The sequence below is a fragment of the Magnolia sinica genome, chromosome 1, assembly GCF_029962835.1.
Source record: "Magnolia sinica isolate HGM2019 chromosome 1, MsV1, whole genome shotgun sequence".
In the NCBI taxonomy this organism is placed as follows: domain Eukaryota; kingdom Viridiplantae; phylum Streptophyta; class Magnoliopsida; order Magnoliales; family Magnoliaceae; genus Magnolia; species Magnolia sinica.
Genome location: NC_080573.1, coordinates 64,780,223 through 64,852,311, shown reverse-complemented (window position 1 = coordinate 64,852,311; position 72,089 = coordinate 64,780,223).

Here is a 72,089-nt window from a genome sequence, read left to right as displayed (position 1 = left end):
TATTTTTTCTCTTTTTGTATAGTGAGATGATGATGATGGTCTAAATAATTATAATGATGTTGATGATGTGATTAATGGTGTGGATGCATAAAAAAAGAAAAACGCAAAATCAAATTGTTAAGGACTTCATGTGGGACCCACTGACAGTGGGCCCCAGCAGAATGTTTCTATGCCATCCAAATTGTCCATGTATGGGGCCAAACTCACACACACATCTCTCACACACTACACAGAAATTTAGAAATAAAAATAAATAAATAAATAAATCAATAAACAAATAATATATATATAAATATATATATATATATAGAGAGAGAGAGAGAGAGAGAGAACACATGGGAGAGTAGACACTGACAGCGTCCAGGAGATGCTGCAGGAAGCAATGTGTTGACAACGCCCAGGAGACGCTGTAAGAAGCAGCGTCCAAGCTGCTTTGATAGGGGAAGGGGACTGTGGGTCCAAAACACTCCCAACATGACTTGTGTATCTGATCCACACTGTCCATCCTATTTTCAAGATCATTTTAGGCGATGAGCCAAAAAATGAAGCCAATCCAAATCGCTGGTACGCCACATAATAAAAAACAATGATAATTACAGTTAAAGTTTGTTAGGGCCCACTGTAATGTTTCTGCACTTCAAAACATACTGAATATTGGGCTCATTTGACCCGTCCCGAGCTAAAGGACCCAGTAGATGGGTTAGATCGTCCTGATGTAAGCCCCACCACTGAAAAACAAAAAAAAAAATACAGTAGACATTGCTACTGTCAATGTCCTCTAGACGCTGCAGCCAGCAGCATCCTACCGCTGGATGCTGGAGGAAGGGTGGGTCCAACCACTGGTCCCACCTTGATGTATGTCGACTATCTACACCGTTCATTTGATGAGTCCCCTTTAAAAATTGGGTCATCCCAAAAATCAGACGTAAATGGAACTCAGGTGGCCCACACCATCTAAAACCATGTAAAGACAAAATGAAATAAAAACAAAATAAAAAGTTTTATGGGTCTGATCACAAGGTATGCATTGTATCCAAACCGTCCATCCATTCAGTGAGATCTCTAAAAATAGATGAACGGTGTAGGTATAATAAATACATCACTTTGGGACCTAAGTAACTTTGATCTCCTTGAACCGTTAGTAGTCCACCTAAAATTTGGATGTATCTAAACCTTAGTCTGACCCCTCAATCAAGTGGGACACACATAATGGATGGGCTGGATTTGTGATCCATGCCTTGGTGGCCCAATAAATGATTATGAACATTTTTATGGAGGGTAAACTTTTCAACTATTGTAGTTTGGCCCACACAAGTCACTGATTGACTTGATTTTAAACCCTAGGCCCACCATGGAATGGTGCATCTAACTGATGGGGCAGATGTTCAAGACGCATTATGCTGGACCCACATAGCTCGACCTCATGGGAAGTCCTCGTGTGCTGGACCACATAGAACCTTTTCCTACACACACACACATACATATATATAACATATGCCCCACTATTAGTTCACACTTCACTATTAGCCACCCCCACTAGGGATCCATACTAAGACCTAAGTGTTGAAGTAAGGTATCTTTTACTCAGTCTATCACCTGAGTTATGGATCAAGGTGGTGTATATACATAATACATATATGGTGGAACTAAATTTTGGGCCTCTCAATAACTATATGTTCTCCTCATCAAAGCCCAATCCAAAGCCCATATAAGTCCACCATGAAACTTAAGGTCACCTTATATGACAGGAATTTGTGGCCCAATTTCATAATTATCTTAAATAGTCATACTAGGCATCTAAATCACCCAATACAATGCAATGATCAAATCGTGGAGTATGCAATTAGATTGTTAGTAGGATATTCATACATAAGAAGGGATGTTAATTTATAAAAATGAATCATAACTAAAATTACGATTAATTATCATAGTTTAGAAATTACAAAGACTACAAATCGATTAGTCATGATTAAAATAGGAAGAGAAAAGTATTTTGTAGTCGAAAGTACCAAGCTACGAGGCCACAAGTTGACAGCATCATGTAGAAATTGGTTACCCAGGTATGCGGCTCTTTAATAATCCTGCACCCTGCATATCGGTATACATTGAGTTCTAGTTATACTTGAGTCACTTGTCATTAGCGTCATTATGCATTCGATGGCATGATATATGATAAGAAATAGTAACCAAATTCTTTACAACATCATGGATTGACTGTATTATGATAAGGATGATGATATTAAATCATGGACACCAAAATTATGAAAATAGTAGGGGATGATGTGCCCCTTGAGTTGATAGACCCTAAACCCCAATAGTACCTTGGGATGCCTCACCGTTGGGCCGGGTGGATACATGGGCCATGGATTTGACTCCCATTGACGAGGCCAGGTTGAGAAGGGGTATGTCCAACTCGGCTTAGGGCTAAGGTGGCAAACAGGGACCGGTTTGAGTTGTAGACAAGGAGAAGCGCAAACGAGGTCTGCTACTAGTGTACATAATGTTGGTTGTAACCCCATTGCTGGGTAGTGAAGTCGATTACTGGTGTCTGGTGCATGGGCATCGACCCCGGTGGATCCTAAGTTCCAACATTATATTGATCATAGTTGATATGATGATGTTCATGAGTAGTGCAGTCAAGTCCGTGGTGAGAGGACTATTGGCAGGTGTTTCTATAGTTAGCATACAGTTATTTCATGCATTTCACAGATGACCATGCTCCATCATTCATTAAGACATCGCTTTGTACAGTTTATTACTTTTGACAGTTCTTTCATTATATCTTTTATGTTAACTTATCTTGCGTACTTATCATGAGGACCTTGCATTTGTCAATTATATCTTTTATGTTAACCTATCTTGCATACTTACCATGAAGACTTTGCACTTGTTAAAGTTATAAGACTTAATTGTCTTTTAACCACTCAGGTAAAGGATCTAAAGAAGAAAAACAAGTAGCGACTACGAGTTAGGTGCCAAAGTAAGGGAACTGATTTGATTTTTGAAAATTTTGAATTATACATGACGTATATATGTATCGCGCTAACATATGTTGTACTTTTGCAATTTTGTAGTACCCAGTTTACTCGTATATAGATGTTAATTATCTTATCTCTGATGTTTCTTTTGTGAAGAATGAATGGTGAGATTTATCCTTTACATTACCTTGCCGGATGTCGAGATTGGGACTTAGTGTGTGAGCATTGGGTACCAATCCCGGAGTTCATTTTGTCGCACGCCAGATCATGTAGATATAGCGGTATTATAAGATTATTGGGTCTGGGTTGTGACACAGGCCATGTATGCATGTATTAGTGACTTTTCTGTTGAAAACTTAACCTTTATCGTGACAACTAGAGAAGGTGTAGTTCAAGTAGACCCTCACTTGATCTCTGGTTTGATGGATATTCTTGTGAATGATGAAGGAATACCTATTTTTACATTAGTTGCGAGACCGTCTGGATCAGAAAACCATATGCTAACTAGAGTTTTGTGCAACATGAATGCGGAATGAAATTTCGGTATGGCGCTCAGTTCCAAAAATATGTTACCCAGATGCAGAGTTCTTCATCGTATTTTCATTTCAAATGTGTATCCTTGGTCTAGTAATAAAACTGAGTTAACATCTTTCATGGTGCGATTCTTCACTAAGTTATTTCTGGTGTTCAAGTGTGTCGTCCATGTCTAATTTGTTATATGATAATTCAATTTTGTCTCCATCCGAGCCATAGCAATATACTTTTCACTTATTTGATGACCACCCTTGCTATTCATTGTATTGTGGTCATGCCTACTGGAAAAGCTCCTATTACCCATCTTCCTTTCAACAATTCCAACATTAACAAGATAAATCGGAGTTGGAACCCAGCCAAGTTGATAGGGATGTTGGAGGAGCTACTAAAGAAGCTGAAGAGGAAGATGCTTTACCTCCTGATGATGTGCTATGGATACTATCTTTGATGAATTAGAATTTGATTTTGAGGTTGATCCTGACTTTCAACCATCTGATTTTGATGAGCGGTTGAGAACCCTGGAGGAAAAGGTGAAATGTTTGCATGTATCCCAGGAGACTCAATTCAAGTATATGCGTAAATACCTTAGGCGCATTAACAAGGGATCACATCAAATTGATCCATCTATCCCTGCTCCATCTTTTGGTTCTAACTAGACCTTTTATTTTGGGCATGTATTAACTCTTATCTTTATTTGTGCTTAGATAGTACTTGCACTTATGTTTTTTATTTGCTACTTTATGTGGACAGGACTTTAAGCTTCATGATTATATTTTGATGAACATGTTTATGATATTTACTCTCTTAGTTCTTATACTTCGTCATATTGTGAAAAAAGGGGGAGAAAATGAGGAATGATTTTAACGCTATATGATGATTGTTGATGTGTGATTGTGGAAAACATGATGTGTTTTTTTTTTGGAATGGACATGTATTTGATTGATACAGGTTCTACATATCACCTCGCCTAAATTGAGGGGGAGTAATGGATTGAGGGGGAGGGTAACTGTTGCACATTTGGTGCATGATTCTTTATTTGCTTTTGTCACAAATTTGACAAAGGGGGAGATTGTAAATGCTATATTGTAAATCTAGCACCCAGAGTTGTCAAATTTTGTTGTGCCAAATCATTTAGAATCTGTATCATGTGTTGGTGAGATGAATAGATTAACTTCGTGCATTTTAAAGTTGTCCACGTCTTCGTCAAAATTTTCTACGTATTCAAGTTGAAGAACGTTGTCGAAGTTCAAGATTTCAAGCTCAAGTACAAGTACAAGTTCAAGGCTCAAGTTTAAGTTTAATCTTCAAGTTCAGTACCTTAAAAAACTCAAGAACTCAAGCCTCAACTCAAGCTCAAGTTTAAGATTTGAAGACAAGCTTAAGTATTTCAAGTGAATGAGTTAACAGAGAGAACGGTGTTTCAATTGTTCAAACTCACAAACAAGGTATGGATAACCTTAGATTGACCATAGGGTGAGTCATATTCATTATGTATTTTATTTGGGTCATTTCATAAGTTTATATGTCATTTCCTTAACTAGTCATAGTCTTTGTTCAACTAGTCCAAGCTCTAGCTTGACCAGTCCAAGAGTTTTCTCGACCAATCCAAAATTAGTTGCAAATTTTTAGAATTTTCTATTGAACTCTCGACTAGTCGAGTGAACAGTGCTCGACTGGTAGTGCTTGACTCAAAGTCCAGCACGATTTTTTGGTCCCACTTGATTAGTCGAGTGCATTGCTGACCAGTCGAGCAGGCCACTTAATCAGTCGAGCAAGTCACTCGACCAGTCAAGTAACGATCTTATCGCGCCAAAAATTTTGAAATGTGGTTAGCCCTTCGACTAGTCAAGTGAACAGTATTTTCACCTATTAATAGAGGACGAATTTCAGAGCTTTTCATTCATTCTAATTTATATCAAGCCATCACTTTGAGAGATAAGTTTCTACATTTTTAAAGCTATATTGTGCTCATTTTAGATTCATTTTAATAGCTTTTGTTATTTGATTTTGTTATCTCGATTCAACTCTATTTCATTAAAGAAGAGAACTGGGATTTACCCTCTTTTGATATCAAATTCAAATCAAGCTAGCCCAGGTTGATTTAATTTAAAATTAACTTAGACCTAGAACCTTTTCACTTGTGAGACTAGACATTAAACATCTTCGTTTACATCGAATTGGTTCTACCAAGCTTCATCAGAAGAATCTTCAGATAAGTACAATTTAATTTTCTACATTTTGGTTGGTGACATTCGTTCAGGAAAAAATCATCATGGGGTTTTTGTAATTGTTTAAGCCTATTTGAAAGACACAATTGTGAAGGTTTTAAGGTAAACCTTGGAAAACCTTATTTCATAGTGAAAGTAAATATCTCATGGGTGTGGATATTGGGAGTGGAGTAGTTGTGTGGTTGTTTGCTAACCGTTGGTGTAAACACATTCGAACCACTATAATTTCTAGAATTGTAGTGGATGATAGGATTTGTTTATGTGTGTGAATGTTATAATTTATGTTATGCACTTGTGGTGAATGGTGTAATTTTCTTTTATACACTTGTGGTGAATGTTATAATAGTTTAGTCTATTTCCTTTGCCTCTTCTAAGTTTGAGTTTTTGATACTTACAAACGTTCTAGTAAGGTTGTCCTACCATACGCCTTTGGTTTTTGGTGTAAGGTTGTCCTTAGAACTCAGTTTGTATTAACCTCTCATTACTTGTGCATTTGAGGTTGCTTATTATAACACCCCGGATCACAGAACCCGTGTAGACTACTCGTTTTCCAAAAACCCGAGCGTTAACCTTTAACAGTGGCTCAAATATCACCTACATTTTTTAAATCTTATTAGAGTTAACAATTTTAGCGGGATAGAAACAATTCAAGTGTAAGAGGGAGTCTAAATATACATAACTCAGATTTTAAGTGGTTACCCAAAAACTTATACAAACTAATGTCTTAACTTATTACAAAACATGATAGTACAAAATTAAAATAAACTGAAATCAGGAAAGAGAGTCACATGTCCTCTGACTCCTCTTAATCCACATGAACACAGTATGTACATCATTTATGTCTCCTGCACACTGAATACGGTTCGATGGCGTCAATGGCTATTGAAGTAAGGTATACCCCTCAAGATTTATTGTATCATCAATATAACTAAGCATAGCTAACAAGGGCAATGAATAACAAATACTACATAATGATTATCATGGAAATCAGATAAGGTTCATCAGATGCACATTCGTTAAATAAATTTTACCAAGATAATCTTATTTAAACGTATGGATGCATGCACATGCTCACAGACCTAGGGATGCATATCCAGCTGGTAAAAAAAGTCACCCAAGGAGAAGTAGCCACCCAGAAAAGTACTCAAAGGTACGCCCAAGGAGAACCAATCACCCTGAAAAGACTATGATATATAGATCACCCAAGGAGGACTAGTCATCTGGGAAAGTACACAAAGGTATGTCCAAGGAGAACTAACCAACTAGAAAAGACCAAAATACTATATAGATCGCCCAAGGAGATCTAGCCACCCACAAAAGACCAAAATACTATATAGATCACCCAAGGAGATCTAGCCACCCGAAAAAGACCAAAATACTATATAGATCACCCAAGGAGATCTAACCACCTGGAAAAGTACTCAGGGTATGCCCAAGGAGAACTAGTCACCCGAAAAAAGACCATGATAATATATAGGTCGCCTAAGGAGATCTAGCTACTCGAAAAAGTACTTAAGGTATTCCCAAGGAGAACCGGTCACCTGAAAAAGACCGCATGCCATGAGAATGCATTATTAGCCCAACCATTATTATTCCAATTTTAGACAATCGATTTATGAAAGCTCAAAGGTCACTATGGGGGGTTTATCACCTAGCATAGACTGACAGCTCAGGCATAGTGTCCCATTCCACCATCCCTGGCTCATAAGACTAACAAACAGGATGTTTTAAAGGTAACTGACACAATTAGTGGCCAAGTATAGTTCTACAAGTGGGACTTACCATCGCAAGGTTATACGAAGATGATCTGTTAAAGCCTCATAGGGCAAGTATCCCAATAAGCGCATAGGGCAAACAGTCCATCCTAAGGATATGATAAAATGGGATTGTCCCTAAAGCCACTTAGGCAACAAGTGATCCATAAATGGTAAGTCCATCGTGTAATTTCATTTAATCCATTTTACAAATGGCCACTAATTTGAGGACTTTTAAATACACCATACAATACTCACAACTGGTAAAACAAGTCATGTATGATATCAATAGTATCACACATATAACATGAGATATTTGAGATCTGTCACATGTTCAAATAATTGAAAGTAAATCCAACAATCAATCATTTATGAAGAGTCATTCAATTAGATATTAACATTAATAACAATATATTATGCAATCAATGAAATGAATAGACAAAGTTAACTATCAAGATATAGAGAAGCTTGAAGGGTGATCCTCACCTTAAGATGTGAATTCATTCCTTGCTTAATTAGGGATCACTAAGGGGCACTAAGTGTCCACTTTAGCCTAAAATACCATAATTCAATGGTTAGGATCTAATGAATGTAAATGTACTCCAATGGTTATGTATCTAAATATGGAAATTAGGAAACCCACTTTCCACATTTAATTTAGCAATTTAACATATATTTGTTGGTGGAAACTTAATTGGATGGTTCAAGAGATCATTTACCTTACCACTTCAAGATGACCCAAGAGTGCACTCAAACTAGGTTCCAAGAGGATCCAATTAATTAGACTTGTATAAGGAATTCAGAAATCCTACATTCAATCCAAAGATGGCTCAATAGTGTCAACTAAACTACAATTGATACTCTAATTTGGGGATATACAACTAACTCACCTCAAACAAGATGATCACTCCGTTGATTAAAAGAGGTAAATTCTAATGAGAAGAAGAATGATTTTACCTACAATCAAAACATTAATGATTAAAAATATCCCTAATTCAACTCTTAATTTAGCTTAGAGGAAGCATGGAGTTAACTCACCGAGTTGACAACTCAGCCCACTTGGCGTGTCACTTCGAGATGATCTCCCTCTTTTCTCTCAATCTCTCTTTCTTATCTTCTCGGTTCTTTTATTCTATGTCTCCTTCCTGCTTTGTTGGGATGACTAGGTGAAGCCCTAAACTCGACCAAAATAGGGCCAATATTAAGGTGACTCGGTCTAGACTTAACTTTGCAACTCGCTCAGGTTGAGATAGTGCGGCGGACAACACTTCCCGACTTCCTTCTCTATATTCTTCTTTTTTTTTCTCTTTCCTCTTCATTTTCCTTTCTTCTTCTTTGTTTCCTGTTGAAATGAACCGTCCAACCAATTGGCTAGACTCAGCAAGACCCGACTCGACGACAATTTCTCGAGTCGGCTCTCCCTATCTCTTGTTTCTCTTCCCTTCTCTCTTCTCCTTCCTCTATCTTCCTTTTCTTCCTCCTTCTTAAGTTCTTACATGATCAAGCGAGTTGGAACTCGCCTCAACGCTCCTCAAACTTGCTAGATTCGGACTGAGTCTTGGTGCAGCATGGCAATGGTGGCCCTGCTCTCTCTCTCATCTCTATCTTCTGATCTCCTTTCTCTCATTCTTCTCTTTCTTCTTTATGTTTCACTCATTCTCTTGCTCCGTTAGGGAGAAAGATGCAGTGCTCGACTCGGCCAGGGCTCGCAGCAACTCGAGCTGAGTTGACTGATCTTGGCTCGGCAGCGTGAACTCGCTCCCCTCTCTTTTCAAATTTTCTTTCTATCTTTGGAATGGTTGCCCTAAAAGGCAACCTTTTATAAGTCTTTATTAAGCTACTTTTAGATGTTTCGTCTCAACTAATCGTTTGATTAGTTATGAGTTGGTGTGTTCACTTGCAATCGCTCTGAGGAGATAATCATGGCCGCTGATCTCATGGTAAAAAAAATTCTGATGTTACAGATGGCTATCTGATGTTTTGGGCCGCCAGATGAATGGCTTAGATCAGGGAAAATGGCCCATGATCGGATGGTGGGTGTGTTGGCCAGACGGGGAAGATAACTCCACTGTCAATGGCAGATTCTCAAGGGTTGGATGATCTTCGATGCATATGGATGGTCTTGATATGCTTAGTGATTGTCGTTGGAATGGTTAAGATTGTGCTAGCGCACGATGGTTTACACGAAGGCAATATTCTTTCCGCCGCACTCTTTTATAGTTGGAAGAGAAAAACCCTAGGGAAACTTAGGTTGTGTGGCTGAGATCACTCGTAATGGAGGGTGGAGATAGAAGGAAAGCTTTCCACGTGGTTTGCCAGCTCAAATGTAACGGAGAGTTTTCGTTTTCGAAAATCACATACATGACCCATTTGCACCAGCAATCATGCACATGTACATGTGTTTCGCGTTGAGGGAAAATCTCTGTTTTGGTTAGATTTCCCGACCGGACTAGATGGATGTTTTAGATCATCCGTTTGATCTCAGATGGTGGCCGAAAATTGAAACCCCAAATGGTGTTTTTCAAATGCCATTGCTAGAGGGAAAAGAGAGAAAAATCTCTCCTTTTTCCTACTTTAATCGGGTCAACACGATTTGACCATGTTGACGAGTTCGGTGAGCTGCGGGAGCACCACCCTTGGTGTACACCACACACTTTGTGGGGTCCACTGTGATGTATTTGATCAATCCACTCCACCTGCATGTTTTTAATTGATCATTTTAATGAGGTATGTTAAGGGTGGGACAGATTTGAAGCTTTGGTGGGTCACACCAAGCGATTTCGTCTTACTTTGCTGGTTTACATTGATCCGGCGGTCAAATTACTTCTAGCTTGGACCTCAGTTGTCTTGGAAGTCGTCCAAATGATTGGACCACTTATTCTACGAATTGTGGTTATTATAGCATTGTTCATATTGTAATTTACTTATTTATTTATTATTATTATTTATCCATATATTTAACATGTGGGACCTACACTTCATGGTAGGAACCTTAAGTTTTAGGATTCTTATTATATAAACGGGACACATTTCATGATTATGAATTTTATTATGATTTGTTATGGAAATTGTGGCTATACCTGTCTATCAAAGTGGTTGAGATCTTAGAAATAAATTTCTTTAAGGATGCGATGGTCCATCTTAATATCGACTAATGGAGGGTTTGATTGGTGGATACAAACTACTCTTGATGGTTAGATTGTTACACAGTTGAATTTATAGGCTGATGTCAAAGTACTTAGGTGCGATATCACATGCCTCAATGGTTGGATTGTTGTATGATTGAGTATATAGGTTGATCTCGAGGCCAATTACGTGATTAGCATTGTTTCATGGCTAAGATGAGAATTGTTCGTATTGCTTGTATGTTATACGCACGTCGTACATCTGTGTTTAGACCCATACTTAGGATGGTTGTGCATGATCATGAGTTGTACCAAGATCTAGGTCTAATGGTCAACTATTTGTATGATTTAGATTGTCACGAACGTTTTCATTTGATTGACATGAATTAGGGGAACTAGATTTGTTTTGATTTAGAGTTAACGATCATATAGTACTAAAGTTTCGTTTAAGTAGCCCTTAGGGCTTTTACGGCTAATTAAGTGATGGTGTATGGTAGTTTGTTATTAACCACAATCAGACAATTGAGATGGGTGGATTAATGGTGGTGGACAGCATAGTTTATGTGCAAACCTTCGCACAACTATTCTTATTTATGTAATAATAGTAACACCTGAGTACTAGAAAGTACGGGGTGTTACACTTATAATTGTGCTATCTATCTTTGTTTATCTTTGTAATGCATTTATTTTTTAATTTGGCATAGTCCTATTCACCCCTCCCCCTCTCCCCTCGAGGACTTTAAGCTCAGCCTTTTCAGGTTTTCCACTTTCCTATGAAATGCAAAGTAGAGCCATCATTATCATTTTCAATTGTTTGTTTATACAGAAGTATAGTTCATAAATCAAGAGTTAAATACACTTGTAAATGAAGTAGGTAAAGTAGATTGTAATCATTACATTTTCATATTATAAAACTACCATTTTTTAGTGATTTGTGGGTGAAACAAACAATGTGGAAAAATCATCAGTGTAATCAAATGCATGCTTACAGAAGTAAATAATCACTACCCATTTAATACCATTTACCATTGTAGTTGGAAAACCAAACAGTCCCTTAGTGTAATCCCATCCATCTATGATACCACATTGGACAGACTTTAGTTTAATTTAATTTCATCCATCTACACTACTGCAATGGACCGACTTTAGTTTAGTGTAATTTTGTCCATCTTAGTTTAGTTTAGTGCAGTTCCCTTTGTTTATGCCATAGTATGAATGTTGAAATCATGCCTATGGGCTTTCTTTAGGCTTCCTATGCTCTTTATGACTTTTGTGAAGGGATTATGGTTTATCTTTGGTATAGGATGCACTAGATTTAGAATCGCCACTTGTAACGCTCCCAAAATATGAGGCCTAAGTATAGGGACTCTGATCCCGAATTTGAGGGTGTTAGATAAATAATGAATGAGTTATTCATAATCGCACATTTTTTTCATTCAAATCACATTTACATTCACTTCCTCATTCACATCTATAATTTGCATTCATCCACTAGTTAATTATTAAGAATTAACTTTTACTAAATAATCAATCATGGTAACTTCAATTTTAAATTATAAATCTCATCCATTAACTCAATAGTCAAGTCTCTAATAGTATTTCAAATAATAATTTAAATTATAAACTTTGTCTTCTAGAATTATTTATCCTCTGAAAGGTTTTTCTCAATGCCATTACCTGAAATTATTATTTATTTTTTTTCTGAAACAAAGAGTTGGCTATAGAAGCCGGCGAGATAGCCTCGTACAGTTTATTACATGTAATCAAATTCCCGATCGTGTAAAGATATTTTTAGATAAATACAAATAAAAGAGATTTTAACCCAAGAGAGACATACAAAGCATGCTTTTCAGAATGCATATGCAACACAAGGAGCACATCATTATTATAAATATTTTCTCATCATAATTTTCATTATTCCTTTTATTCAGTTGGACAAACTGTTTCAATACCCTAGCTCTTTTGGCAACAGGAACCTTTTGTATGATGCTCACCCATCCAATAACTACTCTTTGTTGAGTGCTAAATTGTTCATATTTATCCCTAATTCCCTGCTACTTTTCTATGGATTTCATTACTAAATCAATTTAATTAAGTGTGTTTTTCTTGTTGTAGATGATTGAAGGAAGTTTGAAATAATTTAAGTTAATTGTGATGATTTAGAGCTTTAAGGAAACCAAGTCCCAGCAACTAGGATTATGAATGAACCAAGTTTTGAAGCCAAGAAACTTTAAAGATAGATTAATAGAGTCATTGATCGATTGACAAACAAGATAGATGTTGATGTAAACCCCAAGTGCAGGGCTGCGATGTAGTAATAACTCGATAAGACCGAGGTCGTACCCACATGGACTTATATTTATAGGATTTATTGAATACTTTAGAACTAGAACTAACTTATGGATTTTGAATAAGTGATGATGTAATTAAGAAGGATATCAATAAGAATAAAACACTTATAGTCATTCTTAATGTTTACTTTACTTGATTTACTCATATAACTCAGCTGGAATCGAAGTCCTATCCTTTTCAGCTAAAAAATAAAGCAGTTAATTCATCATTCATATACAAATATAGATTTGAACTTCAATTAAATTGGTTCCCACATAAACACCAAAGTATTGATCACAGTAAATTTAAAGTATCTATTGTGCTCTTAGTATACGATAAATTAATGAATTTAATAGATCAATCCCTTACAGAATAGATAAGTAATTACTCTTAGTTTTCATAAGCATCCAATGTACCCGGAGTCGACAATGGATCAAAGTAAACTAGAAATAAACCTTTATTCAAACCAAATGTCAATGAATTGTTCAACAATTAAATTAGTTACTTGAATAAAAGTAAACTAAGACATTAAAAATAACTACAAGTTTCACCTCTTGGCCCCAGTTAAGAGATTAGCTAACCAATACATGATTGAACTAAAACTCAAAAGAAAAACATAAAAACTGAATAAGAACCAAAGGATTAGAGAAGGACTCCATAGAAGCTCCACAGTTCCTTGCTCTATCTCTTCTACCCTAATTCGTATATAGGAAAATTAGAATCACCCATTTTTATAGGAAAAATCTGCACTGACTTAGAACCGACTTCAAATTTATGCACTTTTATTACTCTTTAATCGCACCAACTGTACCCTTCAATTGCACCGAATATCACTTCGATCGTACTGCATTAGTCTCTCAGTTGTAGCCAAATCTCTTCTATATTCATTTGAAGTTCTGTCTCCCTCAGGTTATAACGAACCTCCCTTCGGTGGCACCGAACATGGTTTCGATCACACCTGAGTGTCAAGCCAAATTATCTCCAAAAATCATACTTTATTGATGGACCGTTCTGTGCACATTCGGTTGTATTGAACCAATATTAAGCGTGATCGAATAGTCTATTATTTCTGTTAATGATCTTTGTAATTTTTTCAGTCTTTTCTCTCTTTAGCACTTTTTTCTTGAATATTTGGCACTTGAATTATTCATTAATCACACTTAAATCTCCAAATTTTCACTTGATCATTCTTTGAGCATTAAATCTTTTATTTAATCGTTCTTTTCATCTTAGCTATCCAAATCACCTCGTATAGCAAAATGTATGTAAACAGATCAATTAAGTGATTTTTTCATATAAAACCAATACATAATAAGGAGAAATATACAACATTTCACATTCAATACCCCTAACCAGCATTTTGTTAGTTCCGAGCAAAACATGTGAAAAAGTAATCTTCAAAACCAAAATTTCAAACCTTTCGGAAATACAATATTTTATGCAATCCTATACATATGTAAGTAAAATTCAAAAGATACTAGGATGAAATATGTCAGTCTGGAACCTAATATCACTAGTAAACCATTAAACTAAACTCTCTTTCATCAATTAATTAATAGAATGCAATTAAATTCAAGTTCTTAGTGTGCTTAGTGAATTCCAACTTATAATCCCTATGAGTTAGCCTTCTCGCCATAATATTAACTATGATAATTATCTCAAAGTGGTCAGATTAACATAAGTGACTGATTTCAAACCCATCTCATTTTTCACTTATTTTCCAATGTTTGATTTTTCATTGACAACTTTCACACTATCATCTCTTCTTTCTTTTTCTTCATTGTTTTCTCATTTTGGCACATGTAATAGGTAGTCATTTTTTATTCTAACTATTTTAAGCCATTTTTTTCTTCTTTTCATACCAATGTAGATAAGGATCTCCAGACTTGGTTCCTAACACTCTTGAGTAGTCATCAAGTTAAACATTAAGAGTTCAAGTTAACTTTACAAAATATGAGTTAGGTGTGAATTGCAAACTAGGCTCAATTGATGTTTAAAGTATTTTATCAATCAATTCATTTAAAAAGAACTTATTTAAAAATCCATTAATCAACTAGATTCTAGACTTTCAAGAATTACTTTGTATCTTATCATATTACACCTAAATATATTCAAATACACATAACATCAATATTTAAAGAGAGTTTTGAAATCATAAAATGGAAAAAAAAATTCTCAAAAACTAAAAAAATACTGATTAGTTCCATCTAATCTCACCCCCAACCTAAACTTTATATTGTCCTCTAATATGGGTAAAACTGTACTGACCAAATGACTCTGAACAGATGAAAGCAATGAAGGAAAACAGATTGGGTGAGAGATTGGGAAAGAGCTCAACCCTAGATACTGAGAACAATCTTCACGACTAATTCAAGCACTAGGTATGAGTGGTGACCTTGGTCTCTTAGTCAACATTTCATTGTCGCAACCAAGGGACAACTATGGACACCGACTCGATCACAGAATTTGACCCAAACCCCGATCACCAACTAAGCTTGGTCTGTAGGTCCCCGAGTAAAGCGACTTAGAGGTCGGCTTCGACTATCGACCACGACCTCCTTGGATGCTAACCACCGGGAGATGTATCCTTCATATACGGAAAGGATTACCTCCTTGAGATCTTCACCGAGAATCATGTCGAGATAAGCGATATAGACCTAGGGGAAGATCCCTTATGTGATATGTATCTACATGGTAGACTCATTACAAACATGGAACAGACTTCAAGGGGTTATAAATAAGAACCCTACCTACACTAGAAGGTATGCACTAATATCCTAATTTAACTAGACCTAGAGTGTGCTTATTCTAACTCAAGCATCGAAGGGTACCTGGCTATTAGCGAGTCGGGAGGCCAAGTCGCACCCTGCAGCTCGACTCTCTCTCTCTCTCTCTCTCTCTCTCTCTCTCTCTCTCTCTCTCTCTTCCTTCCTCTCCCCTTGTCCTTCCCTTTCTCTACCCCTGGTTTTCCTTATGGAGGGCACCCAACAACTTCAGTGAGTCAGGAGGCCGAGTCGCACCCTGCAGCTCTCTCTCTCTCTCTCTCTCTCTCTCTCTCTCTCTCTCTCTCTCTCTCTCTTCCTTCCTCTTCCTACTCCATCTGTTTCTTCCTTACCACGGTGCCTCCGGTCTGCACTGGCCCAACTCGATCCGAGCTGATCGGTTCGACTCAGTGCAGTGTAGGACCAAGTTCAGCGCCTGCACCCGCAATCTCTCTCTCTTTCTTTCTCTCTCTCCGTAGTTTTTTGGTGGGAATCTCGAGATGAATGTGGTCCTTATAAAGGGCTAGGGCTGGCCCTATTAGCACCCGTCAGCTGCTATCCTTTACCATCGATGACTAGGATGGAGTGTTTGCACCAACACCTTGGGTTTGCATGGGATCAATCTTCCATGCGGGATGAACTCCCACTGCCATGGCCCACTAAAGATGCATCTTTGATCAGAAAATGGGCCCCTCTTTATCATGGTGGGTCTTGTGGTTGATTGGAGATGTTGGTGCGGCCGATCGTGGCACTTAATGATCTATAACCCAACTCTCTAATCTGTTCCTTCTGAATGGATTAGATGGGCCCACTGAGCATGGTGGGGTCCAATAAAGAAGATCCTCTTGGACGATTTGTCAACCTAAGGGCTAGGATTGGGGCTGCCCTAGCTTGAGTGGCCGAGATTGATTAGCGAAGCTCGGGTGGAAGGCTTGGATCATGTCAGCCCATGTTTCCCAAAGAGGAAGGCATCCCACCACCTTTCGTCCATCAGCAGGGTGTTTCTCCTCCCATAGTGCTGGACGTAAGGCTGAGATGACTCCCAACGAGCGGCCGAGATTCACGGAAGGACCTTGGCGCAAATCATCACCCTGGAAAAGAGACAAGCTTCCATTTGCACCGTTCGACTGCCCTTTTGGACCAATCATCGTGTACGCCCAAGTTTTTCAATCCGTGGAAGAGGTGTGGCTTTGGTCGGCTCCCACGTCCGCTCTTGATGGACGGGTCATATCATCGATCCTGATGGCGGGTGTGGCCCACTGATCAGACCAGCGTTCGCACGCTGTTCATTCGAGCAATGTTTGATCGGGTCAGCGCAGTTTGATTGCCTTCGCCAATTTAGTGTGCTGCGAGCATACACTCACCCGTGCTCACACAGCCAAGCGTGGGGGCACCGTGATGAGATTTCCAATCCTCGTCATTCATTCTTCTCCTACTAGGCCCCAGGCTAGGCCTCTGACCGAGGATTAGATCTTCTACATGATCAATGAAGGTGGGTCACTGATCATGCAATCGACTCTATCTATTTAAATGGCATACAAGCATGAACGTAAGAAAGGAAATAAGAAAATTTCCTTCCCTGGAAGTTTTTGGGTCAGCGCCGGCTTGACCTGGGCTGCAGTACAGTGTACCATGGGTGTTCACCCATTATGCGCACGCATTGTCCTAGAGTGGAGTCCATAGAGTTATTATGTGAAATTTACACCAACCACCAACTTCAATTGTCCAAGTTAGGTCGGAAATCCATAGATTAGGCGGGCCATATTTTTAAACTTCAAGTTCTAATTATAGATTTATGTTGATCTAATGGTCGAATCATTCCGCATTTGAACACCAGTGATTAAAAGAGTTCTAGGGATCCCAGAGAATGTCCAGGTGTGATACAGGGGTTGATCCTGTAATCGAATAATTTAATTTATGTCTTCAAAAGATGGTTCAGCCAATAGGATGGTGCAAACCCGATGAAGGGTGAATCTGGTGATCCAGGTCTCGGAGTTGAATCATGGATGGTAAGGTTCATCTATCATAAAAGTTAAGATCCTAAAAATAGGCTTTTATGACGATGTGATGGTCCACCTTGTGGATGAAGAGTACTCCTATGGATTGATCTTATGATCGATCAAATGAATTGCCTAATCTGTAATCGGATCGAAAGTCTATACACATTAGCTTAGGACAAAAGCTAAGGTTTGACATCGATTCCACTAAGGTACGATGGTCCATCTTTAAATTTAACGAATGGACCACTTGATTTAAAGATGGTGATTTCTTCCAACCACTACAAGAAATAAGGCTTTTACCGACGAAAAATCATATCGTCAGCAATGGTAAGACTTTTACCGACAAAATTATTCGTAGGTAAAAAAGTTTGACAAAACTTTTACCGACGAATTGTGTCATAGGTAAAAATGTTCATGAAACTTTTACCTACGAAATTTTTCATAGGTAAAAATGTTCATGAAACTTTTACCTACAAAAGTTTTTGTTGGTAAAAATGTTCACGTAACTTTTACCTACGAAATTGTTCGTAGGTAAAAAATATTTACGAAAATTTTACCTATGAAATTGTTCGTAGGTAAAAACTTTCACCTATGAAATACTTTGTAGGTAAAAATGTGGTTGAATCTTTTACCTATGAAAGTTTTCGTAGGTAAAAAACGTAAATGAAACTTTTACCTATGAAATATTTCGTAGGTAAAGGTCTCTTTTTTTTTCAACATTTAGCAAAAATTCCTGATATACACCTGTTACAATATATTTCATCATATTCTTCATGATATACACCTGTTATAATATATTTAATCATAGTCACATTCACATCCATCTAAACACAAACTACGTGCATCTATCCAAACATAAACTACATCCATCCAAACATAAACAATCTTAACCACATCACATTCATCCACACATAAATACATGTAAGTTTAACATCATAAATAAAATATAAAATATTATTCATACCCTATTTCTTGGTGGGGCTCACAAAATTCAGTGTGGTCAACACATCGCCGAGGTTAGTGTGCACACACACTTAGGTCCTTACTCATGCCTTAATGGTAGATTCAAAATAGTTTCAATACAAGGTCACGAGTTCAAGTGCCCATTGTGGCCGCAAGTGACTCTGGTGTGTGATTATGTGTTAAAAGAAAAAACAAAGAAAGAAAATGCTGATTTATCTTTTGGGTTGAGCCTAATGGTACTTAGTGATTTCTCATCAGATAGAAATTATTATTAGTTATTTTTAGAAAGGTGAGATTAGGCCACTTATAATTATATTAACATGATAAAATGTTGTACGTATATTTGAGTAGACACCACAAAATAAACAATCCCATGGAAAAATAAATAAATGAAAAGAGAGAGAGAACACATGAGAGGTGATCCTTATCTCCTTTGATGGATTCAAGCTGCATGTGCCCTACCCAATTCCTATAAGGAGAAGTTATATGGGTCTTAGAATAATATTGGTGGCAAATCCATATTGTCTATTAATATTATCGTATTGTGTTAGGACATGACTCTAAAAATGAGATAAATCCAAATCTCAAATAATCTATTCTATAAGAGATAGTGGAGATGGAAATAGATGCATCGTGATGCTTGAGTTCAAGTATGCGTGCCAACAAAGCAAGATTTTCTTATTTGTTGCCATGTGATTGGGCTACATTATTATATACTATGTTTGATGCAGCAATGCTGACAACGTTAATGATGACTAGGACTTGCAGTCACATTGCAAGAAAACGAGAAATTTCTATTTGTATCAAAGGTAAGCAGAGGATCTAGATTCGTGATGCTCATATGTCATCTAAATTGTTTATAAATTCACTACCACTAAAATAAACTGAAAAAATACAAAAATTTGCTAATCCTAAAATCTTATATCCAAAAGAAGGTTAGAATGTAGGCATTTGAAATGGCCTTTCTATACGTCCTAGAAGGGTGCAAGGGCGGGGGGCGATGCCAAAATAAAATTTTAACAGCGGAATAAAAGAATATGATAACCAAATAAAATAAATCAATTCACAATGTTGAAATAAAAGCAACCTCAATAAACAAGAATTGAGAGGTTGATACGAATTCAGTTCTAAGGACAACCTTACATCATAAAACCAAGGGTTTATGATAGGACAACCTTATTTCTAGAACATCCTTTGTATCAAAAACTCAAACCAGAGAGGAATAAATAAATAACAAGGAATTGAAATAAATTGTAGGAATTTAAATCTAAATTATTACAACATTCCTACTGTGCTTGAAATGTAAATTTTACAACATTTACATCCACACATACATTCCACAAATCTGAATGGTAAAAGATATAAAACTTAAGCAAGCATTCAAACCACAAGACAAAGAATTATAGTGATTCGCTTGTGTGTACACCAACTGTTCAACAACAGCCACACAGAATGCTACTCCACTCCTAATATCCTCACACGGGATATTAGCGTTCACTAACAAAATAAGTTTCACAGGTTCACCGAAAACCTTTACAATTGTGTCTTTTTAACATGGGCTTACACAATCCAAAAATCCACACTTTCTGAGTTTTCTGGCTCTCCTTAGATAACCACACAATGAGATTTTTCTGGCGAATATCAAACAAAAACCAAAAGAATAGAAATTTTACATAAACATAAAATACCTGGATTTCTCCTTTCGTAGTAACCTGGAAGAAGCAATCGGAGTAGAAGTTCGAATCAACGTTCAATGTCCAATACTCACTTAAAATGGTTCTAAGTTCTAATTGATTTTAAATTAAATTAAATGGGCGTAGCTATATTTGATTTTGATTCCAAGAAGAAGGAATACATGAATTCCTCTTTTCAAATAAGATTGGAATATAGGAATAAAATCAAATAAACAAGCTAACAAAAAGAGAATATTAATTATGCACAACGTAGCTTAAAATGAACACAAACTTATCTTAGAATGGAGTTTCGATTTTCTTGAAGTGAGTTGTAAAACTCTAAGATTTGTGTTCAATTTATAGTTGCAGAAATCACGTCTATGACTGGTCTTAAGAAAGCTTTGACTGGTCTTAGCAACAACGGCATTTTGAAATTTTAAGCGTGATCTTAAAAAAATCGTTCTATGACTAGTCATAGGGATTCTACGACTGGTCGTGGACCACCTACAACCAGTCGTAGCTAACCCAGGACTAGTCATAGGAAACATGATTTGCACGTTGTAGTTCGAGTCGTAAATACATGACTGGTCGAAGGTTGAGTCGTGACCCTCCTACGACCGGTCGACCAGTTCTCAGGACTGGTCGTAGCTTAACCAAAAAAATTTCAAAAATCTTCAACAACTTTGGACTGGACGTGAAATTTCTTGGACTGGTCGAACCAGTGCTAGACTAGTCTTAGAACAAGGTCCAGGACTAGTCTTAAAGCCGACCAAAATCATCTATAAAGATTCATCTTAAATTATGAAACCAAAATGACCTACCCTAAGGTCAATCTAAGGTCTATCATACCTGGAACATTAAGTATGAACTTTGAACTTCATTCTTTTCAGATAATGGTTGACCTTTGAACCTTATGAAGCTTGAGATCTCTACTAGATGTAGTTTGATCTTAAGATCTTCTAAAGCTTGAAATTAAACTTCATATTGAGTTGCACTTGAGTCTTGAAATGTACTTAAGTCTTGAAGTATTTATCGATGTAGCTCTGAATATTGATGTTTATAGAAAGTTGACAAAGTACATGGCTTGCCTTGGCTTGAAGTAGTTCATCATTCTTAACGGAAGCAATGTCTTTATAGAGTCGATGCAATGTCTTGAACAATGTCTTGAACATATGTATATCATCATATAAACATAAGACACAGATAGAGTTTTGGCACAACAAAATTTGACAACCAAAGAAGCATGAGACCATAGCACTTACAATCTCCCCCTTTGTCAAATTTGTAACAAAACATACTCCAAAAAAAAATAAGATAAGTACAATATGTTCAACAAAGAAACATGCACCAGTTTTTAACAAAGAATCATGCACTAGTTTTAGCAGACAAACTAGCACACCCATACATCTATACATGTTCAACAAAGAATCATGCACCAGTTTTAGTAGACAAACTAGCACACACATACATGTAAACTTACTCCCCCTGAGTAGCAGCACTCACAGATATCACAAAGAAAATGCTACTCAAAAGGCTACTCATAGCAATAGCAATCCATAAGCAATAGCACAAGCCTTCTCCCCCTTTTTGTCACAAAATGACAAAGGAAAAAAAAATGAATAAGAATAATAAACAGGAGAGTAAAGCATCCAAGATATGAAATAAGGTGCATAAATCCATAGATCATGGGCTAGTCAAGTCCAAAGATAAATAAAAATAGTCTTACAAACTTAGAAAGAGCAGAATAGTATTAAAGTTATTATAGACTAGCAGATAGAAACTTTTAGTCAGATCCAGAAGATGGAGCAGTATTAGATGGATCTATTTTGTGTAAACCCTTAGCAAGGCGCCATAGATACTTGCGCATATAAGTAAATTGAGTTGCTTGGGTTAACGAATTTGCCACCTCTTCCTGTAGAGAACGCAACCTCTCATCAAAGTCAGAAGGCTGATAATTTGGATCATTACCAGAGTCAGATTCTAGTTCATCAAAAATATCATTCATATCAACATCATCGGGAAGAGTGCTAGCATCTTCCGCTTCATTCACAGCTTCAGTACCACTACCACCAACATCCACTTGGCCAGGAGCCCATCCCAATTTCATCTTGTTAATATTTGTATTGTTAAAAATACGATGATAAATAGGGGCCTCTCCAATAGGCACAGCATGAGCATGTGAGTAGCTAAAACAGTCATAAGATAGGTAAATGGAAGATCACTATGACCAGGATGGATTCAAAACTAAATGATGGAATGACAAATTAAAGAAGGTAGACAGATCTTTACACCAATAATAACACATTGCAATACATGAACTATAAAGGCAGTTAGTTCTGTTTTGTTGCCAGACCACGGATACAAATTTGAGATAAAGATTCTATGAAGAACCCTATATCTGGATAACAAATACCTTAAGGGGAGCGCATTTCCTTTATGAGTCCATTGCACTTCCATATTGCATAAATCTCTAGTGAGCATCTATTTTTCTGATTTAGAGGGTTTTTCAGATAATGTATGAATGGGAATACCCTTATCATTAACAGGAATTTTCATGAGACCAGCTATTAAATGTCGATCTACTTCAAATAGACCTTCTCTAATATCAATTTTAAACGTTAAATTCTCATATGAAAAATCAGAGATGCATGCTAACATGGATTGAGCAATAGACTAGTATGCAGGCCCACCCCAATGTAAGATTTTATCCCAACCTACAGATTGGAGTAGAGGTAGGATACCAAATTGAGCAATGTGATTAAGATCAACTGGACGTTCAACGATGACATTGCGCATACGCAAATCCCGAACATCGGATGGATCATTTTTGGGAGACCGAAGATGGCGTTGTGTGATAGGAGTTGATCTAGAAGAAGATGGACCATGGGAAGATTTCTTTTTCCCTTTGGGATCAATTTGCAATACCAGATACAAGAAAACAACTAGATTCAAAAAATATGGAATGGGTTTTGATATATCAGATTTTTGAAAGGAAAAACTCCAATCTTGCACTAAAAGACCAAATAAAGTGCACAAGAGTGAAAAATGAGATACAATAAGCAAGATTCTACAAGGAAAATGCAAAAGAACCACTAACCTTGAAGGAAAATGATGATGGGTTCGACCGGTTGGGATTAGGCTAGTTAAAGAGTGAAATGGAAATGAAGAAGAAGAAGCTTTTCCCCAATTTAAAGTGATTTCATGAGTTCCATGACTGGTCATGGATATACATGACTGGTCGTACCAAGACTGGTCGTGTATACTCACGACTGGTCGAGTTCCGGCTAAAAATTACATTTTACAACTAATTTTAAAATTCAACTAAAAAGATAAATAAACATATATATATATATATATATAATATGATACAATAACGCAAGAATATTCAATTTAAATTGCACATACCAAGATCAAACTTTAATTTATTAAACTAACTTTTGTCAAGCGGTTTAGTGAAAATATCCACAAGTTGAGTCTCGGTAGGAATATATTCCACAGATATTATTCTCTTCCATTAATTCACAAATGTAATGATACCTAATGTCAATGTGCTTGGTACATGAATGCTGGATTGGCTTTTTAGAAATATTTATTGCACTAGAATTATCATAATATCAAACCATTGAGTCCTGTGTAATTCCATAATCGCTTAACATACGTTTCATCCAAACAAGCTGAGTACATGCATTTCCAGCTGTAATGTATTCAGCCTCAACAGTTGAGAGCGATATAAAACTTTGCTTCTTGTTAAACCAAGAAACCAAGCAATTTCTAATATAAAAACAACCACCACTGGTTGATTTTCTATCATTAATATTACCAACCCAATCAGCATCTGAGTACTCAGCCAACTGGACACTAGTATCATATGGATACCAAAGACCCAAATGCATAGAACTTGCAACATATCTAATAATCCTCTTAACATCAGTTAAATGAGATTCTTTAGGATTAGACTGATATCTAGCACAAATACCAACACTGAAAGCTATATCAGGTCTACTAGCAGTTAAATAAAGCAAACTGTCAATCATGCTACGATACAATTTAGGATCTACATCTTTACCTGTAGAGTCTTTTGAGAGTCTTAAAGATGTACTCATGGGAGTATAAAATTCTTACCATTCTCAAATCCGAACCTTTTAATCAAGTTCAAAGCATACTTGGTTTGAGAAATAAAAATTCCATCAAGTTGTTGTTTTACTTGCAACCCTAGGAAATAATGTAATTCCCCAACCATGCTCATCTCGAACTTAGATTTCATTAAATCTGCAAACTCAATAGACATGTTAGTACAAGTTGATCCATAAATATTATCATCAACATAGATCTGAACCATTAAAACATCATTATTATTTTTTTTAACAAAAAGCGTCTTATCGACACTGCCCATTTGAAAATTATGACTGAGTAAAAACTTAGTCAATTTCTCATACCATACTCTGGGAGCTTATTTTAGACCATAGAGAACCTTTTTAAGATGGTATGCATGATCGGTAAACTTAGGGTCTTTAAATCCAGTAGGTTGTTTAACATATACCTCTTCATGTAAATTGCCATTAAAAAAAGCACTCTTTACATCCATTTGATAAATCTTAAATTTTCTATAGTATACAATGGATATAAAAAGTCTGATTGATTCAAGGCATGCAACTGGGGCAAAGGTTTCATCGTAATCGATGCCTTCAATTTGAGTGTACCCTTGTACAACTAGTCTTGCCTTGTTTCGAATTATATTTCCAATTTCATCAGACTTATTTTTGAAAATCCACTTTGTTCCAATAATGTGTTTATCTTTAGGTATAGGAACAAGATTCTAGACATCATTACGAATAAATTGATTAAGTTCTTCCTGCATGGAAACTATCGAGTTTTCGTAAAAAAGAGCTTCTTTTACATTAGCTGGTTCAATTTGGGATGTAAAACACACGTAGTTACAGATGTCTTCTAATTGTCTACGAGTGCGCACACCAGTGAGAGGGTTTCCAAGAATCTGAGCAGTTGGATGATCTTTAACAGTCCTTAATTCAGAATTAACTTGATTTGATGAATTATCTGGTTTGTTAATTAAAAGAACTTCATCATAATCTGGACTAGGGGTAGGTGTATTCAATTGATCATCAATGACAACATTAATAGACTCTTGAATCACACTGGTCCTGTTGTTCAGTACACAATATGCATGACTGTTTAAAGAGTATCTTAAAAAGATCCCTTCATCACTCTTAGTGTCAAACTTTTCCAAATTTTCACGATCACATAAAATATAGCACTTGCTGCCAAAAACTCGAAAGTATTTGACAGTAGGCTTCTTATCAAACCAAAGTACGTAAGCTATTTTATTATTAGATTTACAAGGATAAACCCGATTAATAATATAGCAGGCGGCATTCTCTGCTTTAGCCCAAAGATTTCTAGGGATCTTCATACTATTTAACATTACGTTTCCCATTTCTTGAAGCACTCTATTTTTCCTCTCCACAATTCCATTTTGTTATGGCGTTTTGGGCGCAGAGAATTCATGCGATATTCCCTGATCGCTACAGAACTTTTTAAAACTGTTATTTTCGAACTTAGATCCATGATCACTTGGATCTTACTGACATGAGAACTTTTTTCAATTTAGATTCGTTTGATGATCTTTTTCACTTCATCAAGGGTTTCTGATTTGTCCCTTAAAAACGTAACCTAAGTGAATCTGGTATAATCATCTACGATAACCAAGATGAATTTTTTGCCACCTTGACTCTCCATTCTAGTTGGTCCTACAAGATCCATGTGGAGCAGCTCGAGTGGTCTTGATGTGGCATTGGAGTTCACCTTTTTGTAAGAGCTCCTAGTTTGTTTACTATAATGGCATTCACCACATATTTTGCCTACTTTTTTCAACTTTGGTAGACCTCTATTTAGTTCTCCTTTGCTCAATCTGTATAAATTCTGGTAGTGTACATGTCCAAGGCATTTATGTCATAATTCTGTCTCATCGGTATGGACAATGTAACATTGTTGATTAGATGAGCTACCATCGCTTACAATATAGCAGTTTTCAGAAGTTCTGCGACTAGTTAATATTATAGAACTCTTTTTGTTTATGATTTCACAACCTTGATTGGAAAATTTCACACTATGGTTGTTATCGCATATTTGGGATATGTTTAACAGGTTGTGTTTTAGCCCCTCAACATATAAAACGTTCATAAATAATGGAAGATTATAGAATTGAACCGTACCTTGGCCAATTATTTTACAATTGCTTCTATCACCAAAAGTAACTGACCCATCAGTCATATCTTTAAGATCGGTGAATAAAGCCTTGTCTCCTGTCATATGCCTGGAGCATCCACTATCTAGGTACCACTTTGAATGGCTTGTAGCTTTGAAAGCGGTGTGGAAAACCAAGCAGGCAACCTTAGGAACCCATTTCAGAATTGTTTTGGGTTTGGGAATATAGTTGGTCTTCTTCTGTCTGTTATTGTAAGAATGACCTACTGAGTTAGATTTTAAGAGCTCCTTGAGTAAATCAACTATCTTTTCAACTAGTGGGTTTCTGTTCTGATTTTTGAAGTTGACATAGCTGCTTTTAGTTTTTTGAAAAGCTTTTGTATTTTTAGAAAAACCTTGACTAGTATTTTTCCCTTTTGAGTTAGAGGACTCTCCTTTCACAAACTTAGGAGGAGTATACTTTTGTTTAGGAGGAGCATTTTTATCGTAGCCCAACCCATATCTGTCGCCACATTTTTTAGATCCGGATAAAAGTTTTTCTAACTTTGGATCTCCTTGGGCATACCTCCATATATCCTTTAAACTCAGAAGAGAAGATACTTCATTTTTAAGTTTCTCATTTTCAGATTTCAGATTTTCAATCAGGGAGGTTTTGAATTCTAAATCGCATTTGATTTTTCAAAACAATCTGAAATTTGGGATTTTTCTAAAATAAGAGATTCAAAACATTCTTTGAGTTTAAAAAACTTTTCTTTTTGAAGTTTAAGTTTGACAGCAATTTTACAACTTTCCTTGTATAGGGCATTGTAAGCGTCTTGAAGATCATCTTCATTTTCATAATCACTATTCAAATTTTCTTCGCTAGTTGAATCATCATGATCTGAAAAGGTGAATTTGGCTAGAGTCATAAGGGCTTTAACTTCACTGCCCGACTCAGTTTCAGAATCTTCTGATTTAGAAGAAGCTTCAGAATCAGACGATTCATCCCAAGTAGCCAACATACCCTTCTTTTTGGGTTTGTCCTTTTTAGGACATTTGTTTGCTAAATGCCTATATTCTTGGCAGTTGTAACATTAACTATCTTTCAAAGACTTCCAAGTTTTAGATTTAGGTTTTGATCTTTTTTTATCATTTAATTTTTGAAAATCAACCCTCTTTTTACTCTAGAAAATCTTGTAAAACTTTTTCGTTAAAAGAGCCATATCATCTTCAAAATCAGAGTTTTCTTGAGAAATACATTTAGAGGATTTAAGAGTGATAGATTTACTTTTAGGAGCTTTAAAGTTTAACTCATAGGTTTGTAAAGAACCAACTAGTTCTTCTACCCTTATATTGTCCATATCACGAAGTTCCTGGATCACGGTTACCTTAGAGTTGAACCGTTCAGGAAGTGAGCGTAGTATCTTTGCACACACTTTACTTTCTGGAATTTTATTGCCAAGACCCCACATTGAGTTTACAATATCATTTAATCTTGTGTAAAAGTACGTAAACATTTCATTTTCCTCCATATGAATTTTCTCAAATTTGGTTGTAAGGAGTTGGACCTTAGATTTCTTGACAATTGATGTACCCTCGTGTGTCATTTCTAAAATATCCCAAGCTTACTTTGCAGTATCATAGGATATAATTCTTTTGAACTCATCCAGCGATAATGCACAAGTGATTGCATTTAGTACTTTTGCATTGGCACTACTCTCATTTTTCTGAAGAGTGGTCTATGAGAAATACGGTGTTACTCTCATTGATTTTGAACCATCGATACTAGTCACTTCAGTGGTAGGTGGGTTCCATTCAGTCACTGTAGCTTGCCACACTCTCTCATCCATTGATTTGAGGAAGATCCTCATCCTGGCTTTCCAATAGGCATAGTTAGAGCCATCAAAGGGTGGAGGCCTAGTGACCGATAGGCTATCAAAATTTGACATCTTTTAAATAGCTTAGATCATTAGCCCAGGAAATAAATCCAAATAAAAAGCAATAAGAGCGAGCTATTAGGCTCTGATACCACTTGAAATGGCCCGGCTATATGTCCTAGAGGGGGGAGGGGGTGAATAGGACGATGCCAAAATAAAACTTTAACAACAGAATAAAAGAATACGATAACCAAATAAAATAAATCAATTCACAATGCTGAAATAAAATCAACTTCAATAAACAAGAATTGAGAGGTTGATACGAATTCAGTTCTAAGGACAACCTTACACCATAAAAACCAAACGTTTATGATAGGACAACCTTATTTCCAGAACGTCCTTTGTATCAAAAACTCAAATTGGAGAGGAATAAATAAATAAATAAATTACAGAAAATTAAATCTAAATTATTACAACATTCCCACTATGCTTGAAATATAAATTTTACAACATTCATACCCACACATACATTTCACAAATCTGAATGATAAAAGATATAAAACTTAAGCAAGCATTCAAACTACATGACAAAGAATTATATTGGTTCGCCTGTGTGTACACCAACTGTTCAACAACAGCCACACAAAATGCTACTCCACTCCTAATATCCTCACGCAGGGGATATTAGTGTTCACTAACAAAATAGGTTTCATAGGTTCACCTAAAACCTCACAATTGTGTCTTTTTAACTTGGGCTTACACAAAGTGTAGGTTATAGGTTTAGGTTTAGGTTTAGGTTATAATTGTAGGTTATAGGTTTAGGTTTATGTTAGGTTATAGGTTAAGGTTTAGGGAATTGAGTTTAGGTTATAGGTTATAGGTTAAAGTTTAGGTTTAGGTTATAGGTATAGGTTTAGGTTAAGGTTTAGGTTTAGGTAATAGGTGTAAGTGCTATGGTTTCTAACTCCTATAATTGTCAAATTTTATAGTTCCAAAACCTCTTGGAATCTGTGTCTTGTGTAGCTCATCTACAAATTCAAGACAATGCATCTCATGTACAAGATCAAAGGTCTTTATTTCAAGAACTTCAAATGCAAGATTATATGTTCATGTTCAAGTACAACACCAAGTGTGAATTCAATATTTCAACCTTCAATAGTTCAAGTTTTCAAAGCTTCGTCCAAGTCAAGACAAAGTTCTTTACTTTGAACCTCAAGCTCAAGCTTCAATGCTAGTCATATTCAAGCTTCAAAAGGTCTCAAGTTCAAGCTTCATCATATGTCAAGATATCAAGCTTGGTGAACTTCAAAGAACGACTATCAACTGAAGCAAAAGAAGATTCAATGTTCATACAATGCTTATAAGGTATGAATGACCCTAGAATGACCATAGGATAGGTCATTTTGAATACATAATTTAATTGGGTCATTTTATAAGTGCAAAGTCTATTTTTTGACTAGTCTTAGACTAAGTTCGACTAATCCTAACACTGGCTCGACCAATCCAAGAAATCCTTGACCCGTCCTAAGTCTGTTACTTATTTTCAGGATTTTATGTTAAAGCCTCGACCAGTCCTGGAACTACTCGACCGGTCGTGTGAACAGTGCTTGACCAATCATGTAGGCTCGACTTAAAGTCCAGCAACTAATTTGAGTTCCACACAACCAGTTGTGGACAGGACTCGACCGGTCGTAGAGGCTACTCGACCGGTCGAGCAGGTCCTTCGACCAGTCGTGGAACGGTCTGATCGTGCCCAAATTTTAAAAAGTTTGTTGATCCTTCGACCAGTCGAACCGACCTCAAGACCAGTCGTAGATGTGATTTCTGTACTTACAAATAAAGCACGAATTTCAGAGTTTGATAGCCAATTCAAGCAAAATCAATACGTCGCTCTGAGAGATAAATTAGTGATGTTCTTAAGCTATTTAGTGCTCATTTCATATTCTCTTTAATTAGCTTTTTGCATTTGATTTTGTATTATGTATTCCAATTTTCTTGGAATCAAAATCAAATTAAGATAGCTCAAGGTAAATTAATTTAAAATCAATTTAGAACTTAGAACCATTTCACAAATGAGTGTGAAGAATGGACTTTTATGTTGAACTTCTACTCCGAATTGGTTCTTCTGGGCTGCATCAAAAGGAAAATATCCAGATAAGTATTTTACAGTTTTGTTAATTCTTTATTTTGGTTTCATTGAGATTGTGTCAGAAAAATCTCTTTGTTTTGATTTGTCTGAAGTGATCCAGAAAACTCAGAGTGTGGGGATTTTTTAATTATGTAAGCCCACTTGAAAGACACAATTGTGAAGGTTTTAGGTGAACCTTGAAAAACCTATTTTTATGGTGAATGCTAATATCCACTGTGTGAGGATATTATGAGTGGAGTAGTTGTGTAGCTGTTTTTCTAAACAGTTGGTGTACACACGAGCGAACCACTATAATTTCTGGTCTTGTGGTGATTGATTGATTATTTCATTTTGTACATGTTGTAATTTCCCTTTATGCATTTGTGGAGAGTGTTGTAATTTCTTTTATGCAAGTGTAGGAATGTTCTAATAGCTTAGTTATTTTCTTTGCTATTTAATTTTTTATTTCTCTATATCGGTTTGAGATTTTGATACATAGACCGTTCTAGGAATCAGGTTGTCCTACCATAAACCATTAGTTTTTGGTGTAAGGTTGTCCTTAGAACAACATTTGTATCAACCTCTCAATACTTGTACACTTGAGGTTGATTTACATTTCTGCATTGTGGTTTGTTTAAGTGTTATCTTTATTTATATTTGTTTAAATTTCACATTTAATTTTTAATTTCACATAGTCCTATTCAACCCCCCCCCCCCCCCCCAAGCACTCTTAGCTTGGCCTTTTCAAGTGGTATCAGAGCTCAATAACTCATTTTAATTATTATTTCTTTTGGATTAATTTTCTGAGTTAATCGATCTGAGCTTTGTAAGGTGTCAAATTTTGATAGCCTTTCGGTCACTTGGCCTCCACCATTTGATGGCTCCAATCATGCCTATTTGAAAGGCAGGATGAGAATTTTCTTAAAATCCATGGATGAGAGTGTGTGGCAAGCCATAGTGACTAATTGGATCCCTCCTACCAATGAAGTAACTGGTATTGATGAATCTGTAACTGTAAAAGTAATACCTTATTTTACTTGGACCAATTTTCAGAAAAGTGAAAGTAGTGCCAACGCAAAGGCTCTAAATGCAATCACTTGTATACTATCACCAGATGAATTCAAGAGAATTATATCCTGTGATACTGCAAAGCAAGCCTGGGATGTTTTAGAAATGACACACGAGGGAACAATAATTGTCAAGAAATCTAAAGTCCAAATCCTCACAACCAAATTTGGGGAAATTCATATGGAAGAAAGCTGAACTTTCATGGACTTCTATATAAGATTAAATGACATTGTCAACTCTATATGGGATCTTGGTGATAGAATCCCAGAAAGTAAAGTCTGTGCAAAGATAATATGCTAACTACTTGAATAGTTCAAGTCAAAGGTGAATGTGATCCAGGAACTACGTGATACGGATAATATGAGGGTAAAAGAATTAGTTGGCTCATTACATACCTATGAGTTAAACTTTAAAGCTCCTAAAGGTAAATCAATTGCTCTTAAATCTTTTAAAAGCATTTCTCAAGAAAATAGTAGTAATTCTGATTTAGAAAATTCTGAAGATGATATGGCCATTTTACTTAAAAAGTTTTATAAGATTTTCAAAAGTAAAAAGAGGGTTGATTTTTAAAAACCTAATGAAAAGAAAAGATCTAAATCTAAAACCTGAAAATCTTTAAAAGACAATCAATGTTAGAACTACCATGAATATGGGCATTTAGCAAACAAATGTCCTAAAAAGGATAAACCTAAAAGAAAAGGTATGTTGGCTACTTAGGATGAATCTTCAAGCTCTGAAGCCTCTTCTGAGTCAAAAGATTCTGAAACCGAGTCAGGTAATGAAGTCAAAGCCCTTATGACTCTAGCTAAGTTCACTTTTTCAGATAATGATGATTCAATTAGTGAAGAAAATCTGAATAGTGATCATGAAAATGAAGAAGATCTTCAAGATGCTTATAATGCCTTATACAAGGAAAGTTGTAAAATTGTTATAAAACTAAAACTTCAAAAAGAAAAGTTTTCAAAACTTAAAGAAAATTTTGATAATCTTATTTTAGAAAAATCTCACATTTCAGATTGTTTTGAAAAAATTAAGTGTGACTTAGATTTCAAAAACTCTCGAGTTGAAAACTTAAAATATGAAAATGAAAACTAAAACTTGAAGTCTCTTCACTTTTGAGTTTAAAAGACACATGGAGCTATGCCCAAGGTGATCCTAAGTTACAAAAACTTTTATCCAGATCCAGAAAATGTGGCGACCGATCTGGACTGGGCTACGACAAAAGTATTCCTCCTAAACATAAGAATACTCCACCCAAATTTGTGAAAGGGGAGTCTTCAAACTCAAAAGGAAAAAGTCTGAATCAAAACTACTCTAAAAATGCTAAGACTTTTTCAAACCTTAAAACCTAAAAGCAACTATATCAACTATAAAAATCAGAATCGTAATCCTTTAGCTGAGAAAATTGTTGACTTACTTAAGGAGCTCTTAAAATCTAACTCAGTGGGTCGGTCTTATATCAACTACAAACATAAGTAGACCAACTATACTCCTAAACCCAAGACTGTAATGAAATGGGGTCCTAAGGTTACTTGCTTCGTTGCCCACACTTCTTTCAAAGCTATAAGTCATTTAAAGTGGTACCTAGACAGTGGTTGCTCTAGAGATATGATAGGCGACAAGGGTCTGTTCACCAATCTTAAAGATATGAGTGATGGTTCAGTCACTTTCAGTGATGGTAGTAACTGCAGAATTGTTGGCCAAGGTACGATTCAACTCTTTAACCTCCCTCTATTTGAGAATGTTTTATATGTAGAAGGGTTAAAACACAACTTATTAAGCATATCTCAAATATGCGATAATAATCATGGTGTAAAATTTACTAACCTAGGGTGTGAAATTCTAAATAAAAATGGTTTTGTAATATTAAGTGGTCACGGAACATCCGAAAAATGCTACATTGTAAGTGATTCAAGCTCATCTAATCTATCATGCTACATGGTCCATACCGATGAGACCGAGTTATGACATAAATGCCTTAGACATATACACTACCGCAACTTGTATAGATTGAGCAAAAGAGAGTTGGCAAGAGGCTTACCCAAAATATAGAAAATAGATAAGATATGTGGCAAATGCCAGATTGACAAACAAACTAGGAGTACTCACAAAAAGGTGAACTCCAATGCTACATCTAAACCGCTCAAACTTCTCTACATGGATCTGATTGGACCAACTAGAACGAAGACTCGAGGTGGTAAGAAGTACATACTAGTAATCGTTAATGACTTTACCAGATATACATGGGTAGTCTTCTTATGAGATAAATAAAAAAATCTCGATGAAGTAAAAAGGGTACTTAAACGTATCCAAAAGGAGAAAGGATCTCAAGTCTGTAAGATCCGTAGTGATCATGGATCAAAATTTGAGAATAGTAGTTTTGAAAAGTTTTGCAGTGATCAGGGACTATCACATGAATTCTCTGTGCCCAAAACACCACAACAAAATGTTATAGGAAAAAGAAAAAATAGAGTGCTTCAAGAAATAGCAAATGTAATGTTAAATAGTATGAAGCTCCCTAAAAATCTTTGGGCCAAAGTCATAAATACTGCTTGTTATATAACTAACTGCATTTATACTAGAAAATCAAATAGAAAAATGGCTTATGAAATATGGTTTGATAAGAAGTTTTCTGTCAAATACTTTCGAGTTTTTGACAGCAAGTGCTACATTTTATGTGACTGAGAAAATTTGGGTAAGTTTGACACCAAAAGTGATGAAGGGATATTTTTAGGGTATGCTCTGAATAGTTGAGCGTATCGTGTTCTTAACAAGAGGACTGGTGTAATTCAAAAGTCTATTAATGTAGCTATTGATGATCACTTAAATAAACATGTCTCAAGTTTAAAAAATGATGAAGTTCTTCTAATTGATAAACTAGACTCTTCATCAAGTCAACATAACACTGAACTGAGGACTGTTAAAGACCATCTAACTAATCAGATTCTTGAAAACCATCCCACTGGTGTAGGCACTCATAAACGATTAGAAGATATGTGTAATTACGTGTGCTTTACATCTCAGACAGAACCGACTAACATAAAAGAAGCTCTTACTGACGAAAACTGGATAGTTGCGATTCAAGAAGAGCTCAATCAATTTGTTAGAAATGATGTTTGGTACATAGTTCCTAGACCGAAAGATAAACATATTATCGGAACAAAATGAATTTTAAAAAATAAGTCTGATGAACTTGGTAATATTATTAGAAACAAGGCTAGGTTGGTTGTACAAAGGTACACTTAAATTTAAGGCATCGATTATGATGAAACCTTTGCCCCAGTAAATTGTCTTGAATCAATCAGATTATTTATATCTATTACGTGCTTTAGAAAGTTCAAAATATACTAAATGGATGTAAAGAGTGCTTTCTTAAATGACGATTTACATGAAGAAGTGTATGTTGAACAACCAACGGGTTTTGAAGACCCTAAGAATGCTGATCATGTATACCACTTAAAAAAGGCCCTTTTATGGTTTACAACAAGCTCCCAGGGCATGGTACGAAAAGTTAACTAAGTTTCTACTAAGTCATAACTTTATAATGGGAAGTGTTGATAAGACATTATTTGTAAAGAAACATATGATCACATTTTAATAGTACAAATTTATGTTGATGATATTATATATGGATATACCTGTGCTAACATGACTATTGAATTTGCAGATCTTATGAAGTCTAAATTTGAAATGAGCATGGTTGGGGAATTGAATTATTTTCTAGGGTTACAAGTAAAACAACAACTTGATGGTTTCTTTATCTCTCAAACCAAATATGCTCTAAACTTAGTTAAAAAGTTCAGAGTTGAGAATGGAAAAAATTTTGATACTCCTATGAGTACTACTTTAAAACTCTAAAAAGACTCTAAAGGCAAGAATGTGGATCCTAAATTGTATCACAGTATGATAGGTAGTTTACTTTATTTAACCGTGAGCCAACCTAATATTGCATTTAGTGTAGGAATTTGTACTAAATATCAATCTGACCCTAAAGAGTCACATTTAATTGATGTTAAGCACATTTTGTGATATGTCGCTAGTTCAGCAAATCATGGTCTATGGTGTCCACATGATACTAGTGTGAAATTAGCTGGTTACACAGATGCTGATTGGGTTGGTAACATTGATGACCGAAAATCAACTAATGGTGGTTGTTTTTATGTAGGGAACTATTTAGTTTCTTGGCAAAGTAAAAAAAATAAAGTTCCGTATCGCTCTCAACTACTGAGGCTGAATACATTGCAGCAGGTAATGCATGTACTCAGCTTGTGTGGATGAAAAGAATGTTAAGCGATTACGGAATTGCACAAGATACTATGGTTTTATATTGTGATAATTCCAGTGTAATTAATATATTTAAAAATCCAATCCAGCATTCACGAACCAAGCATATTAACATTAGATATTGCTAAATTCATGAATTAGTTTAAGAAAAGTCAATTTCTTTGGAATATATTCCAACCGAGACTCAACTTGCTAATATATTCACAAAATCGATCGACAAAAGAAGGTTTGTTAAATTGAAAATTGATCTTAGTATGTGCAATTTGAATTGATTTTTCATGCATTTCTGTATCATAATGTATATATTTGTTATTTTAAATGTTTAAATTTTCAAATTTTATGAAAATTGCATATTTTGGGCTATACATGACCAGTCGAGTACATACTCGACCAGATGTGGCATGACCGGTCGAGCATGTACTCGACCAGCCATGTAGCGCGGGTTTGGTGCTTTATTTGGGGGAAAATCACTTTTTCCTCATTTTGGGTGTCTTCTTCGACGGCTCCTAGGTCGACCGGTCGAACCCATCTCCTATTTTTTCAAGGTTAGTACATGGTTTTCATTTTTCTTGTAGAATCAAGTTCTTTGCACTCCCTTTTCATCATTGGTGTAATTTATTTCTTGATTCATAGTTGTTTTCAGGGTTTAAATCTGATCTAGTGTAAAACCTCTCTACCTCTTTTGTAATCTCTTTGTTCCTTGCTATCTTTGGTGCAAATGGAAGGTAGAACTAAGAAGAAAGGATCTCGTGGTCCTTCTACTTCTCGATCAACTCCTATAACAGTGCGACACCTTTGATCACCTGAATATGATCCCTCTAATGTGCAGGATAATAGGTTGCTCAATGTTATAGTTGAACGACCTATTAATGTTGATCATTTAGCTCCGTTTGATATCCTTCCTCTCCTTTAGTTTGTAGGATGGGATAACATTGCTCCATTGTGCACGCTATGTATGCTTATATTACTGATTTTTCTATTGAAAATCTAACATTTACTATCTCAACTAGAGAAGGTCCAGTTGATGTGGATCGACATCTTATTTCTGGCTTAATGGATTTACCTATCAATGATGAAGGTATTCCCATTAGCACTTTAGTGGTGAAACCAACTGAAACTGAGAAATGTATGCTTACTAGAGATTTATGCAATATAGATGTGGAATGGAATACTATTGGAAATGAGCTTGCCTTAAAGTATTTGTTACCCAGATACAGAGTCCTTCATAGGATATTTATTTTGAATGTTTATCCTCGTTCTGGTAACAAAATCGAACTCACTACGTTCATGGTCTGTATTCTTCATTCCATCATCTCTTTTGTATATCTTCCTTCTTTGATTTGTCATTGCATCATTCAGTTCCGTCTCCATCCAGGATACAGTGACATTCCCTTTGCGTATCTTATGAGTGTATTGGCCACCCATAGTTTAGTGGCTATGCCTGTAGGAAAAGCTCCCATTCATCATTTACCATTCAACAAATCTAATAATAATAAGATGAATTTGAGGTTGGCCCCACGCCAAGTCAATATGGGTGTTGGTGGAGCTAATGCCGCAAATGAAGAAGAAAGTGATTTACCTCTAGATGACATCAATATGGATGATATTTTTGATGAGATCGAATCCAATTCAATAGATGATCCTGATTATCAACCATCTGATTTTAATGTGTGTTTGTGCTTGCTTGAGGAGAAGGTAGAAAACATGAATGTATCTTATGATTTGCAATTCAAATATGTGTAAATATCTTAGGCGCATTAACACGGGACTTCATCTACTTGATCCTATCATACCTACTCCTTCTTCAGGTTCTGATTAGTCTTTGAATATCTAGTTTGTATTAACTTTTATGATACTTGCAATTCAAATATGTGTAAATATCTTAGGCGCATTAACACGGGACTTCATCTACTTGATCCTATCATACCTACTCCTTCTTCGGGTTCTGATTAGTCTTTGAATATCTAGTTTGTATTAACTTTTATGATACTTGGATTTCTTTTGTTTTCTAGGTTGAAAAGGGTTGATCATGCTTGAACAATGCTTGTTTATGGATTTTATCTCTTAACTATCTTGTTCATTTATTCCTCATTACTCTTCTTATTCTTCCTTATTTATCTACTTCTATTATCAATTTTTTTGTTCCTTCCTTTGTCATATTGTGACAAAAAGGGAAGAATTTTGTCATGCTTATGTTATGTGGCATGTGGATTGTGGATTGTGGTTATGGATTGTGGATGGATTGTGGATATCCATTATTTTGAAAGGGGGAGTAAGTAAGGCGGAGTATTATTGGGGGAGTTGCGAATTGTTTTAACTTGTTTATAGCCAGTGCATGATTCTTTATTGTGCATATTATACTTATTTTTAACAAAGTGTGTTTCGTCACTAATTTGACAAAGGGGGAGATTGTAAGTGCTATGGTTTCTAGCTCCTATGATTGTTAAATTTTGTAGGGCCAAAACCTCGTGGAATTTGTGTCTTGTGTAGCTCATTTACAAATTCAAGACATTGCATCTCATGTATAAGATAAAAGGTCTTTATTTCAAGAACTACAAATGCAAGATTACATATTCGTGTTCAAGTACAACACCAAGTGTGAATTTAATATTTCAAGCTTCAATAGTTCAAGTTTTCAAAGCTTCATCTAAGTCAAGACAAAGTTCTTTACTTTGAACCTCAAGCTCAAGCTTCAATGTTAGTCATATTCAAGCTTCAAAAGGTCTCAAGTTCAAGCTTCATCATATATTAAGATCTCAAGCTTGGTGAACTTCAAAGAACGGCTATCAACTGAAGCAAAAGAAATTCAATGTTTATACATTTCTTATAAGGTATGAATGACCCTAGATTGTGAAAGTGCCTTGGTTTGTCAATTAGCATGAGTGTTAAGTCAGCTAGACTGCAGAGCCTTATAGGAAGATTGATCATAGCGTTTGCCTCAACCGGATCTGTGCACGAACTCACCACATGTAAATCTAAGCATAACATCCCATGTCCCAAAACACCAGGTATATAAACCCATAAAACAAATTAGAACATCATAGGGTTTTTAAGTTAAGAAAACTTTTTCAAAATCAGAAAATCTCTAAGTTTTCTTGCTTTGTCAATTTATCGATAACAAGTTCGATAAAATCGAGAAGTTCTGTCGATGTCCTTGAAAGCTCAATCAATAAAATCGAATGAGGACATAAAGTGTCCAACAAATGCATATACATCTAAATGGAATTATCGATGTATCGATACCCCTATTGATATCATCGATATTTAAATCTCGAGTTTCTCGAAGTAGACTCGATATAATTGACAGCAGAGTATTTGTGTCCCTGTTTTCTATAGGAAAATTATGAAGACCTTCGATATATCGAAGTACCCTTGATATCCTCAGAATTCAAATATCAATGATATCGGAAGTCCTTCGATGATATCAGTCTTGAGACAGACTTTCCAGCAACATTTTTTAGGTGGTTTTTATTTCTGATCGAGGGTCACTCAATAGAATTGATATTCAAATATCGATGATATCGAGGCAGGATCGATGGCATCGAGAATGGACATAAACTTATTCAGCAAGCTTACTGGAAAGTCCTTTGGATTTATCGATGCATCGAATTGGTATTCAAATTCCAATGATATTGAGTGTACCTCAATCATATCTTTTGACCTGAAAAATTTCGAAGCAAGTCTCTCTCATTTTTCAAATATTGAGGAATCGATCCTCGTTTCGATGATATCAGAGTTTAAAATCCAATGACATCGACACGTGTTTCGATGCCCTCAACTAGTTGCAAAAAGTTTCAAAAGCGCATGACATTTGAATTTGTGTCATGGAGCGGATAGTCGATCTTATCGAGAATATACGCTCGATGATATCGATCCTGCTCGATCAGATCAAACTCTATCATAAATGCGATCATTTTATATCCGTTGGAACTTTTTGCCTATATATAGAGTGCTTGTCTTTAGTTGCTGTGAGAGAAAGAGGAGAGAGCTTTTGAGTGTTTAAACTTAGATCATTTACCCAAAGCCCTTTCTCTCAAGGGAGTTCATCCTCTAATCCACCCTTATAATTGATATTCAATAGAGTGGATTGGGGAATGAACTTCCGCATTCAAGGATCCTCCAGCTACCACCTTAATGGCAAATCATTAAGCTAGGATGCCTTGAATGCATAGATGATTAGAATCACTCTATCTCCTTTATAGGAAAATATTTGAGAGTAGGATTCCATCATAACCTTGACCCAACTCGTCGCCATACATCGGTATATCTTCCGAGTTGCAGTTCAAGGAAGTAGAAGACTCTTCATCAACAATGGAGGAGATCTTCATCAACGAGCTAAAATGGGACTCATCTACTTATCTGTAAGTAACTAGAGTCCAGAGGACCCTTGTGATTATTCCTTTGTAGGATTAGGTCTAAGGTGTTTCTCACCCTTGCAAGTCCTCTAGGAGGCCTTCGGTGGGAGTGTACGTGGTGGGTACGTAGTGTTGACCCTTTCTCTATGGAGAGCATAAAATTTTGGTTAAAGGTGAACCTGTTTAAAACCTTGGGTTCGAGGTGAACCATGTGAAACCTCCGTTAGGGTCTTGTGGAAGATCCTTGGCCAGTGTGCCTAAAAGTGGGTGTGATGTGTTGACCCTTGCTCATGAGAGCATAAACAGTCAGCCTAGGTGTAGGTTGTAAAGGTTAAAGGTGAACCTGATTTAAAACCTTAGGTTTGGAGTGAACTGTGGGAAACCTCCTTAGTGAAATCCGGTACACTCAAGGGTTGAGTGCGGTTACCGGGAGTGGAGTAGACGAGTATTCGAACCGCTATAAAAATGATTATGTTTGGGATTGCTATTGTCTTTCATTTGATTATGCAATTTCCTTAATTACTTTCATATCTAATTATCTGAGATCACACCTCACACACACTCATAGTCATATCCATCATAGACTAGTTTGCATTTTGTTCATCTCTCAAATAGTTTGTAATTGGATCCTCTACCAAGCTTGGAAACCAGTAGAGTTACTCTTGAGTAATCCTAATATATGCTTGTTGTTAGGATTTTAAAATGTTATTAAATTATTAAAAGTCCTATTCACCACCTTCTAGGACATATTGGCATATTTCTACTTCAACTAAAGCGGTCTTTACCGCAATTTCAATTGGTATCAAAGCGGGTCTCTCTTTAAGGTCTTCACCGCCTAGAGAGTGATCTTGACTGAAGTTGGGAATATGGCCAGAGGAGAGGGCTCATCGGTCACTAGGCCTCCAGTATTTGATGGCTCAAATTACGCATACTGGAAGGCTAGAATGCACTACTTTCTGAGATCTTTGGATCATGATGTTTGGGATATAGTTGAAAATGGAAATGTGTCACCATCTGAACAAATTGTAATTGATAATGGCATAACCATCATAAAACTCAAACCCAAAGAAAAGTGGACGACGTTCGATAAAGAAAAACAGACTGCTGAAGTTAAAACTATAAACGTCATCTACTATGCGGTGTCCCAAGATATTTTCAATCAAATCAGTCTATGTGGGACATCCAAGGAAGCATGGGATTTGTTGGAAACAACCCATGAAGGAACAAGCACTGTGAAGAGATCTAAATTGTAACTCCTGACTTCATAGTTCGAAAGTCTCAGAATGAAAGAGCATGAGACCTTTATGGAGTTTTTCACAAAGTTGAATATCATTTGCAACTCCATGGGTGGTTTAGGAGAGAAAGTTCCGGTACCTAAAATTTATAGGAAAATTCTAAGATCCCGACCAGAACAGTTCAATCCTAAAATAACAACCATTGAAGAATGTAGGAACATTGACGAAATGAAAGTAGAAGAACTAGTAGGTTCCCTACAACATTCGAACTATACTTCAAACAAACCCAAAAATTCAAAAATACTGTCCTAAAAACTTCAAAGAAAACAACAAATGAGGACAGTGGAAGTGAGAAAGAAGATGAAGATGAGGAGGTGGCTTTGCTGGCACAATAATTTAGGAAATTCTTTCAAAAGAATCATGGGCATCTTTCTAGAGGAAGAAAGGTGGACAACAGACCTTCTGTAGGTAAATTTGGTAAAAAGGCCAAAGAACCACAATTTTATGCCTGCCAGAAGTTTGGACACCTGTCGAGTAAATGCCCAAACAGAAAAACTAAGGGCAAGGCAATAACTTCCACATGGGATGATACAGAAGAGTCAAACTCAGAATCTAGTGACTCAGAGAGCGATGTTGACCAGAAATCCTTGAAAATTCTTATGGTCTCCATCACTCCAATCATTCCCATTGAGACTGAGGATGAGGAACCGCAAGCCACTGAATCATTTCCGTCAGATAATGAGGAAACTAAAAAGGAAGAAGAAGAACAACAAAACAAGCTACAAGATGCTTACAATCAACTGTACATTCATAGCATCAAAGTTATTAAAAGACTTGGAATATCTAAGAACAAAAAGGAATTACTGTAAAAAGATTTAGATAAAACTCTGGAAATTAATACACACCTAATCAATGATTTACAGTAATCTCACTCAGATAATGATAGACTTGAAAGAATTAACACATTCCTTAAATCCAAGTCTGGAAAACTAAACAAATAGGTTGAGCAATTAAAAGACAAAAACATGCTCCTTCAAAACGAAAATCATACACGCGTATTTGATTTAGAGGAATCCAAAAAAATTGTTAAGATAAACTACAAAATTTCCCAGAGTGGTGAGAAGTTAGAAAAACTCTTAGGTATGGAAAAACCTGGAAAAGACAAGAGCAGCTTAGGATATGAAACAAAGACTGGAAATGGAGCACCAACAACTGGAAAATCTGCTGCCTTAAGTAGTAATAGAAGAATTACTCTAGTTTATCATTTGTGTGGTGATTCGGGTCATTATCAGGTTGAATGCTTGACACCTAGGAGGCCTCAACATTACTCTGGTCAAAAGCTTATTGGAAAATTCAAACCAACCAGAGAAGTACAGAATGCTATAAGTCCACCTAGGAATATGGATAAAATAGATTCACATCTACCACCACCTAAATTGACTAACACAGAGTAATTGAATCAAGTGATCAAATTGAACACGAAAACAAAATCTACCACTGTTAAAAATCCTGTCACAAAATAGGTCCCAAGAGAAGAAGAATTGTCTGGTTACTCATTCAAACCATATGCCAGGTAATGAAACTAAGTGGAATCTGGAGAGCAGGTGTTCAAGACATGTCACAGGTGACAAATCCCTCCTTACAAATTATTCAGATCTTAATAATGGGATAGTCACCTATGGAGACGAAAGCACCGCTAAGGTAATTAGACAAGGAATCATTAAAGGAATCCAGTTGCTCAAAAATGAGAATGCCTTTTGCATAAAAGGATTAACACAATGTTTTAACCATTTCTCAAATATGTGACACTGAGCATGTGGTTACATTCAACAAGAAAAAATGCAAAATCCTGGTCCTCTCAGGAAAATCAGTAATGAAGGGTTCTCGCACAAATAACCACTGCTATGTCATCAAAGGTAAAGGAAAGGATGATCCTTATGCCTAGAAATACTGAACATAGAGAAAACAAATCCAGCTCATGCATCAAGATCAGGATATTTTTGCTAAAATGATGCAATTTTGTTGAGCTTTTAATGATATATCTGAGGTTTCTCACCTCAATCTTTTTTTATATATAAACATCTTCATGTTTATAATTTTGATTTGTACAATGCTTGTACAAAATTTTGTTGTGTATACTGTCGATACATAGATATATTAATAGTATACATGAAAGGTTGTCTGAATACTGAAAATTGAAAGCATTCGCCTTTAAGATACTTGTCAATACATCGAGTGATTGGTTCAATTACATCTACCATAAATTGATACCATCAACGAACTCTCGAGAAGCTGAATTGTCAGGACGATTGGACTTCGCTCTGATCTTCATTGAAAATATCAATTAGGGTTCCCCGATGTCATCGAAACGATGTTCGATTATATCGACGATTACAGCTGAAATAAAGACGGAAGAACAGAAAAAGAGATTCACTGGTTGATCTCAAGATGGGATTACATTTCTCAGAACAAGTTTCTCTTCTCAAGAAAAAATGTCCAAAGGTGGGGTTCCTACACAACGTGTCTCAACGGAGAACGAGAAAGGTAAGAAGAGTACAACTGACTCATCTCCTTGTCTTAACTTAAACTTTGTGGCAGAACAAACTATTCAGAGAAAATACATTGAACCTTTTGGGATTCTTGGTATCTTAGAACTAATTGGGCGGAGGAATATCATGAATTTTGGTGGAGGATTTCAGCATAATCTGGTGCATTAGTTTTTAAGTTTGATCTACAACGTTGAGAATAATCCTCCAATCATTTCAGTCGTTGTCATAAATCGGACGGAGCACATCACCCCTAGACTAATAAGCCGGTTGATTGGGGTAACGCTCACTAGGATACCTGTATCAGAATGAAATATGAATGGTCTTGGTATATAGGGAGAAGTTACTCGCGCACTATGTGATGGTGTTACTATACCGAGAAATGCAAAGAATGCTCTTGAAGTCTCTGGAAACAAGCTTTCTCCAGACATTCTAAATGTTTTGTATGATGTTCATCTTGGTATTCACGTCTGCCTACCCACCCTCATTCTTCAACAATTAATTCGGGTGTCTTCAGATGAATCCATCACTACACTTCCATTCCCATGTCTTGTGTCCAAGCTATCACGACAATTTAAGCTGTCTCCTACTAATGATCTTCCACACTCATGTGCCTGGTTTAATCATGAAGACATCTGCAACATCATTGCCAACTCATCTAGTGGGGGAAAAATTGATTCAAGCTCAGACAAAGGCCATCCTGTGCATAGCCCCATCTCAGTTAAGAACATTCAAGCTATCACCAAACAAGACACTATACAGGATTTGCTTAATAGACAATCCTACATAATGAAACGGCTGAATGACTGTGAATCCTGTCTATTGGAGATCAAAACCATGCTAACAACTCTGCAACATGATACACAACAAATTCTGGATGTCTTACCAAAGCAGTAAAAGGTTTTTGTCTGTAGTACGATCAATGCATCTTATAGCTAGATCCTTCCTTGAAATGCTTAGGGCATAAATATCTTTTTGAATGCTCTTCGCTCATACATAGGTGTGATGCATTATCAACTTATAATGTTGATAAGTCTCTTTTTGGTATAATATCCTCTACGTGAGATATATTTTCTTATGATTCTCGGTCATATCGCCAATCTGGGATAGTATGTGTTTTGGATATTTTTGAATATGGCTGAATATAATTCACTTCTATTTACTGCCATGATTATGTTTTAAGATCCCTTAGTTTATCTAGTTTCTAATATGGAATGCATGTGATGTTTTTGATGATTATTTTATCTGCTTTTATCACTGCTTTATTTGATCTGATATGCATCTATAATTTTTGAAAATGATGTCCGCTCAAACTGAATTAATCATTATACATCTATATACGTATGCTCTCTGAATGCTGGTTCTCTCAAATACTGTAAACTTCAGTAAATATCAACTGCTATACCTTTGCTAATGACTAACAAAAAAGGGGAGAACATTTCAAACACCCCACAAGGAAAATTGCATATCTACTTAAATGGTGATGCAGGTGTTAGGGGGAGTAACTGCACCAAGATAGGGGGAGTTTGAAGTCAGGGGAGTAGCTTCTGAATCCCTCTGAATGATTATGTGTGTGCCAACTAGGTTATATTATAAAATTATGTAAAGTGTATGTACACATAATTTAAGATGTCAGTATAGAAGTTGTTCTAGGGTGTTTTGGTATTTTGTCATGTAATTGACAAAGGGGGAGATTGAAAGTGCCCTAGTTTGTCAATTAATGTGAGTGTTAAGTCAGTTAGACTGTAGAGCCTTATAGGAAGATTGATCAAATCGTCTGCCTCAACCGGATGTGTGCACGAACTCGCCACAGGTAAATCTAAGCCTCACATCCCATGTCCCAAAACACCAGGTACATAAAACCCTTAAAACAAATTAGAACATCATAGGGTTTTTAAGTTAAGAAAACTTTTTCAAAATCAGAAAATCTCTAAGTTTTCTTGCTTTGTCGATTTATTGATAACAGGTTCGATAAAATTGAGATGTGTTGTCGATATCCTCGAAAGCTTAATCAATAAAATCGAATGAGGACATAAAGTGTCCAGCAACTGCATATACATCTGGATGGAATTATCGATGTATCGATACCCCTAGTGATATCATCGATATTTGAATCTCGAGTTTATCGAAGTAGACTCGATATAATTGATAGCAGAGTATTTGTGTCCCTATTTTTTATAGAAAAATCATGAAGACCTTCAATATATCAAAGTACCCTCGATATCCTCAGAATTCAAATATCGATGATATCGGAAGTCCTTCGATGAAATCAGACTTAGACACAGTCTTTCCAGGTGGTTTTTATTTCTGATCGAGGGTCACTCGATAGAATCGATATTCAAATATCGATGATATCGAGGCAAGATCGATAGCATCGAGAATAGACATAAACTTGTCTAGCAAGCATACTGGAAAATCCTTTGGATTTATCGGTGCATCAACACTGCCTTCGATATTATCGGTATTCAAATTCCGATGAAATCGAGTGTACCTCGATCATATCTTTTGGCCTGAAAATTTTCAAAGCAAGTCTCTCTCATTTTTCAAATATCGAGGAATCAATCCTCGTTTTGATAATATCAGAGTTCGAAATCTGATGACATTGACATGTGTTTCAATGCCCTCGACTAGTTAGCAAAAAGTTTCAAAAGTGTATGACATTTGAGTTTGTGTCATCGAGCAGACAGTCGATGCTATCAAGAGTATACGCTCGATAATATCTACCCTACTTGATGATATCGAACTCTATCATAAATGCAACCATTTTATATTTGTTGGAACTTTCTGCCTATATATAGAAAGCTTGTCTTTAGTTGCTGTGAGAGCAAGAAGAGAGAGCTTTTGAGTGTTTAAACTTAGATCATTTACCCAAAGCCCTTTCTCTCAAGGGAGTTCATCCTCCAATCCACCCTTATAATTGATATTCAATAGAGTGGATTGGGGAATGAACTTCCACATTTAAATATCCTCCAGCTACCACCTTAATGGCAAATATTAAGCTGGGATGCCTTGAATGCATAGATGATTCAAATCACTCTATCTCCTTTATAGGAAAATATTTGAGAGTAAAATTCCATTATAACCTTGACCCAACCCATCGCCATGCATCAGTATATCTTCTGAGTTACGGTTTAAGGAAGCAGAAGACTCTTCATCAATAAAGGCGTAGATCTTCATCAATGAGCTAAAATGGGACTCATCCACTTATCTGTAAGTAACTAGAGTCCAGGGGACCCTTGTGATCATTCCTTTATAGGATTAGGTCTAAGGTGTTTCTCACCCTTGCAAGTCCTCTAGGAGGCCTCCGGCGGGAGTGTACGTGGTGGGTACATAGTGTTGACCCTTGCTTTGTGGAGAGCATAAACTTCCGGTTAAAGGTGAACCTGTTTAAAACCTTAGGTTCGAGGTGAACTGTGTGAAACCTCCGTTAGGGTCTTGTGGAAGATCCTTGGCCAGTGTACCTAAAAGTGGGTGCGATGTGTTGACCCTTACTCGTGAGAGCATAAACAATCAGCATAGGTGTAGGTTGTAAAGGTTAAAGGTGAACCTGATTTAAAACCTTACATTTGGGGTGAACCGTGGGAAACCTCCTTAGTGAAATCCGGTACACTCAAGGGTTGAGTGCGATTACCGGGAGTGGAGCAGACAAGTAGTCGAACCACTATAAAAATGACTTTGTTTGAGATTGTTGTTGTCTTTCATTTAATTATGTGATTTCCTTAATTACTTTCATATCTAATTATCTGAGATCGCACCTCACACACACTCACAGTCATATCTATCATAGACTAGTTTGCATTTCGTTCATCTCTCAAATAGTTTGTGATTGGATCCTCTACCAGGCTTGGAAGCCAGTAAAATTACTTTAGTGTAATCCTAATATATGCTTGTTGTTAGGATTAGTGTGATAGGGTTTTAAAATATCATAAAATTATTAAAAATTCCTATCCACCCCCCTCTAGGACATATTGGCATATTCCTACTTCAACTAAAGTAGTCTTTACCACAATTTCAGATTGACCATATGATAAGTCATTTTGAATACATAATTTAATTTAGTCATTTTATAAGTGCAGAGTCTATTTTTTGACTACTCTTAGACTAAGTTCGACTAGTCCTAACACTGGATCGACCAGTTCAAGAAATCCTCGACCAGTCCTGAAGACTGCTCGACCGGTCGTGTGAACAGTGCTCAACCAGTCCTGCAGGCTCGACTCAAAGTCCAGCAACTAATTTGAGTTCCACACGCCCAGTTGTGGACAGGACTCGACCAGTCGTGGAGGCTACTCGACTGGTCGAAAATGTCCTTCGACCAGTTGTGGAATGGTTTGATCTTATCGCGCCCAAATTTTCATAAGTTTGTTGGTCCTTCGACCTATCGAACCGACCTCAGGACTAGTCGTAGATGCAATTTCTACACTTATAAATAGAGCACGAATTTCAGAGTTTGATATCTAATTCAAGTAAAATCAATACGTCGCTCTAAGAGATAAGTTAGTGATATTCTTAAGCTATTTAGTGCTCATTTCGTATTCTCTTTAATTAGCTTTTTGTATTTTATTTTATATTCTGCATTCCAATTTTATTTGAAAGAGTGATTGAAGTTTTTCCATTTCTTTGAATCAAAATCAAATCAAGCTAGCCCAAGGTCAATTAATTTAAAATCAATTTAGAACTTAGAACCATTTCACAAGTGAGTGTGAACATTAAACTTCTATATATGAACTTCTACTCTGAATTAGTTCTTCTGGGCTGCATCAAAAGGAGAATATCCAGATAAGTATTTTATAGTTTTGTAAATTCTTTATTTTTGTTTCATTAAGATTGTGTCAGAAAAATCTCTTTCTTTTGGTTTGTCTTAGGTGATCTAAAAAACTCAGAGTGTAGGGTTTTTTAAATTGTGTAAGCCCACTTGAAAGACACAATTGTGAGGGTTTTATATGAACCTTGAAAAACCTATATTTCATAGTGAACGCTAATATCCACTTTGTGAGGATATTAGGAGTGTGGCTATTTTTCTAAACAGTTGGTGTACACACAAGCAAACCACTATAATTTCTGATCTTGTGGTGATTGATTGATTATTTCATTTTGTGGATGTTGTAATTTTCCTTTATGCATTTGTGGAGAATGTTGTAATTTCTTTTATGCAAGTGTGCGAATGTTGTAATAGCTTAGTTATTTTCTTTGCTATTTATTTATTTATTCCTCTGTACCAGTTTGAGATTTTGATACACAGACCGTTCTAGGAATCAGATTGTCCTACCATAAACCATTGGTTTTTGGTGTAAGGTTGTCCTTAAAACAACATCTATATCAACCTCTCAATAATTGTACACTTGAGGTTGATTTACATTTCTGCATTGTGGTTTGTTTAAGTGCTATCTCTATTTATATTTGTTTAAATTTCGTATATAATTTTTAATTTGGCATAGTCTTATCCCCCCGGACTATTAGCTTGGCCTTTTTAATAAGTTCTAGGATTTGAGAATAGGTTTAGGTTAATGTTGTAGGTTATAGGTTTATGTTTATGTTGTAGGTTATAGGTTTATGTTAATGTTGTAGGTTATAGGTTTAGGTTTAGGGATTTGAGAATACATTTAGGTTTTAGGTTTTACGTTTAGGTTAAGGTTACAGGTTTAGGTTATAAGTGTAGGTTATAGGTTTAGGTAGGTTTAGGTTATAGCCTAAGGTTTAGGGAATTGAGTTTAGGTTATAGGTTATAGGTTTAGGTTATAAGTTATAGGTTATAGGTTAAGGTTATAGGTTATAGCTTTAGGGAATTGAGAATACATTTAGGTTTTAGGTTTAGGTTTAGGTTTTATGCTTAGGTTAAGGTTTTAGGTTTAGGTTTAGGTTATAAGTGTAGGTTATAGGTTTAGGTTTAGGTTAGGTTATAGGTTAAGGTTTAGGGAATTGAGTTTAGGTTATAGGTTATAGGTTTAGGTTATAGGTTATAGGTTATAGGTTATAGGTTAAGGTTTAGATTATAGGTTAAGGTTTAGGTTTAGGCTATAGGTTTGGGGATGTGAGAATAAGTTTAGGTTATAAGTATAGGTTTAGGTTAATGTTGTAGGTTATAGGTTTAGGTTATAGGTTTATGTTAATGTTGTAGGTTATAGGTTTAGGGTTTAGGTTTAGGTTTAGGTTTAGGGATTTGAGAATACATTATGTTTTAGGTTTAAGTTTAGGTTTTACATTTAGGTTAAGTTTATAGGTTTAGGTTTAGGTTAGGTTATGGGTTAAGGTTTATGGAATTGAGTTTAGGTTATATGTTATAGGTTTAGGTTATGGGTTATAGGTTATAGGTTAAGGTTTAGGTTATAGGTTAAGGTTTAGGTTTAGGTTTAGGTTTAGGTTAAGGTTTAGTTTTAGGTTATAGGTTTTGGGATTTGAGAATAGGTTTAGGTTATAGGTTTTACGTTTAGGTTAAGGTTATAGGTTTTGGGATTTGAGAATACATTTAGGTTATAGGTTTTGGTTTAGGTTTTACATTTAGGTTAAGGTTATAGGTTTAGGTTATAAGTGTAGGTTATAGGTTTAGGTTAGGTTAGGTTATAGGTTAAGGTTTAGGAAATTGAGTTTAGGTTATAGGTTATAGGTTTTGGGATTTGAGAATAGGTTTAGGTTATAGGTATAGGTTTAGGTTAATGTTGTAGGTTATAGGTTTAGGTTATAGGTTTAGGTTAATATTGTAGGTTATAAGTCTAGGTTTAGGTTATTGGTTATAGGTTTAGGGAATTGAGAATAGGTTAGGCATTAGGTTTAGGAAATCGGGTTCAGGTTCGGGTTCAGGGTCGGGTTTAGGTTTGGGTTTTCAAGTTTAGGTCTAGGTTTATGTTAGGGAGTTGAGATTAGGATTAGGTGTAGGTTTAGGTTTGGGGATTTGAGAATACATTTAGGTTTTAGGTTTAGGCTTAGGTTTTAGGTTTAGGTTAAGGGTATAGGTTAAGGTTATAGGTTTAGGTTTAGGTTTAGGTTATAGGTTATAGGTTATAGGTTATAGGTTATAGCTTTAGGGAATTGAGAATAGGTTGAGGTTTAGGTTTAGGAAATCGGGTTCGGGTTCGGGATCAGGTTTAGGTTTGGATTTTCAAGTTTAGGTTTAGGTTTAGGTTAAGGTTATAGGTTTAGGTTTAGGTTTAGGTTATGGTTAAGGTTATATGTTATAGGTTTAGGTTATAGGTTATAGGTTTAGGTTTAAGGAATTGAGAATAGGTTAAGGTTTAGGTTTAGGAAATCGGCTTCGGGTTCGGGTTCGGGTTCGGGTTTAGGTTTGGGTTTTCAAGTTTAGGTTTAGGTTTAGGTTAGGGAGTTGAGATTAGGATTAGGTGTAGGTTTAGGTTTAGGGATTTGAGAATACATTTAGGTTTTAGATTTAGGTTTAGGTTTAGGTTTAGGTTTTAGGTTTAGGTTTAGGTTATAGGATTAGGTTATAGGATTTGGTTATAGGTTATAGGTTATAGGTTATAGCTTTAGGGATTTGAGAATAGGTTGAGGTTTAGGTCTAGAAAATCGGGTTTGGGTTCGGGATCAGGTTTAGGTTTAGGTTTTCAAGTTTAGATTTAGGTTTAGGTTAGGACGTTGAGATTAGGATTAGGTGTCAGTTTAGGTTTAGGGATTTGAGAATACATTTAGGCTTTAGGTTTAGGTTTAGGTTTTAGGTTATATGTTTAGGTTTAGGTTTAGGTTTTAGGTTTAGGTTAAGGTTAGGTTATAGGTTATAAGTTTAGGTTATAGGTTATAGGTTTTGGTTTAGGTTAAGGTTATAGGTTTAGGTTGAGGTTAAGGTTTAGGTTTAAGTTATAGGTTTTGGGATTTGAGAATAGGTTTAGGTTTAGGTTTAGGTTTAGGTTTTGGTGTAGATCCAAAGCTCAAGTGGACCTCGAAATGAATTGGGGCCACAAACATTTTCGATCAAGATGATATTTGTGTTATTCCTTCTTCAGGTATAGTTCTGTGTGAACTTACGAATAGGTTAGATCTCAAATAGCCACCATGGTGGGTCCCAGGAAGGAATCAACGGTCGAGGGCACTGTCCCTACCATGATCTTTAATTTTAGGTGTAGGTTTAGGTTTAGGGTTATACTAGGGTCTGCTCCATCAATTTCGAGCTAATGCATAAACACGGGCTTGTTCAAATGGCCTGGCCACTCCAATACTGTCCATAAGAAATGAATAGCTTCATCATGGTCATAAAGCGGTTCCAACCTTCTAGAGATCCCCGCTCAACATCCGGATAGCTCTGACGCACATCCGGGTCTACTTCATCAATTCTGAGCTAATACATAAACACAGGCCTGTCCAAATGGCCAGGCCACTCTAATGTTATCCGTAGGAAATGGACAGCTTCATCATGGTCATAATAGCGGTTCCAACCTTCTAGGGACCCCACTCAACATTCGGATAGCTCCGATGCACATTCGAGTCTGCCCATCAATTTTGAGCTAATACATAAACACGGGCTTATCCAAATGGTTAGGCCACTCCAATGTTGTCCATAGGAAATGGATAACTTCATCATAGTCATAACAACGATTCTCACCTTCCACAGACCCCCGCTCAAAATCTGGATAGCTCTGGCGCACATCCGGGTCTGCTCCATCAATTTCGAGCCAATACATAAACACGGGCCTGTCCAAACGGCCAGGCCACCTATATTGTTGTCCATAAGAAATAGGTCAGGTGTCCCATGCATACCAGCATTGATGTGTATGACCTAGTGCTATAAACACCAATGTCTAAGTTAGTTCACAAGAACTCACATTTATGGGATTTAGACTGTTCATCTGTTTGGCCACACACAAAGAACCACACCAATCTAATGATCCTAAATGTTGAAATGCCACTAACATTTGCTTAATCCAATTAAAATATCTTAAATCAGTCTCTAAACTTCCCAAGATAATCACATAGTTGAAGGCAATGATTGGAAGCACAATGTACCTTGATGTAGCTGAAATTTTTAGGGTTGAGTTCTTCCATGATCCAAAAGGGGTATTCTTCTACTTGTTCTTTCAACTTCAATAGCTTGTTCGCAGAAGCACTCACCATGGCTGCATACAGAAGAAGAGAAGAAATGGAATTTCTGTTCAACCATCGTTTCTCTGTAGAAAATAGAGGATTTGAAAAGAAAATGTCAGACAGAGATGGTTGTAGTTGCAAGAGAGGAAAATTGGATGGGTTTTTTGGGTAAAAGCAAATGACTAGGATGTAAACAGGTACCCGGTTTGAGGATTGCAATGAGAAGAAGATTCCAAGCTAAGGTATGTCAATCATGCACTATATATGAAGTAAAAAAATAGTTATAACATTTCTTCAAGTTTAAATGCTATTTTGCAATACAATTACTTGGATTGAAAAAAAATGTTGTGGCAATACAATTACTTGATTAAAAGGCATTTACAGGTAAAACCATAATTAAGTGCTTTGAACAAACACTATAGAGATCAATCTAAGCAAACCGGAAGCTGAATAAAAGGAAGAGGTTGATTACATACACAAATTTTTTATGTGCACTTCCATTTTCCCACAATGAATTGAGCTATTTAAAATTCCAACATTCCTTGATCGGGTCATCTTTAGCTTCTTTGTTCATCCAAAAAGACACCCGATAGTTTTGTTCTTTCCATTCAAGTCAGAAACTCTTAGCATGGATACAACATCTAGTAAGAAGGCACTAGTTTTATGATTTATGTGGTTGTTTCCTAGCTATAGAAATTCACTTTTAGCGGTAAGAAAGTAGGCCCCGCCATTATGAGCATGTATATTTATTCCCATGTTAAATTCACGTTTACATACCTATCACATCCTCCAATGGAAAATGTACTGTAGCTGCAAGGGAGTGTGTCAGCGAGAATAAGTAACCATTGCTATTATGACTAGTGCACATGTGCCATATGCCAAAATGTGCAAGATGTGAGCTAGTCATCAGGTGGCATTTGTCATGTCATTGCCTAAAAATGGTTGTTCTACCTATATGTGACCCACCCTTCTACAACAAGAGAAGGGCAGTTGAAAAAGAAATGATAAAAGGTCCATCCTCAAAATATAAATGCAATAATGAGCAAACCACAAGCAAAGCAAAGAATCAGGAGTAGGCATGACAAAAGAGAGTGTACAATAACATGTAAGGTCGGCATAAAAAAAAATAAAAAAATAAAAAAATAAATAATAATAATAATAATAATAATAAAAAAAAAAAAGAAAGAAAGAAGATACATTTACTAGTTTAGAAGCATTAAACTAAAAGAAGCCCAGAGTGTGGAGATGCCATGAGAGCAAACCATGTGAAGCAACCATCCTTGAATAACATTACTAATAGGTTCCAATAATAAGTATTATGCACAGGTGAAAACTGACAAGTGATACTAGAATGCAGTCAGAGTAACAGCAACAACAACTTATCACAAGCAAAATAAAGATGATGAATAAGAATCTCAATCACACAATAGTCACACAATCACCAAATGTATACAGAATAACTATTGCCACTACTATCCCTAACTAAAAAGTTTCACGAGGGCTAAAACTCCAAATGTACCTCATACCTATAAAACTATAGAAGAAAAATTGAGCCTTTGTCCTAATGTTGGTGGCCTCAATCATACAACATTGAGGTTAGGAGTTCAGAATTCATATTTACCTATATATATATATATATATATATATATATATATATATATATATATAGATATATATATATATATGTATATAAACAAACAAATACTTAAACCACCTAATGTAAATTCGCACAGATTTTTTCTATCAAACTTACAAAGAATAACCGAACCAAGAATATATCATTTTTTGCAAAGTAATCTTAAAAACTCTAAAAATTCTAGGCACTCATACTGGACACAGAACTTCTTGCCAAAGAATGCATAAAAAATCCCTTCCCTTGTTTAGGTTAATACAGAACAATCCAAACAACTGTAGAGATGAACCCAACGTACAAAAATTTGAAAGGAAACAGGTACTTCCTAACATACCAGGGTGCGACACTGTTTGGATTTCAAGTCAAACAAAGGAAAATCTGTGGATTTGGATTTCAAATCCACAAATTCCCATGATCAAGTCCTTATCGACAAATGTTTTGATGGAGCCTAGCTTGAAGATCAATGAAACTATTATATCATGCTTCATCAAATGTTATTCCTCTTAAAATAGCACAAACGATGAAGGGCAGAATGGAGGACGTCTGCAGCACCATCCCATCATCAAATATAATGTGCATAAACCGCAACAAAAAGCAATCGACAAAGGATTCAATAACTAGGTAATACCTCTAGCTTTACATGCATTTTAAGCATGGATTTGATCGAAATGTCACCAACTCTATACTCGGGAATCTTGTCAAATTCAATAAAAATGTGTAACGCCCCAAAAATCGGGGGTCGAGCAAAGCTCAACTCCCAAGATCCAATGCACAACTTATGCAACATAAATAATGATGTTTAAATGGTGTCCATATTAGTGCATTAAACATGAGTGGGATTATAGTAAAACAGCATGTCATACTCCAGAGATAATTGAATCAGGTAAGCGGAAGACTGAGATAAATATATAAGGTATACAAGGGTTTCTCAATCTTCAGAGTATGAGTATGTCACCAGGCTGAATAAATACATGTATGGTTCCAAAATTTACAAAATATCAATTGTAAACGTCCAACTAATCCATAGTAACCCTGTAGTCCCGGTGAATCAGAGCAAGGTCTACGAAGACCCGCTTGAAAACTGAACATATGAGAATTCCTCCCCCTCATCCATGAAGTCTGTCTCCGCTGCGTATGCTTCGCCGTAACCTACATCTAAACCAGAGTCTAGTTGGTGTTTTAAAACACCGTCCCAGAGTGGGAGTGAGTGATCAACTCAATGGTACTATAAGGCAAAGGTTAACATGTTATCAATTCAGTCAAGCAGTAATGATAAAGTAGCACAACAATCATGTCCTAAGTACACTTGTTAATGAAGGAATGATATGCTGTAATGATGCATGCCCTCGCCTGCACTCCCTTGGTGACTTCATCTATAACGCCCCAAAAATCGGGGGTCGAGCAAAGCTCAACTCTCGAGTTCCAACTCATCACTTAAGCAATATACATAATGATGGTTAAATTTTGTCCATATTAGTGTATTAAACATGAGTGGGATTACACTAAAACAACATATCATACTCCAAATTTAAGATAATTAAGCAAGCGGAAGACTGGGATAGATATATAAAATATATGTGTTTCACAACCTCCAGAGTATGAACGTGTTATTGGGATGAATAAATACATGTTTTGTTTCAAAATATACAAAATATCAACATGTAAATGTTCCACTAATCCAATATCCCTGTAATCCTGAAGACGCAGCTCTAGGTCTACACAGACTTGCCTGAGAGTTGCATGTAGGAGAACTCCTCCTCGCCAAAGAAGTCGGCTCTGTCACATAAGCCTTGGCATATCCTGCATCTAAATCAAGTCTGGTTGGTATTTTAAAATAACGTCTAAGAGTGGGAGTGAGTGATCAACTCAGTGGTACTATAAGGTAAAGGTTAACATGTTATCAATTCAGTCAAGCAGTAATGATAAAGCAATACAACAATCATATCCTAAGTATTCTTGTTAATGCAGGAATGATATGCGTAATGATGCATGCCCGCGCTTACACTCCCACATCGACATCATCTCACAATCGCGCATGGCAAACTCCCTAAACGTGCGCTTCCTCGCCAAAGCACATGCAATGCAGTGCATGAATGTGTTAGCCGAGTAATTTATTAGGCTTATTCATACAGCATATTCGGGAAGCTAAGGTACCTCCTTTTATATCACTTACCCAAATAATGATCCATTTAGGGTCATTAATCCTAGTTAAACACATACGATAGGCAAGTTGTAGGGTATCACCCCTGATGAAAAGTAGTGGATAAGTAAGTTCACGAGTTCACACTCGAGGTCACTACGGAGAGGCATGTCACCTCGGCGTAGGCCTAAATTTATACTCGAGGTCACTATGGGAGGCTTGTTACCTGAACGTAGGCCGACAACTCGAATACGGTGTCCCATACACAACCATATTCGGCTCACGAGGTTGGGTTGTTCACTGGTCACTACGAGGAGTCTCATCACCCCAACGTAGGCCGACGGCTCACCACGGTGTCTCGTACACCACCATATCTTACTCATGAGTCTTAGCGGATCTTGGTACCATGGTTAAATAGGCTTTACATTGATAAGCGGTACCTTAGATTCAAACAGTAACGTCCATACATGGTAAACACACATTAGGCCAATCAGTTTAGTTGACAAGTTCGACTGGTATAAGCGTACACTTAATTAATCGACATGGAGCGTAAAAGCATTCCACGTGGCCTAATCACTATCAACAATCATCATATAACTTAGATTCACTGAACGCATCAAATGTGGTGAGACTAATTCGGCCACTCAAACAGGAATTGTTACCAATTGCATGGACTACGTAGTAGTCCCAATCATACTCAAATGCAGCATGTGGAGACATGTGATAATCATATAGGCATTTAACAAATAATCCAAGTACAACACTCATTTGAGCATTTTATCAACATATTGAACATGCTACCGAATATTTCAATTCATCCATAAATTGCATAGTTAAAATTAAGATTGCATGAAGGAAATTATATGTATAGATAAGGTAATTGATAATTCTATCTCAACACCCTTATTAAATACAATTCATCAAACAATGTCTCATTCAGACATTTTATCAAACACTTAGACAACACATTATCACATATATGAACTAAATTAGTTATAGTATATATTATGGCAAATCTTTTGACAAAGGAGTTGCCATACATGCAATAATCATGTATTTTAGGTTAATAGTCATGGCAAGCACAAATCACGATTTCATATTCATTCGAATATTTCAACAAATGCATGGAATGGATCATATATTCACATAGTTCACACACATGTAAAAATTATCGAATACATGGTAACTAAGATCATATGGCAGCAATTAAGTCAGACATAAATCATTAGCTGACACTGAAAGCCTTGAAAACCATAACCTAAATGTTTATAGTCCGCACCTTTCGTCGGTTTGCTCGTTATGAACTCGGTTCGTACAGTAGACTTCCGTCTACAACACAACGGCTACCTAAATCATGTAATAGGTAAGCTATTTCATCGTTTCCTCTATTTGAATTTCTAAAATGGGGTTAAGGTTAGGATTTCTTACCCAAATCGGAGTTTAAATGACTCGTGTAGCTAGATGTAAAGGCAATCTAGCACGTGTAGTCGTAAGAGAGGACCTTCGCCTCGATCTCCCAAACTCTCTCTTCTCTTTACTCTTTTCTCTTCTTTTCTCTCTTCTCTCTCCTCAGGTTTGGAGAAAATTCATATGGAATGAGAGAGGGGTGGTTAAGGGCATTTTATAGGCCCAGAACTAATGTCAATGGCCCCAGGGCCATGGTATACTTAGGGTATAGCCAAAGGGTGTCTGTTTCGGGCAAACAGGACTCATCTGGAGGCCCCTTTCTTACCTAAGTCATAGAGTAAATTCTCTGACCATGGATCTAAGCCAGGTTAAGGTTTTGGTTTGATCGAATTTATAGATCGACCGTGGAGGACCTGTTTCAGTTCAACGGTCATCGTCACTCGATCAAGGCTTACTGACATGTGTAGGGAAATTTTCCTGATCCATGGATATAGTTTTGTCAGAATCTGACTGTCCGAAGTCTTTAATTTCGCCCGTAAGCAAATGGTCCAATTCACTTAAGTTTGAGTTCATTTTCTAAAGATATTCGGGTTTCTCACACACTTTGCTCAGGGCTCAAGTTGTGCATTTCTGGTTACTATTTGGGTTCAATTCCCACGATCCTTGTCAAGCCCAATATGGTGGTCATAAACTTATAGTTTCGTGGTATTCGGACTTTCGACGCGCGATCCAGGTTCGATACAGAGTTTCAATGTGCTCCCAAGAACAACTGGGTTTTGAGACTGCTCCTAGGTTTTTGGGTAATGTTGAGTTAGTGATTCTAATTGTTTTAGGTCTTACAGTTCATATAGATAGTAATTCATGATAATTCACCAATTAATTTAGTTTATCACTTAATTAATTTTCATCTAATTTCTAAAGGATTCGGTCATTAAGGATTTCTGCCTGAGGTGGTACTTGGGTCTTTGTACTGATTTTTCTGAGATGTTATAATCTACCCCCTTAAAGAAAAATTTTATCCTCGAAAATAGTACCTTTTCGTACTCCTTGAGAATCTGGGGGTAGTTCTTACGGACTTCAGCTTCCATTTCCCATGTCTCCTCTTCCTCAGTGTGGTGTGTCCATAATACTTTCATAAGTGGGATGACTTTGCTACACAACACCTGTTCCTTCCTATCCAGAACACGTGTTGGCCGCAGTACATAGGTAGCATCTTCACTCAACTGCACCTGCTCCCACTTGATAATGTGAGTAGGATCAGGAACATATTTCTTCAGCATCGATATATGAAATACGTTGTGCACGCCTACGAGTGGTCACCTGCACTAGATCTGGGTCAATCAGGCTCCTCTCACCAACTTCTGCCCAATAATGGGGTGCTCGACATGGGCGCCCAAATAGTGCCTCGTAGGGAGTCATGTCAATGCTCGCTTAAAAGTTGTTGTTATAAGCGAACTCTGCATAGTGAAGATAGTCATCCCATCTATCTTTGAAATCGAGCACACATGCCCCCAACATTTCTTTTAACACCTAATTTACCTGTTCCATCTGCCTGTCAGTCTGTAGGTGGAACGCGGTGCTGAACTTCAGTTTTACCCCCATTGCTTCCTGGATTCAGTCCAAAAGATAGACGTGAATCGCGTGTCTCGATCCGACACACTCTCCATAGGTACTCCATGCAGACATATTATCACCTTGATGTACAGGTTGACTAGATCATTTGCTGAGTTCGAGACTCTAATCAGGAGGAAATGAGCCGATTTCGTGAATTGGTCCACAATCACCCAAATGGAGTCATGTCCCTTCCTCATCTTTGGTAACCCGGAAATGAAATCCATAGATATGAAGTCTCATTTTCATTCAGCTATAGGCATGGGCTGAAGTAAACTAGGAGGTCAACAATGCTCGGCCTTGACCTGCTGGCACATGAGACAACATGATACAAAATCTGCTATGTGGGCCTTCATATTGTTCCACCAGTACGAACGCTTCATATCTCGATACATCTTTGTACTACCAGGATGCATTGACATCTTCGAATTGTGAGCAACTTCGAGCACTTCCTTTCTCAAGTCATAAAGATTCGGGGCGCATAGGTGGCCACGATAATGTAAGCCCCCATCCGAACTAACTCTCCATTCACAGTCTTCATCGTCACTAACTCGTTTTCTCATCTTCACTAACCATTCATCTTCTCTATGAGCCACAATGATCCAGTCATCAATAAGTGGTTATATGCAAATATGTGTGACGCTCATGAACGACACCTTTACCGTAAGCTTCTGTTCGAAGTCTCACATAAACTCTACCATGTTTCATTCTTCAATCATTAGCGGATCTGCAAATTCTATTGTCTTCTTGGCTCAACGCATTTGCCACAAGGTTAGCATTACCAAGATGGCAAGAGACCTCAAACTTAAAGTCTTTCAAGGTTTCCATCCATCGCCACTGCCTCATATTCAGGTCCCTTTGCGTGAATATGTACTTGAGGCTCTTGTGGTCGCAAAAGAGCTTGAACTCCTCTCCGTAGAGGTAATGTCTCCAGAGCTTTAATGTGAAAATGACCGCCGCTAATTCTAGGTCATGCATAGGGTAGTTTTCTTCGTGTTTTCTCAACTATCCTGACGCATAGGCAATCACTCTATCCTTCTGCATTAGAACACAATCCAAACCAATACGAGACGTGTCGGTGTATATCGTATATATGATCCCTTGCTCTGGCAATACTAGTATAGGGGCGGACGTCAGCTTGTCCTTCAATTCCTAAAAGGCCGCTTCTGCCTTCTCGTTCCTGGCAAACTTAAGATCCTTTCGTGTGAGCTGAGACAATGGCGTGGCTATCTTGGAAAAGTCCTTAATAAACTGACGGTAGTAGCCAGTAAGTCCCAGGAAGCTCCTCACTTCTTTAACCGAACCGGGCTGCTCCCAGTCTTGAATTGCGGTCACCTTAACAAGGTCCATTGTTATTCCTTCTTTGTATACCACATGTCCCAGGAACTTGACTTCTTCTTTTCAGAAGTCACATTTCTTATACTAAGCAAATAACTGGTTCTTCCCGAGAGTATCAAAAACTGCTCATAGGTGTTCTTCGTGATCCTTTCAGCTCTTGGAGTATATCAAAATGTCATGTATAAATACGATAATGAACCTGTATGAATACGGCTGAAACACCTAGTTCATGAGGTCCATAAACACTGCCAGTGCATTTGTGAGTCCAAACGACATCACAAGGAATTCAAAGTGCCTAAACTGGTTCTGAATGCCATTTTCTACACGTCTTCATCCCTGATGCGCAACTGATGGTATCTAGACTGTAAGTCAATCTTCAAAAAATACTGTGCCCCTTCAACTGGTCTAACAAGTCATCTATCTTAGGTAGAGGATACTTGTTCTTTATTGTCACTTGGTTTAACCTGAGATAATTAATACACAATCGCAGTGATCCATCCTTCTTCTTCACAAACAACACAAGTGCTCCCCAAGGGGATACACTCGATCGTATGAAACCTGAATCCAACAAATCATCAATCTGCCTCCTCAATTCCTCCATTTCACATAGAGGCATGCGATCCATAGGTAAGGAAATCGGTGTCACACTAGGCACAAGCCCGATAGTAAAGTCGATCTCGCGCTGAGGAGGTAATCCAGGGATCATCTTAAACACTTCCCAGAAGTCGTGGACCATGGCGTGTTTCTACGTGTCGGACCATTATGATCTTTCAATATGGCAGCATAACAAAGAACTCGGAAGGGGTAACTGACCTAAACGGGAAAAGTGAAGGTCATGTTTTCAGGCCCGTGTGCCATCACCAGTCGAGTCTCGTAGTCGATCTCAGCCTTCATTTCAGTAAGTCAATCCATGCCGAGGATGACATCTTAATGGTATATCGTGGTGATGATCAGGTCAACTGACACCATCCTGCTTCCTAAGTCTATTAAATAACCCTTACAAAGCTTAGTTTCATCTGTGAAGGTTCCTATTGCCCCAATAACTCTCACCCCAACTATAGGGGTAATACTCAACCCTAAATGCTTGACCATAGAATATGATATCATCGAAATAGTGGACTCGGTGTCCACCAACAGAAAAATTAGTATACATTGGATGTGGACAGTGACTTCGAAGACTAAAGGAGCTGTAGCTGATGACTTAGATGGTTCAGCTGCAAGAGCATGCACACGCACTTGTTAAGCACGATTTAGCTGCGCTGCTATCGATCATTCAGGCGGCCTACTTTGAGGTACATTTGGTCTGTAAGAAGGCTGTGTTGGTGGTGCTGATCGTAGAGGTGGAGCTGAAATGGCTTGTGGTAACTAACGGTTGATCTTTTGAGGCGGTGTGAAGCCATTATCCCTCATCTTGATAAATTAATAAGTGTCTGTATAGTCCAACCTCTTATAGTAGGTGGACCATATATCAGATCGCCTCTGTTGTGTCGGTGGAGCTATAAGCCTGGGAGGTGAATCTGCACGTGATCTCTTGCTGAGGAATGGTTGGTTTGGCAAGTCAGGTTAGGGCCTCGGGTCCATGGGCACATGTCTACGGGACAGTCTGTCCCCATCCTGCTCAACTCGTAGGGACATGCTCACTAGCTCAACATAGTTAGGAATGCTAGCGCAACACATCTTCATAGGGATTTTAAGTCGCAGACCCTCAAAAAATTACCGCATCTAAATCGGCTCGTCTGCTAGTATCAAAGGAGCATATCTGGCTAGCTCTGTGAAGCGGTTCTCATACTCTGCCATGGTCATCCCTCCCTATCAAAGGTGAAGAAACTCACCCTCCTTTTCATTATGGTAAGTGAGGGGGAAGTACTTTCCATGGAAGTCGGTCTCAAACGCGTCCCACGTCCATACGTATCTAGGGGAAACTGTTCGTAGGATGCTATCCCACCAGCGACTGGCCTCCTTCTCAAACATGTACGTAACCAACTCTACCTGCTCTGCCTCAGTGTAGTATAATGGCTTCAACATCTTAGAGATGCGGTCGAGCTATTATTTGGCCTCCTCGGGCCTATGGGTGCCTGAGAAGGTGGGAGGTCGGAAGCGCTGGAAGCGTTTAAATAAACTGATGATATCATGTCCAGCAGGCTGCACAGGTGGTACAGGTGGGGCCATATTCATATTCTGGGCAAGGGACCCTGCGATCGTAGTCCAAATATGCTGATGTTGCATCAGGAGCATCATCTGCTCTAACTTATCAAGAGGAGGAGCTACCTGAGGCATGTATGGCGTCGAGATAGATGAATGGTTTTGTTCTAGAACCGGTGGTGCAGTAGGCGTTGGCCCATCCGGGGGCCAGTCGTCGGCTGAGAATCCAGCATGGTGTCACTATCTGGGCTCAAACTAGGGTCCGTGTGGTTATCGCTTAGGGGAGGTGCCCCATCAAACGATCCTCCAAGTACGAGACGTGCAGTGCTCTGAGTGTTCTTAGGTGGCATTCCCTATATACAACATAGGGTGTAACCCTTGTAAGATTTTAAATGACAACATTCAAATTTTTCCAAGCATTCTACACATTCTAAATCAAAAGAAGCTTCATGCATTTCATTTAACCAAAATTGTCACAATACATGAGAAGCAGTCTTACATGGATCATGACCGAAGATGCATGTGAGCTAACCTAATAAAAGCTTTATAACTAACTACTAATATCCAACTAAACCAACAAGGCCTATTACACAGAAAGTAAGGAACAAAACAACCCAAAAGATGACTATAACATATGACTAGTCGTCCGAATCTAGTGATGGTGGAGGAGCACCCTTGTCCTACAGATAGCATAGGATAGCCTTCAAGGTGCGAGACACCTTCTTAAATTTCTGTTTCACATAAGCCTGATTCTCTTCAAGCTTCTGCTTCAGTTCGGCCTGGTTTCCTTGACCTCTTGTCTCAGGGTAGCCTGGTTCTCTTCAATCTGTGCCAGACGAGCTTCCAGGGTGGCCTGATCACGGTGATGCCCATGTGTAGCAGTAGCAGGTCCCTCATCAGACTCTTGGGCCTCCTCTTCTTCCTCACTTTCTTCCTCTATTTCATCTCCTTCCTCTTCTTCATTACCGTCTTCCTCTATTTCATTACTTTCTTCCTCTTCAATTTCTGTCTCGCCCCCATACTCATCAAGTCAGGTTTGCGGTTGACGATGGCCAATTCCCATGTTGTTGAACGTAGTGTCATTAATGAAGTGGATCGGCGCAAGCTTATCCATGTTAAGTCTTTAGCCGAACTCTTAAGCAATGTTACAAATGAGTTTGTCGAATGGGAGTTAAACATCTCTCCTAACAGCACGTGTAGTCTGCACTATCTGTAGCAGGGCGAACGTAGGTAGACACAACTTGTCTCCCTACCCAGCTCTATACAGGAAGTCCACCATCAAACGAATGCATTCGGTACAGTTTCCCCACCTAGGATACACATTATAGGTGAATATGTGGTGTAGGTGGAAGTCGTTTGTCAATTTGGTCGATGGGAGGCAATTGCCTCGCTTCTAGTGAACCAGTCAGCCACAGAGAAACCACATGCAGTGATCTCTTTCTCACATACTCTTGAGATGAGATTCATTAGCATGCACTTCTCCATGTGTAATTCCCATAATTCAAGCCATTACATCGAGTATGGCTTCCCGCCTTCCTACGGGAATAGTGAACTGTAAAGGCTCCAGTAGTGGATCCCGAATGTTGACGTAGAAGGCTCGGATAGTGCTCTTGCATCCATGAGACTTGCCTTCAAATATGGGACCACACCCAGAGTCCAATAAGAGGTTCATTATTGGATATAGTCCAAATATCCTTTTGTCCACATGTGCTTCAAACATAACCTTATGGCCACGAAACTTACCGTGTCCGATGCCCGCCGGTAGTACTCTTTCGAGTGGAATCTGGGGATCGAGATCCTGCTTCATCCATTGCTCTCATGCGGTGCTTATAGTTGCTTCTACGCCTACTTTCTTCCTCAGACGGGTTGGGTGGCTAGGCCCAGCTTCATCCGTGGATGCCCTTCTCTTTCCCATAAGAGAAAGGAGTGATGAAATGGAAAAGATGGCAGCCACTAGCTCAAAAAGAGCCACGGAAGTGAAGAAAGCTTAATGGAGGAGATGGGTTGGTGGGTTTTGGGGTTTATGAGACACAATGGTGGACTTATGTGCTCAAATGAGAGGAAATAAGGGAGATGGGAGGTGGTAAGAGATGGATTTTGAGGGAAATGGTGGGAGGTGTGTATGTAATGAAGAAGATGAAAGATGAAGTGTATGGGAGAGTGGATTTACAAGAGAAAATAAAGTTTTTGGGGGTTTAAAGGGTTGGAAGAGGGTGAAATGGGCAAAAATACAAAGGGGGAGGGGTTTTGGAGTGGCCCCACTTGTGGACGGGCCCCACACACGTGTGGGGAGGGCGGCTGGCTGCCGGATCCACAGCCCGCAGGACCTAGGGGCGGTGCGCCACTATCGGTGAGGCGCCGAGGTGGTCCGCTGGACCGGTCGCGGTGCCGCCACCCCTGCTTGGTGGCCACCCCCCTCCCGAGGTGCCGAAAATGTGCAGGGGACCACCTGGGACCCATCGATTTACGTGATTTGGGCCCCCTCATCCGTTTGAGGCGGTTTCGGGTCCCAGCGTGCACATATTCACACCTTTTGGCATGATTTAAGTTTGGTATTCATCGAAAAATAACTCAAACCCATCGATTGATGCTCTAAAGAGGAGCTGGGATCATTTCACATGATCACAGATGCATACGAGTCACATTTCAAGGGTCAGTTTCGCCCATCGGTGAAACTTGGGATCATACGATCATTTCTATATTTTATCGCCCCCACCTAAGTCAAAATGCGTCAGTATGCATCGTGTTACCATAACCCAGGTCCATTTTAATCTAAATCATGCTATAATATCAACTTATAACGCCCCAAAAATCGAGGGTCGAGCAAAGCTCAATTCCTGAGTTCCAACGCATCACTTATATAACATAGATAATAATGGTTAAATGTTGTCCATATTAGTGCATTAAACATGAGTGGGATTACACTAAAACAACATATCATACTCTAAATTTAAGATAATTAAGCAAGCGAAAGACTAGGATAGATATATAAAATATATGTGTTTCACAACCTCCAGAGTATGAACGTGCTATCGGACTGAATACATACGTGTTTTGTTTCAAAATATATAAAATATCAACATGTAAATGTTCCACTAATCCAATATCCCTGTAATCCCGATGATGCAACTCTATGTCTACATAGACCTGCCTGAGAGTTGCATGTAGGAGAACTCCTCCTCGTCAAAGAAGTCCGGCTCCGTCATATAAGCCTCGGCATATCCTGCATCTAAATTAGAGTCTGATTGGTGTTTTAAAACACCATCCCAGAGTGGGAGTTTGTGAACAATTCTGTGGTACTATAAGGCAAAGGTTAGCATATTATCAATTTAGTCAAGTAGTAATGATAAAGCAATACAACAATTATATCCTAAGTACTCTTATTCAAGCAGGAATAATATGCGTAATATACCCTCGCCTGCACTCCCTTAGCGACATCATCTCATGATCACGCATAGCAAACTCTCTAAACATGTGCTTTGTCGCCAAAACACGTGCAATGCGATGCATGAACGTGTTAGCCGAGTAATTTATTAAGCTTATTCATACAGCAGATTCGGGAAGCTAAGGTAACTCCTTTTATTTCACTCTAAACAACGATCCATCTAGGGTCGTCAATCCTACTTAAACATATATGATAGGCAAGTTATAGGGCATCACCCCTGATGAAAGAAGTGGATAGGTAAGTTCACAAGTTCACACTCGAGGTCACTACGGAGAGGCTCGTCACCTCAGCGTAAGCCTAAATTTATACTCGAGGTCAATACGGGAGGCTCATCACCTGAACGTAGGATGACAGCTCAAATACGATGTCCTATACATCACCATATTTGGCTCATGAGTTTGGGTTGCTCAATGGTTACTACGGGGAGGCTCGTCACCCCAGTGTAGGTCGACAGCTCGACCACGGTGTCCCATACACCACTATATCCAGCTCATGAGTCTTAGCAGATCTTAGTACCATGGTTAAACGGACTTTACACTGGTAAGAAATATCTTAGATTCAAATAGTAGCGTCCATACATGGTAAACACGTAATAGACCAGTCGGTTTATTTGACAAGTTCGACTGGTACGAGCGTACGCTGAATTAATCAACATAAAGCCCATAAGCACTCCATGTGGCCTAACCACTATTGATAATCATCGTATGACTCGGATTCACTGAACATATTAAATGTGATGAGACTAATTCGCCCACTCAAATAGGAATTGTTACCGATTGCCTGGACTACATAGTAGTCTCAATCATACTCAAATGTAGCATATGGAGACATGTGGTAATCATATAGGCATTTAACAAATAATCCAAGTACAACACTCATTTGAGCATTTTATCAACATATTGACCATGCTACCGAACATTTCAATTCATCCATAAATTGCATAGTTGAAATTAAGATTTCATAAAGGAAATTATACATATAGATAAGGTAATTGAGAATTCTATCTCAACACCCTTATTAAATACAATTCATCAAACAATGTCTCATTTAGACATTTTCTCAAACACTTAGACTACACATTACCACATATATGAACTAAATTAGTTATAGCATATATTATGGCAAATCCTTTGACAAAGGAGTTGCCATACATGCAATAATCATGTATTCTAGGTTAATAGTCATGGAAAGCACAAATCACGATTTCATATTCATTCGAATATTTCAACAAATGCATGGAATGCATCATATATTCACATAGTTCACACACATGTAAAAATTATCAAATACATGGTAACTAAGATCATATGGTAGCAATTAAGTCAGACATAAATCATTAGCTGACACTGAAAGCCTTGAAAACCATGACCTAAATGTTTATAGTCTGCACCTTTCGTCGGTTTGCTCGTTACAAACTCGGTTCGTACATTATACTTCCATCTACAGCACAACGACTACCTAAATCATGAAATAGGTTGACTATTTCATCGTTTCCTCTATTTGAATTTCTAAAAAAGGATTAGGGTTAGGATTTCTTACCCAAATCGGAGTTGAAATGACTCATGTAGCTAGATGTAGAGGCGATCTAGCTCGTGTAGTCGAAAGGACCTCCGCCTCGATCTCTCAAACTCTCTCTCTCTCTCTTCTCCTCACTCTTTTCTCTCTTCTCTATCCTCAGGTTTAGAGAAAATCTATATGGAATGAGAGAGGGGTGGTTTAAGGGCATTTTATAGGCCCAGAACTGATTCAATGGCCCCAAGGTCGTGGTATACTTAAGGTATAGCCAAAGGGTGCCTGTTTCAGGCAAACATGACTCATCTAGAGGCCCTTTTCTTACCTAAGTTATGGAGTAAATTCCCTGACTACGGATCAAAGCTAGGTTAAGGTTTTGGTCCGATCAGATTTGTAGATCGATGGTGGAGGACCCGTTTCAATTCAACGGTCATCGTCACTCGATCAGGGCCACAAGTATACTGACAGATGTAGTGAAATTTCCCTGATCCAAGGGTTTAGTTTGGTCAGAATCTGATGGTCTAAAGTCTTTAATTTCACTCATAACCAAATGGTCCAATTCACTTAAGTTTGAGTTCATTTTCTAAGGATATTCACGTTTCTCACACACTTTGCTCAGGGCTCAAGTTGTGCATTTCTAGATACTATTTGGGTTCGATTACTGCAATGCTTGTCAAGCTTATTATGGCGGTCATAACCTTATAGTTTCATGGTAATCAGACTTTCGACCCACGGTCCAGGTCTGATACAGAGTTACAATGTGCTCCTGAGAACAACTGGGTTTTGAGACTGCTCCTAGGTTTTTGGGTAATGTTGAGTTAGCGATTCTAATGGTTTTGGGTCTCGCAGTTTGTATAGATAGTAATTCAAGATAATTCACTGATTAATTTAGTTTATCACTTAATTAATTTTTATCTAATTTTTAAAGGATTCAGTCATTAAGTATTTCTGCCTGAGGTGGTACACGGGTCTTTGTACGGATTTTTTTGAGATGTTGCATCATCTCATGGTCGCTCATGGCAAACTCCCTAAACGTGCACTTCCTCGCCAAAGCACATGCAATGCGGTGCATGGTCATGTTAGCCAAGTAATGATTAGGCTTATTCGTACAGTAGATTCGAGAAGCTAAGGTACCTCCCTTTATGTCATTAACTTAAAACAGAGATCCATCTAGGGTCGTCAATCCTAGTTAATCACACATGATAGGCAAGTTGTAGGGCATCACCCCTAATGAAAGCAGTGGATAGGCAAGTTCAATTGATTATACTCAAGGTCATTACAGGAGGCTTGTCACCTAAACGTAGGCCAACAACTCGAATACAGTGTCCCATACAACACCATATTCGGCTCATGAGTTTGGGTTGCTCACTGGTCAGTACAGGGAGGTTCGTCACCCCAGCGTAGGCTGATAGCTCGACTACAGTGTCCCATACACCACCATGCCCAGCTTATAAGTCTTAACGGATCGTAGTACCATGGTTGAAACGGATTTTACATTGGTAAGTGGTACCTTATATTCAAGTAGTAGGGTCCATACATGGTAAACACACAATAGGCCAATTGGGTTATTTAACGAGTTTGATTGGTATGAGCGCATGCTGAATAAATCGACATGGAGCGCATAAGCACTCTACGTGTCCTAACCACTGTCGACAATCACCGTACGACTCGGATTTATCAAACTTATCCAATGTGGCGAGATTAGTTCGGACACTCAATCAAGAACTATTACCGATTGCCTGGACTATGTATTAGTCCCAATCATACTCAGATACAATACGTATTCACATGTGATAGTCATAACAGCATTTAACAAACAATTTAAATATAAATCCCATTTAAGCATTTTAATAAACACATTAAACATGTTATTATACATATGCATTTCATCCATAAATCACACAGTAGCAATTTAGATTACATTAAGGAAACTATAAATATTGATATGGTAGTTGAGAATCCTATCTCAACACCCTCATTAAAAACAATTCATCAAGCACTTTCTCATTTAGACATTTTATCAAACATTTAGACTACACATTTCTACATACGTGAACTAAATTAGTTATAGCGTATATTATGGCAAATCCTTTCGTAAAGGAGTTGTCATACATACAACAAACATGCATTCTAGATTAATAGTCATGACAAGCACAAATCATAATTGCAATTTCATTCAAACATTTCAACAAACACATGGAATGCATATTTATTCAACATAGTTCATACATATGTAATATATGGAAAATGTCGTATCTAAGTGCATATGGCAATAATCAAGTCAATTATAAATCATTAACTAACATTAAAAGCCTTGAAAACCATAACCTAAATGTTTATAGTCTGCACCTTTCATCGGTTTGCTCGTTTTGAACTCGGTTCGAATCCTACACTTTCGTCTACAGAACAATGACTACCTAAATCACGAAAGAGGTTAGCTATTTCATCGATTCCTCTATTTGGATTCCCAAAATGAGATTAGGGTTAGGTTTTCTTACCCAAAACGAAGTTGGAATGGCCCGTGTAGGTAGATGTAGAGACGATTCAATGCGTGGAGTAGCAGGAAAGTACTGCAGCGAACTCCAAAGATCTCCCTTCACTTCGTACTCTTTTCTGTTCTTTTCTCTCTTCTCTCTCCTTGGGTGAGAGAAAATTCATATGGGATAGAAATGAGGTGATTTAAGGGCCTTATATAGGCACAGAAGTGGTGTAAATGGCCCCAGGGCCATGATATACTTGGGTTATAGCAAAAAAGGTGAGTGTTTCTGACTAATGGGGCCCGTTTGGAGGTCCATTACTTGCATACGACAAGGAGCAAGTTCCCTAACTTTGGATGTATTCCAGGTTGTGATTTCACTCTGATCGGATTAGTGGATTAACCTGGAGGACCCATATCAGTTCAATAGTCATCATCACTCGATCAGGGCCACAAGCTTACCGATATGTGTAGGGAAATTTTTCTGATCCAAGGGTATAGTTTGGTCTGAAACTGATGGTCTGAAACCTTCAATTTCACCCCTAAGTGAATGGTTCAAATCACTTAAGTTCTAGTTCATTTTCTAAAGATATTTGTATTTCTCACTCACTTTGCTTAGGGTTCAAGTTAAACATTTCTGGATACTATTTGGGCTTGATTCCCACAATGGTTGTCAAACCCAATAAGGTGGTCATAACCTTATAATTTCACAGTGATCGGACTTTCGACATGTAGTCCAGGTCTGATATAGAGTTTCAATGTGCTTTCGAGAGCAACTGAGTTTTGGGATTTCCCCGAGGTTTTTGAGTAATATTGAGTTAGCGATTTTAATTGTTTTGGGTCTTGCAGTTCGTATAGATAGTGGTTCAAACTAATCCACCGATTAATTGAGTTTAGTACTTAATTAATTTTTATCTAATTTTCACAGTATACTGTCTTTAGGGATTTCTGCCTAAGGTGGTACTTGGGTCTTTGTACGGATTTTTTTGAGAGGTTACAGTCTACCCCCCTTAGAGAAAAAAAATTCGTCCCCGAAATTTGTATATTTTCATACTCCTCGAGGATCTGAGGGTAGTTCTTACAGACCTCGACTTCTATTTCCCAAGTAGCCTCTTGCTCAGTGTGGTGAGTCCACAATATTTTCACAAGCAGAATAACTTTGCTGCGTTGCACATGTTCCTTTCTATCAAGAACACATGTTAGTCACAGTACGTAGGTAGCATCTTCACTCAACTGTACTTACTCCCATTTGATAATATGGGAAGGGTCAAGAACATATTTCTTCAACATCGATACGTGAAATACGTTGTGTACGCCGG